At 42.0% G+C, this 72089-nt stretch overlaps 2 protein-coding genes across 4 annotated transcripts in view; both read right to left on the reverse strand.

The window, feature by feature from the left end:
• Positions 1-9746: 9746 nt before the first annotated feature.
• LOC115200385 (lysyl oxidase homolog 2B) lies at positions 9747-56739 on the reverse strand. The gene is made up of 14 exons (XM_029763413.1): positions 56583-56739; positions 53511-53912; positions 52959-53134; positions 32770-32981; positions 29778-29994; positions 25231-25414; positions 23155-23306; positions 22815-22982; positions 15182-15347; positions 14539-14779; positions 12950-13065; positions 12526-12662; positions 12070-12181; positions 9747-11333 (listed from the first exon to the last, which is right to left on the reverse strand). The coding sequence occupies exons 2-14, from the start codon at positions 53869-53871 to the stop codon at positions 11263-11265; spliced, it is 2313 nt and encodes a 770-aa protein (XP_029619273.1). The 5' UTR covers positions 53872-53912; positions 56583-56739; the 3' UTR covers positions 9747-11262.
• Positions 56740-58059: 1320 nt separating this feature from the next.
• cyb561a3a (cytochrome b561 family, member A3a) overlaps positions 58060-72089 on the reverse strand; it is an 18559-nt gene continuing 4529 nt past the window's right edge. For all 3 annotated transcript variants that reach the window (XM_029763415.1, XM_029763414.1, XM_029763416.1), the window contains 4 exons: positions 62943-63151; positions 62602-62756; positions 60250-60418; positions 58060-59225 (listed from right to left, as the gene is read on the reverse strand). In XM_029763415.1, the coding sequence (XP_029619275.1) occupies positions 59202-59225; positions 60250-60418; positions 62602-62756; positions 62943-63151 (557 nt within the window). In that variant the 3' untranslated portion in view covers positions 58060-59201. The remainder of the gene's footprint in view (positions 59226-60249; positions 60419-62601; positions 62757-62942; positions 63152-72089) is intronic.

Consider the following 72089-nt stretch of genomic DNA (forward strand, 5'->3'; position numbering starts at 1 on the left):
GAACCACCAATACTTTTCCTTGAGCTTGCCACCCTGCCAAACTGAGCAATCGGGGGAGAAGGGCTTTGGTCAGGGAGGTAACCAATAACCTGATGGTCACTCTGACAGAGCTCTAGAGTTCCTCTGTGGAGATGCAAGAATCTTCCAGAAGGACAATCATCTCTACAGCATTCCACCAGACAGACGGAAGCCACTCCTTAGTAAAAGGCACATGACAGTCCGCTTGGATTTAGCCAAAAGGCACCTAAAGGACTCTCAGACCATGAGATTCTCTGGTCTGATGAATCCAAGATCGAATTCTTTGGCCTGAATGCCCAGCATCACATCTGGAGGAAACCTGGCACCATCCCTATGGTGAAGCATGGTGGTGGCAGCATCATGCTGTGGGGATGTTTTTTAGCAGCAGGGACTGGGAGACTAGTCAGGATCAAGGCAAAGATGACCGGAGCAAAGTACAGAAAGATCCTTGATAAAAACCTGCTCCAGAGCTCTCAGGACCTCAGACTGGGGTGAAGGTTCACCTTCCAACAGGACAATGACCCTTAGCACACAGCCAAGACAACGCAGGAGTGGCTTCGGTACAAGTCTCTGAATGTGCTTGAGTGGCCCAGCCATAGACATGAACCCGATCGAACATCCCTGAAAATAGCTGTGCAGCGACACTCCCCATACAACCTGACAGAGCTTGAGAGGATCTGCAGAGAAGAATGGGAGAAACTCCCAAAATACAAGTGTGCCAAGCTTGTAGCGTCATGAAGACTCGAATGTAACCGCTGCCAAAAGGTGCTTCAACAAAGTACTGGGGAAAGGGTCTGAACACTTATGTAAATGTGATACCATTTCTTTTTTTTACATATATAAATTTGTAAACATTTCTAAATAATTTTTTTCTATGTCATTATGGGGTATTGTGTGTAGATTGAGTGAATAAAAAAACCTCACGTCTGTGCCGTTTGGGAGCGATGTTAGGCTACATGTCATTGTTTCCTCTTCAGAGCGCACTGTGCACAAGTAATATATTGTAGAATTTCGCTTGAACATGAGTTCCACAAGTTCTGTTCCACAAGTATTTTTTGACAAAAGTGATGTGTGTGTATATACAGGATCAGGGATGGGCAACTTTGATGGGGTTGGGGCCACAATTTTTTTTTATCTCATCATGAGATCTACTCATCATGCAGTGGCTCATGGGTCTGCGTACGAGGAGTGACAGCACATAAACTGAAGAGAATTTATAAGATTGATTTGGCTTCATCCTCTCGTTGATACATTTCACACCTTCCCAATCCGACCAAAACACATTTGAGTTACACACACGAGGACTCAGAAAATTGTAAAGGAATAACATTAGGAAACAAGAATATCAACCTACAGCGGTCAAATTATTTATAAGTAGAAGCAAGCACAAACAGCTTAGTAAAATGTGTGAAACACACATGTGAAAACAGAATTATGATAATAATATTGGGAATATATCTATGATAAAAAAAACAGAATGGAATATAATTGGATAAATATCCAAAAAGACAAGTTGAGTTGCAGCCACCAATTGTGTGTGGATCGTTATTTCTAAAATCAATATGGACAGCGCCCGGTGCTGAAAGTTAAATTGGCAAATTTACTAACAAGGCTTTGTTGGCACACTAAGAAATAAGAGGTAGGCTTACCTGTTTGACAGACACAATTATGCCTTCCTAAAATTGAGTTGCACCCCTTTTTGCCCTCAAAACACCCTCAACTCGTCGGGGCATGAACAATACAAGGTGTCGAAAGCGTTCCACAGGGATACTGGCACATGTTGACCCCAATGCTTCCCACAGTTCTATCCAGTTGGCTGGATGTCCTTTGGGTGGTTGATCATTCTTGATACACACGGGAAACAATTGAGCGTGAAAAACCCAAGCAACGTTGCAGTTCTTGACACAAACCGGTGCCCATTCACCCTCTGAATGGCACACACACAATCCATGTCTCAATTGTCACAATCCATGTCTCCTCCCCTTCATCTACACTGACTGAAGTGGATTTAACAAGTGACATCAATAAGGGATCATTGCTTTCACCTGGATTCACCTGGTCGGTCTATGTCATGGAAATATGTTTTGTACACTCAGTGTGTATAGTGAGTTGTTCAGTATATAGTACAGCTTTGCTTCTCCGTCACTGATCCATAAATACTTTAGAAATTAAGAGTATTTCTGTCTGAGCATAGCTAGCAAGACCAGGCAACCTCTTCTGCCTCACGTTACCAAAACCCAGCCCACCGTGTATGATTGACAGGTCAAACGCAGAGGAGCAATGAGGAAGCTAAATAGCAAATTAATCATTACGATTGATTTATCTAATTTGATTGATCATTAGAATTTGGACAGTCTTAAACCACACAGAGTGTGGAAAATCATTTTCAATTGCAGTTGAGAATTCATTTTCTTTTTGCCACTATCCATGGTGTCACAACAAGGAAATGAAATGGCAAACATGAGAAATGTATGTGCTGTACTGGATAGTACCATGGAAATTACATTTTTGGGCATTTCAATCAGAATTTTGTCACAAATGCATACCCATTTAGAAAAAGGAATTGCAAAAATGATATTGATTTATCATTTAACCATTACAATTTAAGATTGAATTATGTCCCTCATAGGCATCCATAAGTTTCAAGACACAGTCATGCCACACAGGATGTGTACAAGAGATTCCATATGGGCAATTCTACGGGTAATAGAGGGATGCTGAGACTCAGATTCTTCACTTTAAAATGTTTGTCAAACAAAAAACAATGATTGCAAAGTTAAATAAACCATACAACTCTATGCACAAGGACTACTTTTAAAAATGTACACTGACATTTGTTATAAAAAACACATTACTTGAAGAACTGCAGATGAAAATTGTGCCTTCACTCTGTTACCAAACTTTGCAGCTGCGCTGTTCCTCAAGTAAATGTGTTCTTTGTACTATTTTCTGTGGAAATTCTTAGAAGTAGTCATTGTGCATAGAATTGCCCATATGCCTGTCCTCATAGTCTTTCTGTACTGCGTACCAAATTACTCTGTAACAATCGAATACCATCAAAAACTGCTCAATGGGTGAAATCTAAAAGTATCTGTGAGTAGTGAGACTGCGTGAGAGCAATTTCTGTAATCTAATGATGGATAGAAATATGTGGCATGTTATTGAATTGAAATATGGCTGGTCTTGCTTTCCAAGACTGACATTATATTTTTCCTCGTTCACCCCATGCTGTAACTAAATCCTGAAAATCTTTGAGACCATGTCATTGCTCCAGAGCAATTTGTATTTACTCTCCTGCTGTGCAGTTCCCATCTACTCTGTTTTATATTGGTGGAATCATATGACAGTATTACAGCCACTCTGACAGCACAGTGTTTTTGTCCCAAGATTTTCAAGAGCACTAAAAATCATGTCTTGAATCTATTTGCCTCACTCAAGCACATCTTTACGCCTTGTGTAAGTTATTGCATATGACAAAGAACATAATTTTTCCAATGAGATCCCAACCCATTTTCATCAACAAGTGTCATGCTGTGAAATGGTTTACTAACTCTTAATGACAACGTCTCAACTTAGTGTTTTTCAACACTCAGTCAGGCCTAACCCAAACTGTCTCTGTGAATTTTCTGCCTGTAGAGAGAGCCACCATTTTTAATAGATCGGCTGAAGAACATACAGTAAACAGTGCTTTCGGAGAGTATTCAGACCCCTTTACTTTTTACACATTTTGTTACACACGGGAAACAGGCACTGTACGCCATTTAGCAGACATTTTTGTCCATACGTATGGGTGGCTCTGGGAATTGAACCCACAATCCTGGCGTTTCAAGCACATGCCCTACCAACTGAGCCATACAAGACCACATAGCCCTATTTGTTCATCGGGTGCTGGTGCAGCCCTTGTCCTGGTGGAACAAAGTGCATACACAGATAATTTTTTTTCATTCGAAATTCCTGCCAGGCACCTCTGTACATATACATGTCTTTGTAAAGGAATGTAAACTGCTCTTTTATAAGTAGCTGTTGAAAGGGGTGTCCGTTGGATCGTTGCCATGTTCAAAGAAAGTATAAACAGCTCTTAGCAAAGGGAATGTGTTCGTGCTGTTTCAGTCATACAGTCTTTTATGACCACTGGACAGTGTTGCAATAGCATCGTCCTGCTGCTCTGCTGCATGCTTGTTCCTGCTTCTCTAGCAGAGCAGAAGGCCCTCAGTGGACCTGCCGTGGAATTTCACAGTTCAGGGGGAAGTGTGTGATGAACAGTCCTCTGGCGTAATTGCTCCAGACCGCAGTGTAGGAAAACAGACGTTGAGCAGTTAATGGTTGAGAAATGTGTAATTAACAGACGACCGTGCCATGTCTATTTCTCCATGCTGCTTCTCCTGTTCCACCACACTATTGTCTAGGAGCAAGACCAATGCCCTGGGTGTTTTCCTGGTGTCAACCTGCCAACACGCTGATCGCTTTAGAAAGCTGTCAGATGTGAATATGGTATGTAAAATAAAGATACATGTAATGAAATACATGATAGCTGAGGAGTTTTCTCAGAACAGCTTTAAAATAACCGAATGGCTTTGATATAACCAACATTTATTTTGCTCTTTTGCACCCCAGTATCTCTACTTGCACATCATCATCTGCACATCTATCATGTCACAGGCGTCGAAAGGATTAGACCAAGGCGCAGCGTGGATAGTGCTCGTTCTTAAATCTTTAATGAGTAACACTTACAAAATAACAAACACGACCAACAGTTCCGTCAGGTACAACAACTAAACGGAAAATAACCACCCACAAAACCCAAAGGAAAACAGGCTGCCTAAGTATGGCTTCCAATCAGAGACAACGAAAGACACCTGCCTCTGATTGGAAACCACACTCGGCCAAACATGGAAAACAAAACATAGAAATAGAAAACTAGAACAAATTCCCCTAGAACCAAAAACCCCCCAAAACACACAAAACAACCCCCCTGCCACACCCTGACCATTCTACTATGGCAAATGACCCTTTTCACTGGTCAGGACGTGATATATCACTCCAGTGTTAATGCTAAATTGTAATTATTTCACCTCTATGGCCTATTTATTGCCTTACCTCCCTACTATTCTACATTTGCACACACTGTACATAGATTATTTCTATTGTGTTATTGACTGTACGTTTGTTTATGTGTAACTCTGTGTTGTTGTTTTTGTCGCACTGCTTTGCTTTATCTTGACCAGGTCGCATAAAATAAAAAAATCAGAAGTAGAATAGAGTCAGGTAATAAATAGTGGTTGAGCACGGTGATGTGTGAGGTATAGTTGTGTGATGGTGAAGTCAATAGTGTGTGTTTAGAGCCATAGAGTTAAGAGTATCTAGCTAACTGACATTTGTTTGACAGATCCCCAAAAAGATAGAAAGGTTTCACTACCTGCTGTTTAGGGGACTTTTTTTTCACTGAGCTTTTCTTACATTTAGCAGATCCCAGGCTGTCTGGACTGGAGCTATGAGGAGGCCGGGGCTGGTTTCATCTGGTTCTGTCACAGAATCACCTGGTTTTGGGTGGGTGGGTCCACCTCCACACCTCCAGACTGAGGACCACCTGAACCTTCAGCCGGCTGAACATTATACCAGCCCTCCTGGCTCCCATTCTGACTACTGTGTCTCTACAATCTCCCCTGTACTCTTCTCTCTTGTACTGTTCTATACTCCACTTTACTAACTCAGCTAGAGTAAATGATGCTGGGGACATAGTGCAGAACAACATTTAAATCCCATCTTAAAGTGAGAGAAAATAGGATTTGACAATTAGGATGTTTCTGTAATGCATCCCCTTACTCCTATTCCTCTAGTTTTAAAATCGGTTTCCTATCATGTACGGTATACTGTATTATGCTGGGGCCGTATTACCGAACAAAATCTTAAATTATGTCCTAAAGTGAAATAAGATAAGCTAGAATATGACAGTTAGGATATTTTCTGTAATATGTCCCCTGACTCCTAATCCTCTAAAAGGTATTTTCTCTCTCTGTATTCATGCATTCTACTTGCATGTTGCATCAATGCTCAGATGGTAATTTTGTAAAATGTACCTGTGCCATGCATAGTGTTTGTTTTACATTTACATTTTAGTCATTTAGCAGACGCTCTTATCCAGAGCGACTTACATTTCATTTCATACATTTTTATTTTGTACTGGCCCCCCGTGGGAATCGAACCCACAACCCTGGCGTTGCAAACACCATGCGTTGCAAACACCATGCTCTACCAACTGAGCTACAGGGAAGGCCTTTTTGTGACTGCTGTTCAGTTTGCCATGCATTAATTGACTTGTTGTGTATGTGTGTGGGTAGGCTATGTATGCACATTTGATTCCCTCAGCGTTAGGCTCAGAAGTGCTCTTGGTTGTCTCCAATGCCTGTAGTTGCTGTGCAGATTGCCTCAGTCAGTTCAGTGGGTTCAGGGCAGGTGCATCTTAGCATCACAGGTGGCTGGTGGCACCTTAATTGGGGAGGATGGGCTCATAGTAATGGCTGGAACAGAATTAATAGAATGGTATCAAGAATGGTTTCCATGTGCTTGATACCATTCCATTCACTCCATTCCAGCCATTATTATGAGCCATCCTCCCCTCACCAGCCTCCTGTGCTTAGCATACTATCCTAGCAGCCATCTTATTTAGATTATTCTAATTTGTGCTCACTTTACTCTATAAAATTGACAGCAAGCAAGTTAAAAACCTAAGATGATTGTTAACATCCCCAACTTCTTGATTTTTTTGTTCTTGTATTGATCAAGTGTATGAAAGATGGACATTAGACTGATAATATTTTTGCTGATGATATAGAGATGCAATCACCGTAGGACGGTTGAATATGACATTGCTCAGTGGAACTACATCCATTTCATAGCGATTCCCATAGAATGTTAAATGCTGAGGTTATTTAGTCAGACTGAAATCTCAATGTTTCCCTGTTAGTACTATATTATTGATAATCTAACACTACAAAATTCTTTAACTATAGATTTTATGGAATGTTTTGAGGATAGGTAAGAATGAAAGTCATAACTAAGTCATTCACATTAAATATCCTCATTTATTGCAAATATTATTCATTGCATTCTGAAAATGACGATGTTGACCAAAATGAAAATGTATTAAATTTGTCCTTTTTAACTTTTCTGTTTAGTTTGATAAATTAGTATACCTTATATATGTTATTTTTTAAAGTTGAAATGCAAACTGTTTCTTAACTTGTGAATTGTATCACAATAAATCAAACGTGTACGTCTTCTACACCTGGATGCTGCAGAAGTTCATCTGGATTTTTTTTGCTTCAAGAAAACAAACCGTTCACAAACTGTAATCTGTAATAGAAATGTTATCTGTAAATTGACATCACGTTGGTAAATAGATTTTGGGATAGGATATTGGTCTGCGATCAGCCCTCCTCTTCATCCATACACTAATAGCATAGATGGACTAACATTTGGTTTCATTCAGACTGTGTGTACTGATGTCTGGTCAGAGTGTAATTTAGAGAGGAAAAGTTGCAACCTAGGGATGGAAAAACATCAGGACTTTCCAGAGAGCTGTTTTCATCAGGACTTTCCAGAGAGCTGTTTTCATCAGGACTTTCCAGAGAGCTGTTTTCATCAGGACTTTCCAGAGAGCTGTTTTCAGTTCCAGGTAATATTTTCTCTTGTCCACAAGAGTTATAGGAGAGCACCAGCACTAATAAATCTCACTGAAAATAGTAGTATTTCACTCTGTTAAACTAAACATTCACAGAAAAGTCCTTCTGGGTATAACTAAGGAGGTGGAGAGAGATTTCTAGTAAGATTTGACAAAGGGATACAGCTACGGCTCTGGTCAAAAGTAGTGCACTACATAGGGAATAGGGTGCAATTTGGGACATAAACACAGAACTTTCCCATGAGCTCTGCGGTAACTCTTCACTAAGAGAAATAAGAGCCCATCACCTGTTCTGGTTCCCAGTCCTCTCCCAAGCCGAGCCAGAGAAAGAGACTGCTGAACCATATCCCCTCTAGTTTTAGCTCGCACATCCTCTATTGAGCCATGCCTCAAACATAATTGGATCTCCCTTCAACCTTTAATCACATGAATGCAGCTCTTTGTTACCTCATAGAGTAGAAGATTTTCCCTTGCCCAAGCATGTCTAGTCAAACGAATGTCTGTCGTTAGCCACTGAACTCAGTCTCAAGTTACCCGTGACATTCCCCTCCTGGTGGCACAGCATAGTAGGTGGTCTTCCCTCCCCGGCCACAAAACAAGACCCTCAGCCATGTGAGGAGTGTGGTTAGTCTGTGTGTCTTGTTGGACATGTGTGTGTCTGTGTGGACTACAGTATATCAGGGGAATGGGTGGTCTTGGTAGTTGGAAGCGGATTAGACAAACAGTTGGATACTAAAAACAAAAACAGTCAGAGGTTGATAGGTGTGGAGTTTATGGTCCTGGATGAATCACATCTTCCATGTTAGTAGGCTATGCATGGCTGGGTATAAATGCTGTATATATATATCTGCATCCCAAATGGCACCCTATTCCCTTTTTACTGCACAAGGCTTTTGACATGCAGGGCCCATGGGGCTCTAGTCCAGGGCCCATGGGGCTCTAGTCAAAAGTAGTTCATTATATAGGGAATAGGGTGCCATTTGGGGCACACCTATGCTTGAGACCTGGAGCATTTGTCTTAACCTGACAAGCTGCTTCACAGTTTTCTTAACAGCCCTGTTCCTGGGGGTGCTGGAGATAAACCTAACTAGACCTGAGTAGTGCAGGGCTGCTTACATTTGCACAGGAGACAGTCCTAACAAAGAGTAATGAGGCCTGGATTTACTCCGACCAATGTCAACGGGACGTCCATCTCTCTAGTTTTCCCTGAAAGCAGTCACCCTGTGAACAGCTCCAAACACAATGCATACCATGCTCCTACAAAGCTTGTCATTTGGAGTAGCTTGCTGCAGAAAGTCCAGAACTTTTGTAGTACGTCAAACTCATTCTGTCATTTGCTTTATGGACTATGACAGCGTGTAATATAACTGTATTCCTCTCCTCTTTAGGTGTGGCACAATGCTCACATAACTCTCTAACAAATGGCAAGGAAGCATAAATGAAAGAGTTAAACTAGTTGTGAGAATGTTGCTGATGCCACACTAAAGCAAAGTCACTCCCGTTGAAGTAATTCAGAGTGCAGATGTTAAAGGACATCCCTTGGTCATACTGTAGAAATGATAGGAAAGTCAACAGAGCAGTGAAGAACAAACTGTAATGACTATAAATGACCAGAGGGTGGAGATCATATATCATCAACGAGAATGATAGAGGCCTCTAGTGGCCAAAAGGCCACATTAGTCCTCTCTATCTCTGTATACACCAAACTGTCGTAGACGACTGCTTTATCGTACATTGTCAAATCATTACCCTAAAGTAAAACAACCAGAAGATGGCAGCAAATTCAAGGACTGAGGAAATCAGCACAGCGTGTGATCATGAGGATGGTGGCATTAGGCATAATTTATATCTGGGTGGCAGATAGCAGTTAAGAGCGCTGAGCCAGTAACGGAAAGGTAACTGGTTCGAATCCCTGAGCCGACTAGGTAAAAAATCTGTCTGTGCCCTTGAGCAAAGCACTTAACCCTCATTGCTCCTGTAAATTGCTCTGGATAACAGCATCTGCTAAATGACCAAATTGTAAATATCTGAATATCCAACCAACAACTTAGATTTGTTTGCTTTAATATAGTTATCAAACAAAGGACATTATGGATTTTTACACTCCATTCAAGTATACAGTTAGCATAACATACTGTAGCCATTCAGCTGTCACTGTACTGTACCCTCATAAAACAGAGGATGACAGTTTGGTAGCACCATTATTCTTTTAAAGTACAATAAAATAATGAGACACATTATTGTACAAAAAAACTGAAAGGAAAAAGTAAAAAAAATGCAATTAAAATCCCTGACTTTTACAACAATAAGTTACTAATATGATGTTTGCTGGAAAAGATGAGATTGTTTGTGAATGTTGAAAAGGAAGCATATGCATGAGAAAATAAAAATGACTTTATTTCTCTCAATATAAGGCACTGAGGGGCATTAGTTGTATCCCTCCATTTTAACTACCGTACTACCGCCACTACTGTTGTGGCGTGGAGTAGACTAATGTCTGCCATTTGGTCACAGTTTTTACATTGGAAAAGGAACTTCTCAGGCACTTGGGACGGGTACTGTGGCTGAATACAGATGTCAGAATGGGAAACATGACAGAATAACTTAAAGATAGAGCGTGTTGACCATAGAAATCTACACCACAGACTGAAAGATTGGTAAGGGTAACAACCTTGTACTTCAAAATAATGTCGTCTAAATTTCCAAAGAAAAAGAAAATAGAAGACAGGTGAAATTATTACATCACAGGATATCTGTTTGTTAAACACTTCACAACAACAATGCACTTACTGGCAGTTAGTTATTGGATCCTATTGTATTGCATTGTACTATACTGTGTCCTCAATAGTCATCTTCATTAAGCTACTTAGAGAGTAGCCTATATGAGGCCCTTACTTTATAAAGCCATACAAATCTATTATTAGATAATGATCAATGAAGTCTGTAGTATTCCTAAATATGCCTTTGTTCATAGTTCAAGAAAGATTTCTTTGTCAGGAAATTACCTTTGAATGTTTATCATTAAAAAAAATAAGAAAGTGCAGCAGGATTCACTTTCATTACTGTACATCAGAGAATTTACACAGCACCCAAAAGTAGTGCACAATATAGGGAATAAGGTGCTATTTGGTCTCATCATCACCTCTAGCGGGGAGCGTTGGGAATGTATATTTCATGTCTCTAACCCAGGGGTGTGGGAAACTGCATCAGTCCCTTCTTGATCTCATCCAGAGAGCTGGGAGAGACTGCCTGCTTTTGGGATGAACTAATGAGAGGGGATTGAATTTGAGATGACAGAAGGATACATTAAATTATCTTCCTAGGAAGGAGAGGGAATGTCTGAAAGAGGCGGGCAGTGGCCGGTGGGCTGCTTGTCCAAATAGCATTCCTAACTAGGAGGGGGATTCTTAACAGTTGTAGTCTTATTGGTGACAAGATAAAAGAGTTCACCCTGGACTGCTGACTGGGGAACAGAGAGAGAGAGGGGGATGTCTAGTGGTTGGGGACATGTTGGCAGTTTCTCTGTGGTGGTGATGGTTGCTCTGTTCTTCTCTTCCATCCTTTTACCTGTGGGTCACCTGGTTGTTCAGTAGCCCAGGGAAGGACTCCTCAGTCTCAGTGCTTAACGATCCACCTGAACACAGGAAAGGGACAAATGGTCAAACATTGTTACAATTCAACATTTAAAAACGTCTCAAGGCTTTACACTTTCAAATCAAAGTTTGTCAGACGTTTTTTCAATTACTAAAGTAGTGTAATGTCAAGATGAAACCAAGTCCCACAACATCAGTTTTTTAAGGGCAACTCCGCCACTTTTCAACCTCATTAATTATCTCCAGTACCAAACCAGTGTCTAAATATGTGAAGAGTGTATTTCTATGATCTGTAGTAAAATTATAAGAAGATTGGTCCTAAAAAATGCTTGTCTGTGACATCATAGGGTAAGATTAAAAGTAAGAAAAGCAGTGATTTTCAAAACCTTCAACAAGTTTCTTGCCAGAGGGAGGGTATTTTCTTGCTCCCCAAGTCACCGCGAATCTCATAGGGTTTGAAAATCACTCAAATGTTGTAATTTTTGATGATGTCATCTGGTAGAACTTACTTTTTTTCTACAACACCGTTTTCACATATGTAGACACTGGTTTGGTGCTGGAGATAATGAATTTGAAGTTGCCCTTTAACATCCAGCAACTGTATATACCTCCAGCACAAATGAATGGCTGGATCTATACATCTTAATTAACATTCGTCTACTTGTGAAGTCTGCAAACATCCAACTTTCATTTATGAAAGGGGTTGCGGAACAATGCAGTAACACAGAATTTCTGAGGTAAAACAGTCACACAAATTGTGGCACACCATTGTCTTACCATTATGACAGCTGTACATCCATATACGGTGGCCATCGTATCTACATCTACACTTCATTAAGTTGTTGGAGTAGTCAGACTCAGGCACCTCATAGTTAGGGTTAATAAAAACCTGTTGGAGAGAGCAAAATGCTGTGAATCATTATCCAACACAAAGAATGGAAATCAACATTGATAATCATAGTTTAGGGTTAGGGTTGTATTTTTTGCTCAGTTGAATGAAAAAACTCTATATGCATTTTACATTTGTCCAATAAAATGTATTAATTAATTCACTTCATTAGACCTCAATCGATAACATAGGATAATAGTGTAGAGGAATGACCTTGGTTGCGTCCCCAAAGGCACTACTTTTGACCAGAGCCTTATGGGCCCTGGGATTTATAGGGAATAGGGTGCCATTTAGGATGCACTCCTTCACTGGAAAGACCTTACGTAAGCAGAAAGGTAATGTACCTGGAATATGTAATCTCCGGGCTTGATGTCTGTGATGTCGATCCACTGGCAGTCAATATCATGTCTGTACGTATCCCAGCAGCCAACAGTGATGCCTTGCTCTCCAAAGTTGGCACACTCGTATCTTTTCTCAATACCTGTCAAGATGACAATAAATCGAAGTTAATCAAAGTACATACATTGGCACATAATCTTTTGTGAGTGAAAGAGCATGTTGAGCTATTGCTCAGGCTGTATTAAATATGTGCTATGCAAGGAGTGAGGAACACTAGGTAGACAAGATAGTATAAGTAGCTAGTCTGTCTGTGTCCCAAATGGAACCCTATTCATTATAGAGTGGACTACTTTTGACCAGGGCCTTATGGGCTCTATGTAAGGGATAAGGTGCCATTTGGGACACACTTTTATTTCTCCAGGCTTTTACCCTCTTCACAGTCAGTGTCCTCCAGACAGAAGCTTGCCTTGTGTCCCTCAGCCACCTTGGTGCCGTTGAGGCTGAGCAGGTCATAGTGGGTGAATACCTCCATGCTGTGGTAGTGCCTGGGCACAGTGAGAAAGAGAGAGACACTGCATTTATAAATAGACCTGCCATCTACTGTAGAGTCTATTATATTCTCTCTGAAGCAGTTTTTATACAAGAGCTAGGGACTGTTGAAACATATGGCACTAAGGCAGACACTAAGAAACCCCAAATAAACATTTGCTTTCAAAATTGTATATGTTTAGCGATTCAGATTATATGCATAATCCCACAGGCACTGAGGGTTTTATTTGTGTAAAACTGTGTGAAGCTGCCACATTGCACAGTTCACCCAATGCCTTGACAAAAAACATTTGAGACGTTTCAGTCCGTGGCCAATTACAGGGCAGAGAATGTATGGAAATGGAAAATTAGGAGTTATCTAGAGAGTTCAGTAGAACGTTCCCTTAACGTCAGTCTCTTATAAAAAGACAACTAGGTAGTCATGGTGACCGACACAACTATGAGGTAAAATACACTCAGTGACCAGTTTATTAGGTACACCACCCAGTTCACGAAAATGGATCGCTCTTACAGACAGTGAGTCACGTAGCCGTGGCTTGCTTTATAAAGCAAGCAGACAGGCATCGAGGCCAAGCAAGCAGACAGGCATCGAGGCATTCAGTTACTGTTTGATTAAACGATAGAATGGGCAAAACAAGTGATCTAAGTGACTTTAAGCGTGGTATGATCATTGATGCCAGGCGTGCCGGATCCAGTATCTCAGAAACAGGTGGCCTCCTGGGATTTTCACACACAACAGTGTCTAGGATTTACAGAGAATGGTGCAACAAACAAAAAACATCAGGTCAGCGGCAGTCCTGCGGGCAACAACAGCTCGTTGAAGAGAGAGGTCGAAGGAGAATGGCAAGAATGGTGCAAGCTAACAAGCGGGCCACAAACACACAAATAACAGCGTAGTACAACAGTGGTGTGCAGAATGGCATCTCAGAACACACAACTCGTCAATGCTTGTCACAGATGGGTTATTGCAGCAGATGACCACACCGGGTTACACTCCTATCAGCTAAAAACAAGAAGCGGCTCCAGTGGGCAAGCGATCACCAACACTGGACAATTGATGAGTGGAAAAACATTGCCTGATCCGACGAAACCCAGTTCCTGTTGAGTCAGGATTTGGTGTAAATAGCATGAGTCCATGGATCCATCCCACCTGGTGTCCATGGTACTGGTGTGGGAAATGTTTTCCTGGAACGCTTTAAGTCCCTTGATACCAATTGAGCAACGAACATTTACGACACCTTGTATTCCTGAAGAATTGTGTCTGTTCTGGAGGCAAAGGGGGGTCCGACCCGGTACTAGATGTGTGTACCTAATAAACTGCAAACTGTGTGTATATCACCATATTAAACAAATAATACAATTCTAGCCTGGATAACGTTGTGCATAGCCCTGGGCTAACAACATGCTGTGTGAACAAAGCATATCTTTCAATTTCACAAACAAACAGGAAGGGCCATGGAGCAACTTGCCTATGGCAGTCATGCCACACCCAGGAGTGGCGTCCAGCCTTGGGTCTGAAGTCTGACTGTCCGTTGTTGTGGATCTGGGAGGAGAAGCGCAGCAGGCGGCGGTAGGAGTTGGCAGGGGTCTTGCTGGAGGTGGTGGATAGGCAGTTCTCTTCATAAGCACACTGCAGCATGAACATGGGCCTGTCCTCCATATAGGTGGTCTGCTCCACTACCTGGGGGTTCAGGACCAGGTCAGGAGCCGCTGAGGGGGAGAGCAGGGAGGGAAGAGGGAGAGAGAGAGACAGTGGTTAAAAATGTGAGCATACTTCATCAATACAATGTTACAGTTATTATAGTTAATATGTTATAAAAAGGCCAGGACAGACAAATACATGTTTTGGTATTCAACCATTATTATCAGCAATCAATGTAAGGCATCTAGTACTGGTAGACGACTGAGAGGAAAGCTGCAAGGCATCTAGTACTGGTTGACTACTGAGAGGGAAAGGCAATAGGAGTGCTCTTACGCAGCATGAATGAGGTTTTGGCCACCCCACATCCAAGGCTAATTATAAAGATAGTGTTAACAGAAAAGTAGCAAATCTGATGTTGAAGAAAGGTAGATATTACTTCACATATTTTGTTAGTGTAACAAGTCCCTTACTCTCTGAGCAGGAGACTCCGGCGGCGTTGCGTCCTCCTCCTTTAGGACAGGTGAGGTGAGCTCCGTGGTGCAGGCAGTGGGATAGGGACATCTCCGTGCCAGAACATCTCACCCCACTCATCACCACAGGGTCAGCACTCACCTCTCCAGGCCAGTACCATGTCTCCTAAAGGACAGGGGCACAACATGACAGAGATCAGGGATGCTTTTTATCAGACGGAGAATTTGCGGAATTTGTCCTAGGTTATGTGTTTGTTACGCAATTGTTTTATTATATTTTATCATTATACAGTGCCTTCGGAAAGTATTCAGATCCCTTGACTTTTTACACATGTTGTTACATTACAGCCTTACTCTAAAATTGATTAAATTAAATGTTTTTTCTTATCAATCTACACACAATACCACTTAATGAAAGCAAAAAACAGGTTTTTGGACATTTTTGCAAATGCATAAAAAACAGAAATACCTTATTTACTTAATAAGTATTCAGGTCCTTTGCTGTGAGACTCAAAATTGAGCTCAGGTGCATCCTGTTTCCATTGATCATCCTTGAGATGTTTCTACAACTTGATTGGAGTCCACCTGTGGTAAATCCAATTGATTGGCAATGATTTGGAAAGGCACACACCTGTCTATTTATGGTCCCACAGTTGACAGTGCATGTCAAAGCAAAAACCAAGACGTGAGGTTGAAGGAATTCTTCGTAGACAGGGTTGTGTAGAGAAAAAGGGGAAGGGTACCAAAACATTTCTGCAGCATTGAAGGTCCCCAAGAACACAGCGGCCTCTACCATTCTTAAATGGAAGAAGTTTGGAACCACCAAGATTCTTCCTAGAACTGACCGACCGTCCAAACTGAAAAATTGGAGGAGAATGTCCTTGGTTAGGGAGGTGACCAAGAACCTGATGGTCACCCTGACAGAGCTCCAGAGTTCCTCTGTGGAGATGGGAGAAGCTTCCAGAAGGACAACTATCTTTGCAGCACTCCACCAATCAGGCCTTTATGGTAGAGTGGCCAGACAGAAGCCACTCCTCAGTAAAAGGCACATGACAGCCCGCTTGGAGTTTGTCAAATGGCACCGAAAGGACTCTCAGACCAAGATTCTCTGGTCTGATGAAATCAAGATTGAACTCTTTGGCCTGAAGGCCAAGCGTCATGTCTAGAAGAAACCTGGTACCATCCCTACGGTGAAGCACCATCCCTACGGTGAACATCATGCTGTGGGGATGTTTTTTAGCGGCAGGTTCTGGGGAAGATGAACGGAACAAAGTACAGAGAGATCCTTGATGAAAACCTGCTCCAGAGCGCTCAGGACCTCAGACTGGGGCGAAGTTTCACCTTCCAACAGGACAACGGCCTTAAGTACACAGCGACGACAAAGCAGGAGTGGCTTCAGGACAATTCTCTGAATGTCCATAAGTGGCCCAGAAAGAGCCCGGACTAGAACCAGATCGAACATCTCTGGAGAGACCTGAAAATAGTTGTGCAGCGACACTTCCCATCCAACCTGATAAAGCTTGAGAGGATCTGCAGAGAGGAATGGGAGAAACTCTAAATACAGGTGTTCCAAGCTTGTAGCGCCATCCCCAAGAAGTCTCGCGGCTGTAATCGCTGCCAAAGGTGTTTCAATAAGGGGTCTGAATATTAATGTAAATGTGATTATTTAATTCATTCAAATGTTTTATATAAATTTGCAAACATTTCTAAAAACCTGTTTTTGCTTCGTCATTATAGGGTATTGTGTGTAGATTGATGGGGGGGGACAATTTAATCAATTTTAGAATAAGGCTGTAACGTAACAAAATGTGGAAAAAGGGAAGGGGTATGAATATTTTCAGAATGCACTGTATAATGGGGTTAGAACAATGTACTGGTAGGATTCACATTCACAATGGATTCAAGGGGAATAGCAGCAAATATAAGCAAAACAATTTTTCTACTAACCACAAGAGGGGGCAGCCTGTTCATTATCTCTCTAGCTGTATTTAGTACTGTCACTATTACTTTATTTTGTCGTCATGCCCATCGGGGGCACAGATGTCCTGTTTAATTGATACTGTTTATATTATATATATTTATTATACTGAGTGTACCAAAAATGAAGAACACCTGCTCCTTCCATGACTGACCAGGTGAATCCTGGTGAAAGCTATTATCCCTTAAACATTGAACAAAAAAATATACACGTAACATGTGTTGGTCCCATGTTTCATGAGCTGAAATGAAAGATCCCAGAAAATGTTCATATACACAAGAGGCGTATTTCTCTCAAATTGTGTGCACAAATTAGTTTACTTCCCGGTTAGTGAGCATTTCTCCTTTGCCAAGATAATCCATCCACCTGACAGGTGTGAGATATCAATAAGCTTATTAAACAGCATGATCATTATACAGGTGCACCTTGTGCTGGGGACAATAAAAGGCCCCAGCACAAATGTGAAGTTTTGTCACACAACACAATGCCACAGTCTCAAGTTTTGAGGGAGCGTGCAGTTGGCATGTTGACTGCAGGAATGTCCACCAGAGCTGTTGCCAGATAATTGAATGTTAATTTCTCTACCATAAGCCACCTTCAATGTTGTTTCAGAGAATTTGGCAGTACGTCCAACCGGCTTCACAACCGCAGACCACGTGTATGGCGTCGTGTGGGTGAGCTATTTGCGAAGAATGCCCCATGGGGGTGGTGGGGTTATGGTATGGCAGGCAGGCATAAGCTACGGACAATGAACACAATTGCATGTATTGATGGCAATTTGAATGCACAGAGATCCTGAGGCCCATTGTGAGGCCCATATTTCTAAAGGTATCTCTGACCAACAGATGCATATCTGTATTCCCAGTCATGTGAAATCAATAGATCAGGGCCTAATGAATGTATTTCAATTGACTGGATTCCCTTATATGAACTGTAACTGTAAAATATTTGAAATTGTTGCATGTTGCATTTATATCATTGTTCAGTATATACAGTACTAGTCAAAGGTTTGGACACACCTACTCATTTCAATGGTTTTGCTTAATTTTTACTATTTTCTACATTATAGAATAACAGTGGAGACATCAAAACTATGAAATAACACATATGGAATCATGTAGAAACCAAAAAAAAGTGTTAAACAAATCAAAATATATTTTAGTTTCTTCAAAGTAGCCACTCTTTGCCTTTGCACACTCTTGGCATTCTCTCAACCAGCTTAATGAGGAAAGCTTTTCCAACAGTCTTGAAGGAGTTCCCACATATGCTGAGCACTTGTTGGCCTCTTTTCCTTCACTCTCCGGTCCAACTTGGGGAGGCAGCACTCCATCACTCTCCTTCATGGTTAAATAGCCCTTACACAGCCTGGAGGTGTGCTTTGGGTCATTGTCCTGTTTAAAAACAAATGATGGGGCATCCCGAGTGGCACAGTGGTCTAAGGTACTGCATTGCAGTTGCTAGCTGTGCCACTAGATATCCTGATTTGAGTCCAGGCTCCCGGCCGGCTGCAACCGGTGAGACCCATGGGGCGGCGCACATTTGGCCCAGCGTTGTCCGGGTTAGAGGAGGGTTTGGCCGGCAGGGATGTCCTTGTCCCATCCCGCTCTAGCAACTCCTGTGGCGGGCCGGGCGCATGCACTCTGACACAGTCGCCATGTGTACGGTGTTTCCTTCGACACATTGGTGTGGTTGGCTTCCGGGTTAAGCAGGCATTGTGTCAAGAAGCAGTGCGGCTTGGTTGGGTCGTGTTTCGGAAGACGCATGGCTCTCAACCTTCGCCTCTCCCGAGTCAGTACGGGAGTTGCAGCAATGAGACAAGAATGTAACTACCAATTGGATACCACAAAATTGGGGAGAAAAAGGGGTAAAAGTAAAAAAATAATAATAATTAAAAAAAGATAGTCCCACAAAGCGCAAATCAGATGGGATGGCATAATGCTACAAAATGCTGTGGTATCCATGCTGGTTAAGTGTGTCTTGAATTCTAAATAAATCACAGACAGTGTCACCAGCAAAGCACCCCCACACCATCACAACTCCTCCTCCGCGCTTCACGGTGGGAGCCACACATGCAGAGATAATCTGTTCACCTACTCTGCATCTCACAAAGACATAGAGGTTGAAACCAAAAATCGCAGATCTGGACTCATCAGACCAAAGGACAGATTCCCACCGGTCTAATGTCCATTGCTTATGTTTCTTGGCACAAGAAAGTCTCTTCTTCTTATTAGTCACCTTTAGTAGTGTTTTTTTCAGCAATTATACCATGAAGGCCTGATTCACACAGTCTCCACTGAACAGTTGATGTTGAGATGTATCTGTTACTTGAAGCTGTTACTTGATTTATTTGGGCTGCAATCTGAGGTGAAGTTAACTCTAATGAACGTATCCTCTGCAGCAGAGATAACTCTGGGGCTTCTTTTCCTGTGGCGGTCCTCATGAGAGCCAGTTTCATCATAGCACTTGATGGTTTTTGCGACTGCACTTGAAGAAACTTTCAAAGTTCTTGAAATGTTCCGCATTGACTGACCTTCATGTCTTAAGGTAATGATGGACGTGTCGTTTCTCTTCACATATTTGAGCTGTTCTTCACATAATATGGACTTGGTCTTTTACCAAATAGGGCTATCTTCTGTATACCTTGTCACAACACAACTGATTGGCTCAAACACATTAAGAAGTTAAGAAACTCCACAAATTAACTTTTAACAAGGCACACCTGTTAATTGAAATGCATTCCAGGTGACTAATTCATTAAGCTGGTTGAGAGAATGTCATCAAGGCAAATGGTGTTATCTTTGAAGAATCTCAAATATAAAATATATTTTGATTAGTTTAACATTTTTGGTTCCTACATGATTCCATATTTGTTATGTCATAGTTTTGATGTCTTCACTATTATTCTACAAGGTAGAAAATACTAAAAATAAAGGAAAACCCTGGGATGAGTAGGTATGTCCAAACTTTTGACTAGAACTGTATATATAGAAGGTCAGCATCCCAGAGTCGCCTCTTACATTTTTACATTTACATTTTAGTCATTTAGCAGACGCTCTTATCCAGAGCGACTTACAGTAGTGAACGCATACATTTCATACAATTTCATACATATCATACATTTTTTTTCTGTGCTGGCCCCCCGTGGGAATCGAACCCACAACCCTGGTGTTGCAAACACCATGCTCTACCAACTGAGCTACAGGGAAGGCTCTTCACTGTTGATGTTGAGACTGGTGTTTTGCGGGTACTATTTAATGAAGCTGCCAGTTGAGGACTTGTGAGGCATCTGTTTCTCAAACTAGACACTCTAATGTACTTGTCGTCTTGCTCGGTTGTGCACCGGGGCCTCCCACTCCTCTTTCTATTCTGGTTAGAGCCAGTTTGCTCTGTTCTGTGAAGGGAGTAAAACACAGCGTTGTACAAGATCTTCAGTTTCTTGGAAATTTCTCGCATGGAATAGCTTTCATTTCTCATAACAAGAATAGACTGATGAGTTTCAGAAGAAAGGTCTTTGTTTCTGGCCATTTTGAGCCTGTAATCAAACCCACAAATGCTGATGCTCCAGATACTCAGCTAGTCTAAAGAAGGCCAGTTTTATTGCTTCTTTAATCAGGACAACAGTTTTCAGCTGTGCTATCATAGTTGCAAAGGGGTTTTCTAATGATCAATTAGCCTTTTAAAATTATAAACTTGGATTAACTAACACAACATGGCATTGGAACACAGGAGTGATGGCTGCTGATAATGGGCCTCTGTACGCCAATGTAGATATTCCATAAAATAAACTGCCGTTTCCAGCTACAATAGTAATTTACAACATTAACAATGTCTACACTGTATTTCTGATCGATTTGATGTTATTTTAATTTTACAAAAAATGAGCTTTTCTTTCAAAAAGAAGGACATTTCTAAGTAACCCCAAACTTTTGAACGGTAGTGAATATATTAAAACATTTTGTTGATATTGTTTCTCTGTAATACTACTAGCAACCTAGCAATTTTATGAAGTTGGCTTTAGCTAGCCCAGTTAGGTTCCCAATGAGGTACTAGAGTCACTATCAGCTGTGTCACTACTACCTCATAACTAGCTACCAAGAAGCCATTTCAGACTATCATCAAGTTAGAGTAGCTAGCTTGTCTAACTATCTTAGCTGGCATGCCTGCTGGTATGGTTGGTAGACTTTAGAAAAGCAAGCAATAACTAAATGTACTGAATAAGACTCACATTCCTTTCAATCTTTTTCCCAGAGGCATATAATCATATTTAGTTTATTTAATAAAAAAAAGAACCACCAGTCATCCTCACGTACTTTGTGCACCCTCAGATTTTTTTGGTGCATGACACCCCTGCCCTCAGATATAGTTGTAGTGTAGCCATCACAAATATTAAACAAGCTACAGTCTATGAAATAGATAAGCTTTAAATGTATTCATATTAAGCTGTTTTATTATGTTGCTATTCGGTAGTCATTCCTCTGCTTCGAGGTAAACTAGACAGCCTACAATAACACATTATCCCTACATTGCAATTTCCACTCATAAATCTCTGGTTTGAAAGCAACATAATTTCTACTACTCCAAGGTTTACAGATATTTTCCAAACCAACTATTACTGTTATCAAGCAGTCTTGTAAAATCCATTTGCTCCAACAAATACTCTTCTGTCTGACTGGAAGGTCTCCTTACTGCTTTGCAGGTGGAAACAGTTCACAGAAAGAGTTCACAGAAAGAGTTCACAGTCCTACATCAGTGAGAGTTAGTGTATATTTCACCCTTGGCAACTACAGACACACACAGACACACACTAACACACTAAGATTTACAGCACTGACTGAAGGCCCTAATTTGGGAAAGCTCTAATTTGGAATGGCAATGACGTAAAAAAGACCATGGAAAAGTTTAGACTCACAACAGCCATAAATATTACCTCCTTGGCTATTATAATTGTCAGTACACAGAATTTTTTAAATTCCAAAATCTAATTCCAACCAAACTACTAAAAACACACTTTTTACAGAGTGAAGACCCACACTTCAATATCTTCCCAGTCTGATGTGACTCTGCTCAGAGCAGTCGGTAGAGTTTGCGAGGTTGGTGGTGTCAATAAAACATCAAGGAGCCAAGGAACATCATTAAAGGATCAATGATTCCTCTTATTATACGAGACTATAACGAACAACACGGGAACGTTCTGCACTTAATCAAAGCAGATTTTTATTTGAGTCTGTTTCTGGTAGGTAGTTGTGTGATCTTATTTTGACACGCAGTTCTGGAACTAGGCTTTCTAAGAACAGTAATCTCTGCCTGTAACACTCCAAGATACTTCACCCCTGAACAACCACTTCCACCTCTGTTACGTCATAGTCTGGAATAGTATAGAAACACATAAACCTTTTTTCCCTTAGGGCCCAAACTTGTATGTACTGTAAACAGCAGTCATTGTTTTGCCTGCTACAACCTGTATGTCTGTAGATCATACACGTAAGAGAGAGAGGCCTCCCATTCCATCCATTAATTAAATATCAATGTGTAACTGTACTGTAATGCTGCTGAGAGACCTACTGCATGTTTGGACAAGTCGTAAAAGCAGGAATTTGTTCTTAATTGACTTACCTGTATAAATACCGGTTAAATAAATAAAGAAATGTTTCTCACCTGGAAGGCATTACTGGCGAAGCCCAGGCCTAGCTGTCTGCATACCACCATGGCCTCCATGGTTCCCCAGCCATCACTGCACACCGTGCCCCACACCAAGGAGCCGTTCCTCTCCACCAACGCCTCCACGCGCCCCTCGTATGGGTTACGCCCCCCACTCAGACGCAGCTGCACAGAGAGAGACACAACACGGGAGAGATCTTTAGCTACTATCACACATGGAGCAATAGGAATAGTATAAGATTCTATATCATTATTCATCAACCAATGCCTTTGAGACAAAAAAAGAAGAATAATGCTTATTGTTGATGATTTATGGTTTATCAAGTTGAGCACTCACCCTCTCCTGGAAGCCCATGGCTGGGACATTACACGTGACGGCTGCATCTTCCTCATGGCTACAACCCAAAGACTCCTTGTTGAAGAAACACTCTGTGACGGACTTCTCAAACCCAGAGCACTTCACCTCATTCATATGGACTGGGCCCATACCTGGGAAACAGGAACAGAGGAAGAATAATGGTAAGAGCTGGGCCGAGTAGGGTTAGGTTGCATTTACAACACATTTAGCATATTCTGTCTAGTTACATTCATCTGTCTAATTCATAATGGAGCATGTTAACAGGGAATAAATGGAACTGAAGAAAACCTAAGTCAGAGATTCAGTGTGTCAGTTCACAACCTTGTTACATGATGTTTTCATCTGTGTTCCATGATAGAACTTCTATCTGTGACTTATTTTCCTGGAAGCCTTAGTTACGGGGACAGTGTTCTTTCCTCCTTGACAGTAAATCATGATGGAAAATGATGATTTTTCCAAAAGGAAAAACCAGTCCAGAATTCCTGCTACCTGCGTCCCAAAAAGGCACCCTATATAGTGCACTACTTTTGACCAGACGCACCATAGGGCTCTGGTCAAAAGTAGTGCACTACGTGGGGGAATGGGGTGCCATTTGAGACAGCCTCTGTCTGCTGTTTCCAAGTTCCATAATGTGCCATTATCCTGGAATTTACTACTCCTTTCCAGTCTCACGCCTGGGTGAACTAGCTTGCAGATGAAACGATTAATAGCTGTACCTATTTGGAAAACAGCAGTGTGCAATTCCTTTCAACCCTGTTATAGAGGTATATTATGGGAAACACAGTTACAAGAAAACATACCATCTACTTCAGCACATCAGACACTTCGATCTCACTCAAAACAGGTAAATTATTTAAAGACAGTTACTGTAACCTACATGCAGATCTGCTGACTACATAGTTTTGACTAGAAGAGAGTCAGTGATACATATATGGGGGGGGGGGGGGGGGGGGGGGGTAAATGCCTCTGTGCCTCAGTTATTGGTTAAGCCCCCCATTTAGTTCTGCAGTAAAAGAAGAAACACCATGGTAACCAATATCCCCGTAGGTAACACTGTGAGTTAGAGGACATTTTACAGTCACACCCACAAACCAGGACTTATAGGGATGCACCCCATAATTAGGGAAACTGGTCAATAAAGTGCAGGTCCTCTTTTGGGCAGGGCCCATGTCCCTCGAGGGGAAGGCGAGGCCTTCCAAACTGATAAGGGAGTTGATACATTATGTACTCTTTAAATATAGTATTTCTCTCCACTACAGCCTTTCAATTACAGTACTGGAATATAGCAAGTATGGGCTTGCATTGTTCATCTCACTGTGACTCTGGGCCTTTATTCAGAAAGCGTCAGAGTAGGAATGCTGATCTAGGAGCAGGTCCCCCTTTTCCATGTTATCTTAGTCATTATGATCTCAAAGGCCAGACTGATCCTAGATCAACACTCCTACTCTGTGAAGCTTTATGAATATATTACATATCAATATCCCAGCCAGTTCCGGTTCTCCAGGGGACTTCCTATTGTTCAAGTCAAGGTGAATTAGTGTGGAGCTTAAAGAGTCTGCAAAGAAGGGATAGTATTACACACTATGAGATATTTTGGACATGTTCCCTTTGTAACATTTGGTGAGCAGATGTAGCTCTACACTACACAATTGAGCTGCTCATGTTCATTTTTCTTTGTATTTCAGGAATTCAAGTGGTTATCCTATTGGTACTCAAGCTTTGTGCAGTTAGGCCCATGTTTCTTGATTAACTGTTGATTGATAATGGTGAATCAAATCCAATATTTCTCATACAACTGCTCGAAAAGAAGAGACCAGAAAAACCTCCTTGACCTCAGTCAATCCGATTTTGATTACTTCTGTAATAAGAAATATGTGTCTTGTTAATCTATCCAAGGCCTTCTACACAGATTAAATATTCAAATAGTCAACTTCATCTTCAGCCAAGTCAACTGCAAGACTGACCAATATGTTGGCCTGCCCATCATGTACTTGTCCAGATGTAGTATTGTGAATGGCACTGTTGTTATAAGAAGGACTGAGTTCTAATCCCTACCCTGTCCAAGCCGACCACCAGACAGGGCCTCCTTGGCACTCCCGAAGCCCAGTTCTCGACACACCACTGTGGCTGACAGCAGGCTCCAGTTATCATCACAGATGGTTCCCCACTCGCCGTTCTTCAGCACCTCCACACGACCTTCCCCTACAATGGCGCCACCTCGAAGACGCACCAACGGTTGCTGCAGGAACAAGAGAGAGATCACTCATAGTAAGGCTGAGTTATTGTTGCATTAACTCATAATGAAACATGAAAGACAATAGGTGGGTTTTCAAGACAATAGAAGGTCAGGTAATTATTCCTTACTGGTCCGAGAAGCAGAATTACAGAGGCCAACTTTCTATAAATGAATGACTCTTGAGCCCGAGAAATATATAACTAATATATAACTAGAGGGGGCCATCCATAAAGAGTTACAAAACTCTGTTTTGAGTTGGCTCTTTCCTAGATGTTCAGAGAAGCTAGAAGAACGGTTGAGTGAAGGCTGTGAGGCTACAGAGTGGGTGGCTTCACATTTACACAGCAGGTAAATGTTACTCCCATTAATGGTTTTGGCAAATTGGAAGTATTTAATTTAACAAGGGTCTCACGACTTCCACCGAAGGTGGCTCCTCTCCCTGTTCCGGCGGTGCTCGGCAGTCGTCGTCGCCGGCCTACTAGCTGCCACCGATCCCATTTTCCTTTTCATTTAGTTCTGTCTGGTTTTACACACCTGTGTCTTGTTTTGTTGATTTCGGTGGCTTTATATTTCCCCGCAGCAGGTTAGGCTGTGTGCGAGATTATTTTGCTGTAGGCAACATGTAAGGGGTGTGTGCCTGCACCACGGGCGTTGTTAGTTGTTTGTATGGTATGTGTTACCGTGGACATTTTGTTTGTAGGCATTACGATGAGGAGGTTTCTCCCCTGTATGTGTCGTTGTGTTTTTTCGGATCGGCCAAAATAAACTGTGGATTTTCCTGGAACCCTTCTGCTCTCCTGCTCCTGATTCCACACACCCCCTCCATAGAGAGGCTACGTTACAAAGGGGATACATTTGTAGCATAACTGTATCTTATTTATGCGGATTTGTAATTGCAAACAGCAATGCACAGGTCTTTTCATGCAGTTTAGGATTGGCTCTGCTTTGTGGTTTGTGTTCCCATTCCAAAAAAGGAAACTATGACATATATTTATTCCCAGTGCAAGAATATTCTAAATAGGTATCTAAAATGAAATGTAAAAAATACCAAAACCATCATAAACTGTGTACATATCCAAAAGCATTAAGTATTTGGGTAAGTATGTGTTTTACGACTAAATATTTCTTAGGTAAAACTGTGGCAGTTGAAGAGGGAAAAAGGTTTTAGAAAAGGGGATTGGCACAATCTGAACCCAAGCAAGGACAGGAATGGCATTCTGAAATATACACTACTATTCAAAAGTTTGGGGTTACTTAGAAAAGTCCTTGTTTTTGAAAGAAAAGCTACTTTTTTGTCCATTAAAATAACATCAAATTGATCAGAAATACAGATTAGACATTGTTAATGTCGTAAATGACTATTGTAGCTGGAAACGGATGTTTTTTATGGAATATCTACATAGGCGTACAGAGGCCCATTAACGGCAACCATCCCTCCTGTGTTCCAATGGCACGTTGTGTTAGCTAATCCAAGTTTATCAATTTAAAAAGCCAATTGGTCATTAGAAAACCCTTTTGCAGTTATGTTAGCAGAGCTAAAAACTGTTGTCCTGATTAAAGAAGCAATAAAACTGGCCTTCTTTAGACTAGCTGAGTATCTGGAGCATCAGCATTTGTGGGATCGATTACAAGCTCAAAATGGCCAGAATCAAAGACCTTTCTTCTGAAACTCATCAGTCTATTCTTGTTCTGAGAAATGAAAGCTATTCCATGCGAGAAATTGCCAAGAAACTGAGTCTTGTACAACGCTGTGTTTTAGTCCCGTCACAGAACAGAGCAAACTGGCTCTAACCAGAATAGAAAGAGGAGTGGGAGGCCCCGGTGCACAACCGAGCAAGACGAAAAGTACATTAGAGTGTCTAGTTTGAAAAACAGACGCCTCACAAGTCCTCAACTGGCAGCTTCAATAAATAGTACCCGCAAAACACCAGTCTCAACGTCAACAGTGAAGAGGCGACTCCGGGATGCTGGCCTTCTAGGCAGAGTTCCTCTGTCCAGTGTCTGTGTTCTTTTGCCCATCTTAATCTTTTGTTTTTATTGGCCAGTCTGAGATATGGCATTTTTTTTGCAGCTCTGCCTAGAAGGCCACTCTCTTGGAGTCGCCCCTTCACTGTTGAAGAGAGCAGGGAGGCAGGCAGGCCTAGACTACAGCACTTGCTGTGCAAAATAGAGGTGGGAGAAAGGGTGAAATAGAGGAAAGAGAGAGAGAAGGTAAAATCGAGGATGGAGGGAGAGGGTGAAATGAGAGAGAGAGAGAGAGAGAGTGAAAGAGCAAGAGAGAGAGCGAGAGAGAGTGAAATGAGAGAGAGCGAGAGTGAAATGAGAGCGAGAGTGAAATGAGAGAGAGCGAGCGAGAGTGAAATGAGAGATAGAGAGAGAGAGTGAAATGAGAGAGAGTGTGAAGAGAGAGAGAAATGAGAGAGAGAGAAATGAGAGAGAGAGAAATGAGAGAGAGAGAAAGACAGAAATGAGAGAGAAAAATGAGAGAGTGAAATGAGAGAGAGAGAAATGGGAGAGAGAGAAATGTGAGAGAGAGAAATGAGAGAGAGAAATAGAGAAGAATGGAGAAAGAGAAATAGAGAGTAATGAGAGAGAAAAAAAAAATTAGAGCGAGAGAGAAATAGAGAGAAATGAGAGAGAGAGGGAAATGAGAGAGTGAGAGAGAGAGAGAGAGAGAGAGAGAGAGAGAGAGAGGGAGGGTGCAATAGAGGAGAGAGAGGGTGCAATAGAGGAGAGAGAGAGAGAGGGTGAAATAGAAGAGGGAGAGAGGGTGAAATAAAGGATTCGATCACCGCCAGAGGAAATGTCTGTTAGCGCGGATTCCCACAAGATGTTTTCATGGACGAGCATGAATTATCCATGATGAATCACTTGACAGCAAACATTCAAAACATCTGCAGATGGGCTTCACAAAACATCGAATGTCAGAGTAACAGTAATGCATCTCAGAAAACCCCATTGTCTATCGATCTCCCACAGGATTCATCAGATCAGAGATAAAATAGCCCACTCAGTTTGACAGTATGTAGTTAAACCCCCACAGCTACAGTACCAGTCAAAAGTTTGGACACACCTACTCATTAAAAGGTTTTTCTTTATTTTTACTATTTTCTACATTGTAGAATAATAGTAAAGACATCAAAATAACACATATGGAATCATGTAACATTGGTAACCAAAAAAGTGTTAAACAAATCAAAATATATTTTATATTATGATTCTTCAAAGTTGCCACCCTTTGCCTTGATGACAGCTTTGCACACTCTTGGCATTCTCTCAACCAGCTTCAACTGGAATGCTTTTCCAACAGGCATGAAGGAGTTCCCACATATGCTGAGCACTTGTTGTCTGCTTGTCCTTCATTCTGTGGTTCCACTCATGCCAAACCATCTCAATTGGGTTGAGGCCAGGTGATTGTGGAGGCCAGGTCATCTAATGCAGATCTCCATCAATTAAGTGTGCCTTGAATTCTAAATAAATCACTAACAGTATCACCAGAAAAGCACCCCCACACCTCCTCCTCCATGCTTCACGGTGGGAAGCACAGATGCGGAGATCATCCGTTAACCTACTCTGCGTCTCACAAAGCCATGGCGGTTGGTACCAAAAATATCAAATTTGGACTCATCAGACCAAAGGACAGATTTCCACCGGTCTAATGTCCATTGCTCATGTTTCTTGGTGTCCTTAAGTAATGGTTTCTTTGCTGCAATATGACCATGAAGGCATGATTCACTCAGTCTCCTCTGAACAACTGATGTTGAGATGTGTCTGTTACTCGAACTCGGTGAAGCATTTATGTGGCTGCAATTTCTGTATACCACCCCTACCATGTCACAACACAACTGATTGGCTCAAATGCATTAAGAAGTTAAGAAATTCGACAAATTAAATTTTAACAAGGCACACCTATTAATTGAAATGCATTCCAGGTGATTACCTCATGAAGCTGGTTGAGAGAATGCCAAGAGTGTGCAAAGCTGTCATCAAGGCAAAGGGTGGCTACTATTTGGTTAACACTTTTTTGGTTACTACATGATTCCATATGTGTTATTTCATAGTTTTGATGTCTTCACTATTATTCTACAATGTAGAAAATAGTAAAAAAAAAAAGAAAAACCCTTGAATGAGTAGGTGTGTCCAAACTTTTGACTGGTACTGCATTTCTCTACCTATATTTTATTTGCCATAACCCTGCAGTGGCACAACATAAATCAGTTCAATTCCAAAGAGGGTGACAAAATCATAGAAATAGAATCACTAGAACAGGAATCCCCATTCAAGTCAATAGGTCTGGCTATATCTGCTCTAGTGATTACATTTCTATGGACAGAATGCATTGGTTTAGTGAGTCCATGGTGCCTACCTCCTGCCTGAAGGCCTTCCGGAAGCCAGTCATGGGGGTCGGGGAGAAGGCTCTTCCTGGCACACAGCTGACAACCACAGGCGTGCCCCCTTCACATGTGCTGTTGGCCTTCGCTGCCACGGCATGGCCCAGCTTGCAGCTCGACAGGTGTGCCTCATTTCCAGTGCAGTTGACAGAGTAGTCCCAATAAGAGGGCTTTCTCCTGCGAGCAAACATCCTGAGAACACAGGGAAAACATAAAGTAGTGAAATAATAACACATTTTAGACAGACATTTCATTCAATATTTACACAAGGCTGCTATCCCATTTTCCCTAACACCTACTGTACATACTACACTACAGCATTAACTGTATGTAGTCAGCTAGTTGCTAAATACTGGTAAAGACTCATATCTCCCTCTAACTTTAAGCACCAGCTGTCAGAGCAGCTCACAGATCACTGCACCTGTACGTAGCCCATCTGTAAATAGCCCATCCAACTACCTCATCCCCAAACTGTTGTTTTTTTTGTTCCTTTGCACCCCAGTATCTCTACTTGCACATTCATCTTCTGCACATCTATCACTCCAGTGTTTAATTGCTAAATTGGAATCATTTTGCCACTATGGCCTATTTATTGCCTTACCTCCCTTATCTTACCTCATTTGCACACACTGTATATCGACTTTTCTATTGTGTTATTGACTGTATGTTTGTTTATTCCATGTGTAACTCTGTGTTGTTGTTTGTGTCACACTGCTTTGCTTTATCTTGGCCAGGTCGCAGTTGTAAATGAGAACATGCTCTCAACTGGCCTACCAGGTGAAAGAAAATAAAAAATAAAAATAACAGCGCTACTCCGATAACAAAGGGTTCAGTATTAGGCTACAGGTGTGCCTGTTTAGTCTGTGATGTGAACAACAGGTGAGGTAATTGAGGTCTTCCAGGCATGCAGGGATGTTAATTAATTCCTTTACTTTTCAATGGTGAGCCAACCAACGTGTATAATGAACGTTTAGGGCAGCACAGCCTGTCCTTGTCCTGCCTCTTTATCACATGTCTTAGATGTGTACATGAAAGCAGATTAAAGAGGACAGGAGCAGACACACACACAGCATTTGTTTTCCATTTGGAACCTGGATAAAAGAACATTGCTGATCACTGTCCGGAACCCATCCAAAGCCTGCGTTCTAAGCCTCTGAGTCTGCGGGGGGGGGGGGGGGGGGGGGGGGTACAGAAGTTGTGAGTGAAGGATGGATAAATAGAACTCAGGGAAAGAAGCATCTTGATCCATTCACATGTGTTCAAGCAACAGCTGTGAAGGTTCAACCAAGTAAAAACTGAACATGGACTGGCGGTAGGAGCTGTAAACTCAAAACATATTACATAAGTCACATTAGGCAATTGGAACAGTGATCTATTGTTACTTTTCATCAGCTTGAAAGTTTGTGCCTGCTACCATTAACTTTGAAAAATTTGCTTTTGGAATGATACATACCACAGTACACACATAAACCATTGAAAAGCACCGATGACGTCTGCTAAATCCTATGCTCTCCAAATATTTTGGAATATGCTTAGCGGGCATACAGAGGCATTTGAACAGAGACCAAGTTGGATTATGAAAGAACTGTAGACCTTGGCTGTCTGCCGCCGCCTGGACCAAACGGCAGACTATAAAAACACGTTCTGCACGTTTCATAAGTTTCAAGCGGTTGCATGCCGGCAGTCACATAGATGGAAAGTAGGGTGCTGCTGTACTGTGGTTACCTAAGCAGAGGAAACTTCTCTCCCTCTCTACCCTGAATGAGACAGTAAATTCAAGGTTGGCTTCAGAGCTAGAGACGAGGTCTCAGGTTTGAAGTGATTAATTAACTGCTGGCTATTCCTCTGCAGGTTTCCACGTGTAAATAAGAGTTTGATCCTTCCCCAGCCCAGTCAGTATCCCATTACAACTACTTTAAGGAATGCACTGATCCTGGATATATACATACGAAGGGGGGAGGGGTTACTTAAGTTCTATGAGAGTGTTTGATGTGAAGCAGAATACAGAAAGTTTCTATAGAATTCAGCATTATTGCTCTGTATTAGGGCAAATATGTTCTGTATGCAATATATAAGTCAAACAGCAAAGATCTAAAAGATTTATCCACCACGGTAGGGTAAGAAGCTCAAAGTTCTGGTGAGTTGTCAGTCTGTTGAATAACAGCCTGAACTTTCAGTAGCATAGTGGGGTTAAAAAGTAACCACATGGGTTCATAATTTTCACAATGGGAGAACTCTGAGTTGACATCCCTCTCCAGAGTTTAAGAATCAAGGTTTCTGTGTAATGTGTACCAAGAATGAATCTTGACTGAGATGAGGTATGGGTCTGTCAACGGCTTGTTGCCCTGGGCCTGGGAGAGTAACTGTCCATGGTACATCGCCTCCCCAGGTTTAATACATCTGAAGATAAATCAAGGACTGTGCCTGACCAAACCAAACAAGTTGACATAATAAGAATATGTACAGCAGGGGAGGCTGGTGGGAGGAGCTATAGGAGGAAGGGCTCATTGTATTGGCTGGAATGGATTAAATGGAAGTCAAGCATGGGGTTTCCATATGTTTTATGTGTTTAATACGATTCCACTTGTTCCATTCCAGCCATTACAATGAGCCCATCCTCCTATAGCTACACCTACCAGCCTCCTCTGATGTATATTAATGTCCTGTCCAGGGGGTGTACTTGTACATCCAGCTGCCTCACGCTACAGAAACAGGAGATAGACTCCTGCCCTATGTGCCATTCTGGCTTGGACACGGCTTACTTACTTATGTTTACAGTAGTCCTGCTCCATAACACTCCAGTAAAATGGAACCTGCTGCTGCCACTGCCCATCCATTGAGACACATATAGTATTCCTTTCTACACTCTCATCCCTTTCATCAAAGAATGGCAGGAGCTCATTGTGGCCTTAATTCCCAATGAGGACCAAGATGATTCAGTTAAACAAAGTCCCATCCCTCACTCACTTGTAGACTCTGGCATTGTACTTCCTCTCTCCGGGGAAACCGAACATGCCACAGATAACTCTGCTGTTGTGCTTCGTCCACTCCGCGTCACAGATCTGCTTCCATTTCCCCCCGTCCTTCACCTCCACGTAGCCCTCTGTCACAGGGGTGCGCTTGCGGTACGATGACAGAATGGCCCGGATACGCACATCCTCCACTTGAATGTTTAAACTCTGTGAAGAAAAATGAGGTATGATTCATTTCACATGAATAGGCCAAGTCGTCTCTTCCTCTGCGGTCCTCTATGGTCCTCTCTTCCTCACTGCTCTCTTACATATTTCTCTGGAAATAATCACTCCAAATCTGTCTGCATTTTGACAGTTTGCCCTTGTTATATAGCCGTATAATGAATGTAAGGCACTCACCCTCCGGCACCAACCTCAGCAAGACACCAACCCCACAAGACTGCATTCCCTTGTAAAGCCTCTCCAGCTTCCCCAAACATTTTACAATCCTATCACCTAGTGAATCACAGGCCAGACACAGCTGTACTGCAACTGCTTGGCTTTTGAACAAGGATATCAAAGGAGTGACCATGGCAACTCATACAATACTTTCTAGTCATGTTTTAAAGGGTGTCACTGGACAGATGCTGGTAGGTGACGAAGATCCAGTTTAGGATCAAAAGTTGGCCTATTAAACATAAACACTTTCGGAGCATTATGCAAGATTTACTTTTTGATCCTATTCGTGAAAATCCAATGGCGGCTCTCCACCAAAGATACTTAATTTACTGTAATATCACAAGAATATTTTTGAACTTGCTGAACCGTCTGTGGTGGAATTGACATGCTGACTTGCCTGGGCTGTTATCTCATCTCCTGAAAGCATTACCTGATCAATACCATATAATTTCAAAGGCAATGAGTCTATCCATCTGTCTACATGTCTGTCTTTGTCAAAAAAATGTGGAGACCTTCCTCTGTGAAGCCTGTTGGGGTTTGAACAAACAGCCTCTCTCCTAAAGACCCAGCCCACATTCCTGTGCTACGTGACAGTGCAGGCCATGGGAGAAGAGAGGAGGCAAGATGAGAACTGGCGGATGGATATTTGCTTGTCTCAGCAGATGGGCTGGCTGATGGGCTGGCTGAGACACATATCAAACCCAGCCCCTGTCCTGTCCTGTCAGACCTGAAGTCAATGGCTTTGTTTCAAATTGCACCCTATAGCCCATAGGGCTGTGAACAAAAAAATGGTGCCTTATATAGGGATTAGAGTGCCATTTGGGACAGAGGCAGTTAGACCTCCAAACGTTCAATAATGAAAAGGAAGGTTTTCCTGAAATGACATCATACATCAGTCCACAGGATGAAAGCGAACCACAGAGAAACTGTAAATGTTCAGTCTGCTCTTCCTTAACTATTTTTTTCCGCAGATGACCGCATTAACCAGCGAGTGGAAGGATGAGATCCAGCATGTTGAGCTATCTGGGGGGATTCAAACCCTGGGACATGATCATTTAGAGAACTGTGGTGATAGTGACCTTGTCTGTATTTAGGATCTCTATTAGAATACTGTAGAGTACTTTGATAAAAAGTCTGCACAATAAAGACCAAATGAAACAGGGTGTGCTACAGTTGTGTGTTTCTTACATCATAAAAGGGTCTTTCAGCAACAATGTGTTCATCTTATTCTTAATGGTGGAAAAATACCATTCAGAGCAAGATCCCTAAAATGTAGACCTGGCTGCAAGCAGGGTCTTTGCAAACAACACACATGCATTTTACTTATCACCTCCACCAAAACCAGTGGCACAACTTTCACTGGGGACGGGAGGGACATGATTCCCCCCACATTCTGAAATTGCATTTTTGTCTCCCCCAGTTTTATCAATGCACTGTGATACAAAAAGCGGCATTGTGTGCTTTAGGATCATTCGGACGCCTCAGAGAGGTTGGGTAGGCTGTTTGGCGGTATCAACCACCTGGATTTAGGACCGTGCGAGCAGAGGCGGCTGTTGTCTGTGTGTGTTGTGCTTTTTCTCAGAGTTGTAAAAGCAAGCAGAGCAGAAACTGGCTACTCTTTATTTGATGTAGCTGACAAGGTAACTGCTGTTTAACTTAACAGGGGAAGAAAAGTATTTATTCACAATGTTGAGTTTGTAGTGTAACTGACATGAAATGTTAGCTAATGCATTACCTACATGTTTCATCCCCTCTCAACTGAAGTTCTGTCTGAAGTGAATGAACTAGCTAGCTAGCTAGTAGCTAGCACAGCCAGTTCAGCTCTAGCCTCTAGTTTTATGATAGGTAGCAGAATCTAACAAATCACATTTTATTTGTCACATGCGCCGAATACAACAGATGTATGGAAATGTTTTGTAGCCTTTGTTTTGTCCTATTTCAACAGAAGTAAATTAACTTGGCTAGTTTCGCCAGTTGATGAACCATTAGCGCTAGCCAGAAGTTGGCTAACGTTAGCGAGCTAGTCAGCTAGCGTTAGCTATTCTTTTTGCAACAATTACACTAGTCTAGACCTGAATCAAACGATTAAACCGGCGGACAAACAATTGAAGACCGATATTCTGACGTTTTTTGACAGCACAATGTGACTTTCACTATAGCAATGTAACGTTATTGATTGATCAGTTTCCATAGATAATTCCCTACTTTTCACACTGACACAGTATAAAAAGCTCTACAGACCTCACTGTCATGGTGCACAGTTGCTACACAACAGTATGCTCAACATGCCTTACCATGATCAAATAGTGACAGGTGTCCCAGCAGGGTTAGCCAGTCAGGGAAGAACAGTCTACAGAGCTCTGGGGAGTTTTACAGTATATTATAACAACCAGTGAATGGATACAAAGTTCCATCTTGAGTTGATGGGTGGGCTACAGTCTGAGGTCTGGGATCTGGGAATAATGGTAATTTCAATTATTGAACCATTGATTCTACTCTTGGATAATGTAATGTATAAATGTACACCAAGGTAATTATTTGTCATGCCTCATCTGAGCAGGATCTGATGGTAACTGGGGTCTCAGCAGGGTCAGGCAACCGGGTGGGGGGGACCCCTAGGCGCAGGACGGGGCGATCCAGCTATATTGTTTGCAAGTAAAAAGAGCTGTAGAGTACTTTTAGGCATATGATATGAATAACAGTGCCCTCTGTAATTATTGGGACAGTTAAGCATTTGTTCTTCTTTTGGCTCTATACTCCACAAGTGTGGATCTGAAATCAAGTTAAAATGCAGAGTGTCAGTTTTAATTCATCCATACTGGGTGAACCTTTTGAAATTATAGCACTTTTTGTACATAGTCCCCTACTCCCCATTTTAGGGGAGCAAAAGTATTGGGACAAATTCACTTATATGTGTATTAAAGTAGTAACAGTTAAGTATTTGGTCCCACATTCATAGCACTCAAGTTTATGACTCTACACATTTGTTGGATGCATTTGCTGTTTGTTTTGGTTGTGTTTCACATTATTTTGTCTCCAATAAAAATGTATGGTAAATAATGTATTGTCATTTTGGAGTCACTATTGTAAATAAAAATAGATTGTTTCTAAACACTTCTACATAAATCTGCATGCTACCATGATTATGGATAATCCTGAAGGAATTGTGAATAATGATGAGTAAGAAAGTTATAGACGCACAAATACCACCCCCCCCCCCCCAAGCAAGGGGCACCACCAAGCAAGAGGCACCATGAAGACCAAGGAGCTCTCCAAACAGGTCAGGGACAAAGTTGTGGAGAAGTACAGATCAGGGTTGAGTAAAAAGAAAATCAGAAACTTTGAACATCCCACAGAGCACCATTAAATCCATTATTAAAAATGGAAAGAATATGGAACCACAACAAACCTGCCAAGAGAGGGCCGCCCACCAAAACTCACGGACCAGGCAAGGAGGGCATTAATCAAAGAGGCAAAGATAACCCTGAAGGAGCTGCAAAGCTCCACAGCGAAGATTGGAGTATCCATCCATAGGACCACTTTAAGCCGTACACTCCACAGAGTTGGGCTTTACAGAAGAGTGTCCAGAAAAAATCCACTGCTTAAAGAAAAAAATAATCAAACACGTTTGGTGTTCGCCAAAAGGCATGTGGGAGACTCCCCAACATATGGAAGAAGGTACTCTGGTCAGATGAGACTAAAAAGTAGCTTTTTGGCCATCAAGGAAAATGCTATGTCTGGCGCAAACCCAACACCTCTCATCACCCCGAGAACACCATCCCCACAGTAAAGCATGGTGGTGGCAGCATAATGCGGTGGGAATGTTTTTCATCGGCAGGGACTGGGAAACTGGTCAGAATTGAAGGAATGATGGATGGCACTAAATACAGGGAAATTCTTGAGGGAAACCTGTTTCAGTCTTCCAGAGATTTGAGACTGGTACAGAGGTTCACCTTCCAGCAGGACAATGACCTGCATACTACTAAAGCAACACTCGAGGGGTTTAAGGGGAAACATTTAAATGCCTTGGAATGGCCTAGTCAAAGCCCAGACCTCAATTCAATTGAGAATCTGTGGTATGACTTAAAGATTGCTGTTCACCAGCGGAACCCATCCAACTTCAAGGAGCTGGAGCAGTTTTTCCTTGAAGAATGGGCAAAAATCCCAGTGGCTAGATGTGCCAAGATTATAGATGCACACCCCAAGAGACTTCCAGTTTTAATTGCTGCAAAAGGTGGCTCTACAAAGTATTGACTTTGGGGGGGTGAATAGTTATGCACGCTCACGTTTTCTGTTTTATTGTCTTATGTCTTGTTTGTTTCACAATAAAAAAATATTTTGCATCTTCAAAGTGGTAGGTATGTTGTGTAAATCAAATGCTACAACCCCCCCCCCCAAAAAATCTATTTTAATTCCAGGTTGTAAGGCAGCAAAATAGGAAAAATGCTAAGGGGGTGAATACTTTCTCAAGCCACTGTACATGATTTACTTGTACAGATGAAATAGTCACTCAGCTGTAGTTAAACCCAAAAGACTTATACAGAAAGAACCCAGTCAGTTACAAAATATTATTCTGAAAACCTCCCTTTTAATGTGAAATAGAGGAGTGAACTTGTTTCACCAACTTAAACTCACATGGCAAACCAACCTCCCCATTCCCTCCTTGCCACTTGGCATCCAACCCTTTCTAATTATTGATTTCCTGTTTAGAGTTCAGGACTGCACGTGCATCGATGCCTAGTTCAAATGACTAGAAAATGAATGCCTGTTGATTGCAACGGTGGTGTGGTAGAAAAGTAGAAACACAGCAGCAGCCGGTGAGATACTTCTAACATATGTGGCTTGTTTCTATACACTCTGGGGAAGGGGTTTCCAGAAATTGGCAGCAGGGGGAGGAAGGTGCAGAAGATGGAAAAGCCATAAGTGGGATGCATCTTTGAGGAGGTAGAAAGAAGCAGAGGAGAGGAAGCTGGTGGGCCCTCTGCCTCAACTAAGTCTTGAATCACTCTGACCACTTCTCCAGAAGGAGACATAGGTACAAGTGGTAAACCGATACCTTCTTATGGAAAACACTGAGGCAGTGGAACAGCATTACGTCATTGTTGCTGTCATTCAGAATCAATTAGGTAATCCAGGATGGCTATATATCTATATACTGATGTTTCATTTGAATCTTAATGAGAAAGGAATATCTACACGTTTAAGTCCATAAAAGATAACCTTTCTGCCCCTGACTGCTCCATGAAGTCAATGCAGTGCATTTGTAGGTCTACTATTGGTAGGTGAAGAGATTATGTCATTCAGCTAAACAAGTTAAAAGAGGTCCCTTGGAATGAGACCGGAGTCAGTGGGTCATTCTTACCCTCCGGGCTAGTATTTGAAGTTGAGCCTGTCAACGTATTTTCTGATGTCAAACAATGAGCTATCTTATGCATAGACCACAGGACTGAAGAATCAGCCATGGTCCAGCTGGAAAGCAAAAATATCCCCACAATGGCTAACATTCATGATTCCCGTATGTGTGAGGTTTATTATGTAGGCTGCAATAGTCCATTCCCCGAATCATACACTAGAAAGTGAGTTCTGGGCATTAGTTCTAAAATGAACAAATGATGCTACCCTTGAGAAAGTAACAAAAATATGTATATCAAAACCAACTGAAACCAAGAAGACATTGCAGTGAAACATGACAAAAAATAAATGCATAAGTCATATTTCAAGTGTCACTTGCACTGACAGTACCCAGGCGCAATATTCTTTATGACGTGGATGCCAGTTTGGAGCATTTGACAATGGTGTGACTTAGCGTATCGACTTTAATGAACATACTTCTCATCTTCTCATGCCAGAATGTGACCTCAAGCCTCTACTAGAACACAGTACTAATGCCAGCAATAACAACGCCCACGGAGGCTACAGCATATGGTTCCAATAGAAATCATGAACTACATTCACTTCTAACAGAAATCCCCATAGATCCTAGGTTACATAGAAATTCCAAGTGAGAGAACAAACCAATGGGAAAAAACTGGATGTATCATCAACGTTGTTTTCACCTCATTTAAAAAAATATATGAAATGTGATGACGTTGAATTAACGTAGAAAACTGATTGGATTTGCAAAAAGTCATCATCGTTACTTTTCACCCAACTTTTAAACTAATTGTCATTGTCAATTTTTATGTTGATTTCATATTAAATTCACGTTAGTTGACAACTCATTCAACCAAATGTAAATCAAATAAAAATAGTCATTGAACTCGCGTCTGTGCCTAGTGGGAAATCATTTATTGAACATCACAACAGTATTTACTTCCTGGGATAAAGTTTGCTAAGCTGTTTGTTGATATCATGTTTGCCACAGAGTGACCACTCCCTCCCTGGGCTTGTGTTTCGATATCACATGTGCTGTGCTGACCAGGCCAGCACTGTTTGGGTGCTGATAATTATTTGAGCCACAACACAAATGGATGATTATCTCTTTCCTGAAACAGTGTTTATAGTGTGGCAGTGAATGATGTCATGTACCTCATGTCTCTGTTCCACTTGTTCCTGCTCCTTAGAAGCCATTAAAAGAGCCTTTTGACAAAGTGGATACAGATGTTCCACAACACCTTCACAAATCCTGAAAAACTACAGTTTAACTTATTTGTCTATTAAAAGAAAGAAGGCTATTATTCTTTTTAGTTTAATTTAAGTTTCAGAAAAACTAGTTTAACTCAGCAGAAAATCTCCCTACCTATCATTCAGTGGCATGTATAAATTAGAGACACAGAAGTTCATGGTTTGTGCCAAACTGGCACCAACTCACACAATGACTGTAAAAACCACTTCTGCCAAGGCTTGATTTCCCTAGCAACGCGTTGTTAGAGACTGCGGGCTTTATAATATCATGTGTATTTCAATAGGGTAAACTAAACATGCTATTCAGTTGAGTTATAATGTAGGAATGTAGTGCCCTGCAGGGTGTGAACTTTTATCTGCAGTTGTGACATGACCAGAAAACAATCTATCAGTTATGGGAGAAGTTAATTAAATTGTTCAAATTAAATCAAATTACTTTTTCAACCCCACATTAGTCAAGTTCATGGTGCCTTTCCCATTAGGCTTTATTAGAACCCTACTATGATGACAAGGCTAGAGTATAGAGGAGAACGTGGATGGTTTGTACCATGCTGCGTGACGCTTGGCAACAAAAACAATAACAACTGTGGTGGGGCGGCCAGTGGCGCTATTTCCCTCTACAGCGGTTTCCATCTATAAGCCTAAGGGGAAAAACTGAGAGGAGGAAGATAAAATAAACTATTGCTTTGTGTGTGTGTGTGTGTGTGTGTGTGTGTGTGTGTGTGTGTGTGTGTGTGTGTGTGAGAGAGAGAGAGACAGTGAAAGAACAAGAGACAGACAGACAGACAGACAGACAGACAGACAGACAGACAGACAGACAGACAGACAGACAGACAGACAGACAGACAGACAGACAGACAGACAGACAGACAGACAGACAGACAGACAGACAGACAGACAGACAGAGACAAGGGGAGAGACCTGCTCTGGCACAGTAGCCCTGCCTCCACCTAGACTCCCAGTTTCCCAGCCCCAGCTCATATAACAGGATGATAGGACATTCCTCCAAAACAAAAGAGTGAAAACTAATGAAGGTACATACATCAAAGTTGGGCAAGGCCTTGTTTCAAGGTGTGTTATCACATAAATCAACTAACTACAGTAAAGATCTTTTCATCTAAACTTTAAAAAAGGGTGTACTGTGCCCCAGTCCTTTATGATGAAGCACCATTAAACCTTACTTTATATCACTTTAATAAACCTCAATTAACCACCTTTATGGTGATGTATTTACATGGATGTTTCAACAACAGATGTTCAATATTGAGCCCACAAATTTGAACCAAAGAATAAACTTATTTCAAGATGTGTTCCGTATAATTTTTAAGAGCCCACAATATGCTATTTGTTCCTCACCGAGGATGCAGAGAGATAAATAAATCTCAAATATGTCCTCCTGAAATTCTCCTGCAATGGAACACATTGGTGTCTACATAAAGTCTGCATTGATAAAAGCTGCTCGCTGGTTAGCCAAGAATGACCTGCATAAACACTGAGGAATGCTCAATGTTGAAATTTGGTTAGAACAGAACGTACCCTAATGCATGTGCTTGATCACAGGTCAGACAACCACACAAACCTCACTTCTAAATCATGTCTATTCAGCCACCTCTATTTACAAGCTGAAATGATGTGAGAGGATATTACTAAGGATAATAGAGAGGGCCAGCTGTAGCTCCTGACCTTTTCATGACCTAACTAGGAAAAACTCTGAGCACTAATCTTAAGATGCTGTATGCCAAACAACCTGAAGGACATGACTGAAAAGAATGTGTGTGTGATAAACACGAGGAACATGTATATTTATATAATAACAGTCTTAATGGAAAGCACACGGTAACTTCTCAGAAGAGCACTGGATGTCCTTTACTGTTGTTTTAAAGTGCAGACGACTGAGACACAATGCCACTAAAACTGCAATCCATTCAAACCCATAAACTGCACGGCCCACAAAGCAAATTCTTGCTGAGTTCACATGCTATGGGTATTTTCCAGAGTTATAGTTAACCTTGGTTATTTGAAACAGAAACTTAGAAAGAATGCAAGTGTACTAAAAACAAGGCATTCACAGAGGAATCGGTCAAAAATGTCCTAAGAAGCCAAAGGTAGGTGACACATGCATGCAAGCTTCAGGTTTCAACACTCTCTTAAGTCCTAAGTCTTTGAAACATTTCCTTTGTGGTTCCTTTGTGGTCGACTGGCCAGCAATTATCCTGAAGTCATCGCAAGTGTCCGACGATGAAAGGGCAACAGTCTCTAAAATGTAGGCGGAAATGTTCTCCCCCCAAGCACCTACTTTGAGTCCCCATACCTCTCATCATCCCCCACCACAGTATCACACTAGTCTGTCGTCATGCCTAACATTAGACAGTGTACGTCCCAAGTGGCACCCTATTCCCTCTATATGACACTACTTTTGATGGGCCCTGATCAAAAATAGTGCACTACATAGGGAATAGGGTGCCATTTGGTACACAACCTGTGTGTGTGGAGGGCTTTGCCTCAACCTGGCTGTGTTTTACATTGCTTCTGTGTGGAGCTAACCCAGCGTGCCCCACATCTTAGTGAATGGAAAAGATGAGCCTGATATTCTCTCAGTGAATATCACAGCTTGAGACATCACAAAGGGCTGAAGGCGGACTCCAGATGTCTGGACCTCTACAGCACAGCTCTTTGGAGCATTATAATCTCTACCTTTTATCTTTATAAACCCCACCAGAGGAAGTGAACTGGAGCCATTCTTCCTCATCTTGTCCCATTACAGGAGTTGAATAGCATTGGAATTTGACTCAAACTCGTAAACGGTGTACGGTCACTTCTCTGAAAAGATACTACCAAAGTACTTATTGAGGATGTTCAGCTATGGTGTGGGCCAGGGGCGCAACTTTGGTTTTAGAAGTGTGGGGGACATACCATATAAATATATATATATACAGTACCAGTCAAAAGTTTGGACACATCTACTCATTCAACGGTTTTTCTTTATTTTTACTATTTTATACACAGTAGAATAATAGTGAAGATATCAAAACTATGAAATAACACATATGGAATCATGTAGTAACCAAAAAAGTGTTAACCAAATCAAAATTAATTTTATTTTTGAGATTCATCAAAGTAGCCACCCCTTTGCCTTGATGACAGCTTTGCACACTCCTGGCATTCTCTCAACCATCTTCATGAGGTAGACACCTGGAATGCATTTCAATTAACAGATGTGTTAAAAGTTAATTCGTAGAATTTCTTTCCTTCTTAACCTCTCTAGGGTAAGGGGCAGTATTTTCACATCCGGATAAAAAACGTACCCGATTTAATCTGGTTATTACTACTGCCCAGAAACTAGAATATGCATATAATTGGATAGAAAACACCCTAAAGTTTCTAAAACTGTTTGAATGGTGTATGTGAGTATAGCAGAACTCATATGGCAGGCAAAAACCTGAGAAGATTCTGTACAGGAAGTGCCCTCTGACCATTTCTTGGCCTTCTACACTCTCTTTATTGAAAACTGAGGATCTCTGCTGTAACGTGACACTTCCTACGGCTCCCATAGGCTCTCAGAGGATGCCAGAACGTTGAATGATGACTTTGCAGCCCATGGCTGAAAAACAGTAGCGCATTTGGTAAGTGGTCGATCTGAGAACAATGAGACGGGAGCCACGTGAAGAGGCCATTTTCAACTTTGAGTCTTTGAACGAAAACAGGGTTTCCCGGTTGGAATATTATCGCTTTTTTACGAGAAAAATCGCATAAAAATTGATTTTAAACAGCGTTTGACATGCTTCGAAGTACGGTAATGGAATATTTAGAATTTTTTTGTCACGATACGCGGCCGCGCGTCACCCTTCGTCACCCTTCGGATAGTGTCTTGAACGCAAGAACAAAACAGAGGATATTTGAACATAACTTTGGATTATTTTGAACCAAAACAACATTTGTCGATGAAGTAGAAGTCCTGGGAGTGCATTCTGACAAAGAACAGCAAAGGTAATCCAATTTTTCTTATAGTAAATCTGAGTTTGGTGAGTGCCAAACTTGGTGGGTGTCAAAATAGCAAGCCCGTGATGGCGAGCTATCTACTCAGAATATTGCAAAATGTGCTTTTGCCGAAAAGCTATTTTAAAATCGGACACCGCGATTGCATAAAGGAGTTCTGTATCTATAATTCTTAAAATAATTGTTATGTTTTTTGTGAACGTTTATCGTGAGTAATTTAGTAAATTCACCGGAAGTTTGCGGTGGGTATGCTAGTTCTGAACGTCACATGCTAATGTAAAAAGATGGTTTTTGATATAAATATGAACTTGATTGAACAAAACATGCATGTATTGTATAACATAATGTCCTAGGAGTGTCATCTGATGAAGATCATCAAAGGTTAGTGCTGCATTTAGCTGTGGTTTTGGTTTTTGTGACATTATATGCTAGCTTGAAAAATGGGTGTCTGATTATTTCTGGCTGGGTACTCTGCTGACATAATCTAATGTTTTGCTTTCGTTGTAAAGCCTTTTTGAAATCGGACAGTGTGGTTAGATTAATGAGAGTCTTGTCTTTAAAATGGTGTAACATAGTCATATGTTTGAGAAATTGAATTAATAGCATTTCTAAGGTATTTGAATATCGCGCCACGGGATTCCACTGGCTGTTGAGTAGGTGGGACGATTTCGTCCCACATACCAAAGAGAGGTTAATGCGTTTGAGCCAATCAGTTGTCTTGCGACAAGGTAGGGGTGGCAAACGGAAGATAGTCCTATGGGAAATGACCAAGTCCATATTATGCCATGAACAGCTCAAATAAGCAAAGATTAATGACAGTCCATAATTACTTGAAGATATGGAGGTCAGTCAACGCGGAACATTTCAAGAACTTTGAAAGTTTCTTCAAGTGCAGTCGCCTGAACCATCAAGCTCTATGATGAAACTGGCTCACATGAGGACAACCACAGGAAAGGAAGACCCAGAGTTGCCTCTGATACAGAGGATACGTTCATTAGAGTCAACTGCACCTCAGAAATTGAAGCCCAAATAAATGCTTCACCGAGTTCAAGTAACAGACACATCTCAACATCAACTGTTCAGAGGAGACTGCGTGAATCAGGCCTTCATGGTTTAATTGCTGCAAAGAAACCATTACTTAAGGACACCAATAATAAGAAGAGACTTGCTTGGGCCTAGAAACACAAGCAAAGGACATTAGAGCGGTGGAAATCTGTCCTTTGGTCTGATGAGTCTAAATTTTAGATTATTGCATCTACCCGCCATGTCTTTGTGAAACGCGGAGTAGGTGAATGGATGATCTCCGCATGTGTGGTTCCCACTGTGAAGCATGGAGGAGGAGGTGTGATGGTGCTTTGTTGGTGACACTGTCTGTGATTTATTTAGAATTCAAGGCACACTTAACCAGCATTGCTACCACATCATTCTGCAGCGATACGCCATCCCATCTGGTCTGGACTTAGTGGGACAATCATTTGTTTTTAAACTGGACAATGACCCAACACACCTCCAGGCTGTGTAATGGCTATTTGACCAAGAAGGAGAGAGATGGAGTGCTGCATGGCCTCCACAATCCCTCGACCTCAACCCAATTGAGATGGTTTGGTATGAGTTGGACAGCAGAGTGAAGGAAAAGCAGCCAACAAGTGCTCAGCATATGTGGAAACTGCTTCAAGACTGTGGGAAAAGCATACCAGGTGAAGCTGGTTGAGAGAATGTCAAGTGTGTGCAAAGCTGTCATCAAGGCAAAGGGTGTTTACTTTCACGAATCTAAAATGTAAAATATACTGCTCAAAAAAATAAAGGGAACACTTAAACAATACATCCTAGATCTGAATGAAAGAAAAAATCGTATTAAATACTTTTTTCTTTACATAGTTGAATGTGCTGACAACAAAATCACACAAAAATAATCAATGGAAATCCAATTTATCAACCCATGGAGGTCTGGATTTGGAGTCACACTCAAAATTAAAGTGGAAAACCACACTACAGGCTGATCCAACTTTGATGTAATGTCCTTAAAACAAGTCAAAATGAGGCTCAGTACTGTGTGTGGCCTCCACGTGCCTGTATGACCTCCCTACAACGCCTGGGCATGCTCCTGATGAGGTGGCGGGTGGTCTCCTGAGGGATCTCCTCCCAGACCTGGACTAAAGCATCCGCCAACTCCTGGACAGTCTGTGGTGCAACGTGGCGTTGGTGGATGGGACGAGACATGATGTCCCAGATGTGCTCAATTGGATTCAGGTCTGGGGAACGGGCGGGCCAGTCCATAGCATCAATGCCTTCCTCTTGCAGGAACTGCTGACACACTCCAGCCACATGAGGTCTAGCATTGTCTTGCATTAGGAGGAACCCAGGGCCAACCGCACCAGCATATGGTCTCACAAGGGGTCTGAGGATCTCATCTCGGTACCTAATGGCAGTCAGGCTACCTCTGGCGAGCACATGGCCCCCAAAGAAATGCCACCCCACACCATGACTGACCCACCGCCAAACCGGTCATGCTGGAGGATGTTGCAGGCAGCAGAACGTTCTCCATGGCGTCTCCAGACTCTGTCACGTCTGTCACATGTGCTCAGTGTGAACCTGCTTTCATCTGTGAAGAGCACAGGGCGCCAGTGGCGAATTTGCCAATCTTGGTGTTCTCTGGCAAATGCCAAACGTTCTGCACGGTGTTGGGCTGTAAAGCACAACCCCCACCTGTGGACGTCGGGCCCTCATACCACCCTCATGGAGTCTGTTTCTGACCGTTTGAGCAGACACATGCACATTTGTGGCCTGCTGGAGGTCATTTTGCAGGGCTCTGGCAGTGCTTCTCCTGCTCCTCCTTGCACAAAGGCGGAGGTAGCGGTCCTGCTGCTGGGTTGTTGCCCTCCTACGGCCTCCTCCACGTCTCCTGATGTACTGGCCTGTCTCCTGGTAGCGTCTCCATGCTCTGGACACTACGCTGACAGACACAGCAAACCTTCTTGCCACAGCTCGCATTGATGTGCCATCCTGGATGAGCTACACTACCTGAGCCACTTGTGTGGGTTGTAGACTCCGTCTCATGCTACCACAAGAGTGAAAGCACCGCCAGCATTCAAGTGACCAAAACATCAGCCAGGAAGCATAGGAACTGAGAAGTGGTCTGTGGTCCCCACCTGCAGAACCACTCCTTTATTGGGGGTGTCTTGCTAATTGCCTATAATTTCCACCTGTTGTCTATTCCATTTGCACAACAGCATGTGAAATTTATTGTCAATCAGTGTTGCTTCCTAAGTGGACAGTTTGATTTCACAGAAGTGTGATTGACTTGGAGTTACATTGTGTTGTTTAAGTGTTCCCTTTATTTTTTTGAGCAGTGTATAATTTGACACAATGTAGAAAATAGTAAAAATAGGTCCAAACTTTTGACTGGTACTGTGTATATATATATATTTTTTTTTATCCATTTGGATAAACACTCCAACAGTCTACCCGTTGCCTTGTTTTGTATCACATTCCAATGAAAAACGGGACAGGGACAAAAATGCAATTTAAGAATGTCCCCCCTGTCCCCAATGAAAGTTGCGTCTCTGGTGTGGGCTGTCAACCAAGTAACTCAGAATCACCCTGAAACACCCAGTCCTGGTGGGGCCATACTTGCGGAAACTAGAAAAAGTTTAAGTTCAAGGTTAAGTTGAGGCATCAGCCAGTTAATATGTGATAGAATGCTACATTGTAGCTGGTCCCATCAGATAAGCTGGCACACGTTAGCCCTAAGTTAACCTCACAAGGTAGCAGTGATTTTTTCCTGTAACAAATTCCTCAGCAGCCTATCAAACTTTTTCTCCACAAACCAATGGCATTTCTTAAAATAGGTCAACTCGACCACCAGAGGGATACATGTTAACCTTGAATTTGGAGGTGTCAGTCATCGCTGGAGTCAAATAGAGACATGATTTGAGCTGACTCTCCTGGAGAGTGCTGGTCTGCACTAACTCATGAAATTGGAATGTGAACTCTTGAGGGCCTACAGTGAGCGCAACAACACATAACACTCTGCCTTTGGTGTCAATTAGCTGCAGGCTTTTATACAAAGGGTAGGTCTAATCCTGAATGCTGATTGGTTAAAAGTGCATTCCAACTAGTGTCTATTCCACAAGTTACCAACGGCTAAATCGATGACATTAAAATGCCCTTTTTACACTGTTCCATCTGACTGCGCAATCCACTGTCTCACCAGCCCAGGCAGGGAAGTTATAAACTTCATCTCCACTATAAAAAGCACCTAAACATTATCTCGCATTTCTTTGAGACTAACATTTAGTTTTCAACAGTGGAGATTTGTATAAACCTTGCTGTCTGTCTGTCCGACATTTGCAACATTGTTTCAATACTCAAATTCGATCTTCAACTGTCCCATAGCAATGAACTTGTAGGGGTCGGGAGTCGTGACGACAGAGAGAGGCAGGCAGGGTTTCTCAGCCAGTCCAAATTATGAATCAGCTGGCATCATTTTTATGGATATACACAAAGAAATGTCAATTGAAAAAAAGGTAGAACGAAAGTCCGGCTAGTTTGCAGTCTTTCCAGCTTCAGGTTGAAGTTATTGTGTTAGCTGTGTTGTTGGCTAGATCCACTGAAAAACAGTGTCCTGACGAGAGAGCACATGTTCTATGCCAGGTGAAATCGTGCCTCAATATCTCATTGTTATGGATGTATCCAAATAAATGTTACTAGAAAACAGCTTAAACAAATGCAGCTACTGTTGTTATTATGGCTGCACTGTTTGACGTGACTGTAAGTTAGCCATAGTTGGCTACCTAGCAAGCAAGGGATAAGAACATTGCCAGACAGATGGCAATGGAACATTTAGAATGAACGACTGGGTCACGTCCATTGATACAGAACAAAAAGACTGAACGACTGGGTCCCGTCTCTGGCAACCAAACCAATAGAACAAACGACCAGCTGGTTGGGAAGCAAGCCTAGATTTGTTTCAGGACTATATCTTGTGAAACAGTATGAATAAATTAATAAAAATAACGTTTTTAATGAAAATATGTCAATCATTATCTGAATATGTTGGTAAATGCAAACCATTACAGACTACAAAAGGAAGCACAGCTGAGAGCTGCCCAGTGACACGAGCCTACTGGACGAGCTAAACTACTTCTATGCTCGCTTCAAGGCAAATAACTCTGAAACATGCATGAAAGCACCAGCTGTACTGGAAGACTGTGTGATCACGCTCTCCGCAGCTGATGTGAGTGAGACCTTTAGACAGGTCAACATTCACAAGGCCGCAGGGCCAGACGGATTACCAGGACGTGTACTGCGAGCATGCTCTGACCAACTAGCAAGTGTCTTCACTAACATTTTCAACCTCTCCCTGTCCAAGTCTGTAATACCAACATGTTTTAAGCAGACCACCATAGTGCCTGTGCCCAAGAACACTAAGGTAACATGCCTAAATGACTACCGACCCGTTGCACTCACGTCTGTAACCATGAAGTGCTTTGAAAGGGTGGTCATGGCTCACATCAACACCATTATCCCAGAAACCCTAGACCCACTCCAATTTGCATACCGCCCCAACAGATCCACATATGATGCTATCTATATTGCACTCCACACTGCCATTTCCCACCTGGACAAAAGGAACACCTATGTGAGAATGCTATTCATAGACTACAGCTCAGCGTTCAACACCATAGTGCCCTTAAAGCTCATCAATAAGCTAAGGATCCTGGGACTAAACACCTCCCTCTGCACCTGGATCCTGGACTTCCTGACGGGCTGCCCCAAGGTGGTAAGGGTAGGTAACAACACATCCGCCACGCTGATCCTCAACACAGGGGCCACTCAGAGGTGTGTGCTCAGCCCCCTCCTGTACTCCCTGTTCACTCATGACTGCACGGCCAGGCACGACTCCAACACCATCATTAAATTTGCAGACGACACAACAGTGGTAGGCCTGATCACCGACAACAACGAGACAGCCTATAGGGAGGAGGTCAGAGACCTGGCCGTGTGGTGCCAGGACAACAACCTCTCCCTCAATGTGATCAAGACAAAGGAGATGATTGTGGACTACAGGAAAAAGAGGACCGAGCACGCCCCCATTCTCATCGACGGGGCTGCAGTGGAGCAGGTTGAGAGCTTCAAGTTCCTTGGTGTCCACATCACTAACAAACTAACATGGTCGAAGCACACCGTGACAGTCGTGAAGCGGGCAAGATAAAACCTATTCCCCCTCAGGAGACTGAAAAGATTTGGCAGGGTTCCTCAGATCCTCAAAAGATTCTACAGCTGCACCATCGAGAGCATCCTGACAGGTTTTATCACTGCCTGGTATGGCAACTGCTCGGCCTCCGACCACAAGACACTACAGAGGGTAATGCGAACGGCCCAGTACATCACTGGGGCCAAGCTTCCTGCCATCCAGGACCTCTATACCAGGCGGTGTCAGAGGAAGGCCCTGAAAATTGTCAAAGACTCCAGCCACCCTAGTCATAGACTGTTCTCTCTGCTACCACACGCCAAACGGTACCGGAGCGCCAAGTCTAGGTCCAAGAGGCTTCTAAACAGCTTCTACCCCCAAGCAATAAGACTCCTGAACATCTAGTCAAATGGCCACCCAGACTATTCACATTGTTCCCCTTCCACTCTCCACACCACTGCCACTCTCTATTGTCATCTCTGCATAGTCACTTTAATTAACTCTACCTACATGTACATACTACCTCAAATAACCGGTGCCCCCGCACATTGACTCTGTACCGGCACCCCCCTGTGTATACTGTTATTTTTTACAGCTCCTCTTTAATTACTTGTTACTTTTATTTCTTATTCTTATCCATATTTTTTGAAACTGCACTGTCGGTTAAGGGCTAGTAAGTAAGCATTTCACTGTATTCGGCGCATGTGACTAATAAAATTTGACTTGATTTGATTTAACCCATTGTATAAAAATGATAATGCCCTCGAAGCCGATGTTCGGAGAATATATTGGCATATATACAGTTGAAGTCGGAAGTTTACATACACCTTAGTCAAATACATTTAAACTCAGTTTTTCACAATTCCTGACATTTAATCCTAGTAACAATACCCTGTTTTATGTCAGTTAGGATCCCCACCTTATTTTAAGAATGTGAAATGTCAGAATAATAGTAGAGAGAATGATTTATTTCAGATTTTAATTATTTCATCACATTCCCAGTGGGTCAGAAGTTTACATACACTCAATTAGTATTTCGTAGCATTGCCTTTAAATTGTTTAACTTTGATCAAACATTTCGGGTAGCCTTCTTCAAGCTTCCCAGAATAAGTTGGGTGAATTTTGGCTCATTCCTCCTGACAGAGCTGGTGTATCTGAGTCAGGTTTGTAGGCCTCCTTGCTCGCACACGCTTTTTCAGTTCTGCCCACACATTTTCTATAGGATTGAGGTAAGCGCTTTGTGATGGCCACTCCAATACCTTGACTTTGTTGTCCTTAAGCCATTTTGCCACAACTTTGGAAGTATGCTTGGGGTCATTGTCCATTTGGAAGACCCATTTGCGACCAAGTTTTAACTTCCTGACTGATGTCTTGAGATGCTGCTTCAATATATTCACATAATTTTCCATCCTCATGATGCCATCTATTTTGTGAAGTGCACCAGTCCCTCCTGCAGCAAAGAACCCCCACAACATGATGCTGCCACCCCCGTGCTTCACGGTTGGGATGGTGTTCTTCGGCTTGCAAGCCTCCTCCTTTTTCCTCCAAACATAACAATGGTCATTATGGCCAAACAGTTCTATTTTTGTTTCATCAGACCAGAGGACATTTCTCCAAAAAGTATGATCTTTGTCCCCATGTGCAGTTGCAAACCGTAGTCTGGCTTTTTTATGGTGGTTTTGGAGCAGTGGCTTCTTCCTTGCTGAGCGGCCTTTCAGGTTATGCTTATATAGGACTCGTTTTACTGTGGATATAGATACTTTTGTACCTGTTTCCTCCAGCATCTTCACAAGGTCCTTTGCTGTTGTTCTGGGATTGATTTTCCCAAAGTACGTTCATCTCTAGGAGACAGAACGCGTCTCCTTCCTGAGCGGTATGATAGCTGCGTGGTCCCATGGTGTTTATACTTGCGTACTATTGTTTGTACAGATGAAAGTGGTACCTTCAGGCATTTGGAAATTGCTCCCGAGGATGAACCAGACTTGTGGAGGTCTACAATTTATTGGAGGTCTTAGCCTATCAGAAGCTTCTAAAGCCATGACATCATTTTCTGGAATTTTCCAAGCTGTTTAAAGGCACAGTCAACTTAGTGTATGTAAACTTCTGACCCACTGGAATTGCAATACAGTGAATTATAAGTGAAATAATCTGTCTGTAAACAATTGTTGGAAAAATTGCACAAAGTAGATTTGCCAAAACTATAGTTTGTTAACAATACATTTTTGGAGTGGTTGAAAAACGACTTTTAATAACTCCAACCTAAGTGTATGTAAACTTCCGACTTCAACTGTATATAACACCAGTGCCAATATATCCTCCAAATACCGGCTTCTCAGGCATTTTCACTTAAATAAGACATACCACTCTGAGGTGCTGAATGAACCCTTTAGGAGCCCAGTATGTATGAGGTATGAGTTAGTAGGTAGGATTAGTTAGTTTGTTACCGGTAGCCTCACTTTCACTAAAAATGTAATGTGGGCTTCTGCACTTTACTTTGAAGTCATCATTGGGTTCAAGCTGTGATTTTGGCTTGACACTTTTTTCGAAAGCCACGTGTACTACTTATGTCAAAAGGTGTGTCTGCACTCTGCACAGAACAGCTCAATAACAAAAAGACCAGCTGTGAGGGCCTTCTTGGATGAGGAGTCAAGAGCCAAATGTTCTGGAACATTGCAGTGCAAGAATCTCAGTCAACAACAATGTCAACCAAAGCCTCTTCAAGACCATTTCCTGGACACAGATTAAGCCTAGTCCTAGAATTTTCTATTTTTTCACCCAACTTTTAACTTAAATCCAATGACGTTGTGGCATTTTTGGTTGATTTCACATTGAATTCATGTTAGTTGACAACTCAACCAAATGTAAATAAAAAGTGGGTTTGTAGTCGGTTTGTAGTAGGTCTGTAGTGGGTTTGTAGTAGGCAGGTTGTGTACCTCCACATTATTGGCCATGGTGTTGATGAATTTAAATCCTGGAATCCTTTTGTCGCTGCACACCACGCCCACGTCCTCTGTGTGCTTGCAGTCGGAGACGCCGATCCCGTTGGACATGCACAGTGCCAGGGTCTTCTCTTTCCCAGTGCACTGGACATTGTCAAACCAGATGCGCCCTGAAAAAAAGCAGGATTCTCAACACATTGTAGATACATCAAGACCTCCGTAGGGAGGAATCTTTTTTTCACCTGACCAGTGGTAGCTAGCAAGGCCAAACAGCCAAGCAAATTTGGCAAAGTGGACTGGACACTGGCAGCAATTCTGCTGCTGAGTAGTACACTCACTCCCTTATCCCTACCGTATCTCCACTATAGATGTGGATTATTCATTTTGGTGAAAGATGAGTCAGAATGTATTGTAAAAGCTTCACTGGGAAAATTGCTTAACATTGGCCAATAAAAAACATCCCTGAAAATAGAGTCAATTATTTCTCCTTTCCCTTATCATTACACACATGCATATTGGGTTGAAATGTAATAGCAGACATTTTACCTTCTCCTTTCCCATATTTAGAGGACGGAGACCAGGAGACAGCCTCCAAGTAGCCCAACTCCCTGCACACCACCTGGGCAGAGTGAATAGAGAAGTCATCATCGCAGACCGTGCCCCACTCGCCATCATAGAAAACCTCCACGCGCCCCTCGTTGTGCTTGCGCTTATCCCCCGCCAAACGCAGCTGTATCCTGGGTGTGTCAGGTGGCAGCTCCGGGGCAGTGTACTGCTCCTGCTCTGGCTCTGGGTAGCCCTGTGGATAGCCCTGTGGGTAGCCTAGTTGTTCATACTGGGCCCGACACAGCTTTAACAGGCCCAGCAGGATGGTGAAGCAGTAAGGGAGTGACCACGGGGCCAGCATGGTGGTGTCTGTCAAGTCAGACAGTAGACAGAAGAGGTTATCTGTGGGAGGGTAGAGAGTAGGAAAAGAACATTACTCATAAAAATAAAAAAAATCATTTCGCTACTTTGTCATATGTTTTTTTACTGGGAGACCGGTGGACAGTCAAAGTATTACAGTGACACTGATTGAGGCCATTATTAGGTGGAGGAACAGAGTTGTGGCATGATGTCATCATGAGGCATGAAGTCACAGAGAAAAACACTGATTTACAGCATGTCCTGACTCCTGCTCCGAGGTGCCCCTTGGAGCCTTGTGAGTCAGTAACAAAGAGCATTTAAAAACACAAATGTACATCTGTAGATCACATAGCCTATCCTCGGACCTGAGCAATAGTGTCTAAATCAAGCTATGGTCTTACAACCAGTATCAATTAGATTCAAAGATATGTATGACAGATGGTTTTAATCAAACAGCATAACTCCTTTTAAGACTGCTGAAACATTTCACACAAAGCACTGAGCCATTGAACAATAAAGTGGCTTTCAAATTATGTAAACTAAAGGCTATGTCTGTCTGGAAGTGGAAGTTGGATCTTTCTATTTGCCAGCATCTTTCTTTTTCCCTCGCTGTAACGTGGCAGTTGGTTACACAAGTTACAAAACATAGATGTTACAAAATCAAGCCCAACAGCTGGCATCAAGCCCACAGGGTGTGCATCTCCCCACAACGGCACATAGGCGTCATAACCAGGCTGATGTTTTCTTTAAACCACATGGATAAAGATCCACACAGAAGATACAGTACTGTATGACTAATGTGATCTGGAATGTAGGATATATGAACTGCTATCTTTCATTTAAACTCAACCCTGCTTCAGCACTCTAAGATTTAGGGTCTCAAAGTGGAACGCAGACAGTACAGAATCACAAAGACGTTCCTAGAGCAAATATAAGGTAAAGATTCAAAAGTATAAGATGGACCACCCCATGAAATGGTGACCTCTTGGATCAAACAGAAGTCTCCTGGCAACAGCCAATCAAACAAGGTATTCAGGAAGCTCTGGCTCCCTTTGGTCTTAAGTAAAAAACAATTATGTCCAGGCAGAGAAACTCAACACATCAGCATCTATCAACAATATAGAACGCTTCTTTTACTGCTTTAAAAAAATAAAGACATTAATTCCATGATAAGACATAGAAGAATGGCACACTTGTCTTTTCTCCTCATGTTTCACCGTGAGACAGCTAGACACATAACTACCACTGACTAGGGACAGCAGGGCATCTGGGTCAAAGGGAGGAGGTTCCGGGGTCAATATGTCAGGTCAGAACAAAGAGTTAGAGCCTTCTTAATATCTTGCCCAGACCATTAGAATGTTTAGAACGAACTGGATCATTCTAGATAGAAGAAGTCTGTCTTATCATGCATGGATGGCGATATAATACTCTATAAATGCATTATACATATGCAGCTCATAGAAAGTGTTACCAAACCATCAACTTGAATAGTTATTTCACTGTTCCTTCTAGGACAAGACAGTAAAGTAGAATCAAGTCAGAGAACTCCTGGCACATGCCATTGATTTACAGGTAACTGCCAAAATAAAGGAAACACCAAAGCGTCTTGATAAGGTGTTGGGCCACCACGAGCTGCCTGAACAGCTACAATGCTCCTTGGCATAGATTTTACAAGTGTCTGGAACTATTGGAGGGATGCGACACCATTCTTCCATGAGAAATTCCATAATTTGGGGTTTTAATGATGTGGAAAAAGCTGTCTCAGGCGTGTTTAATTGGGTTGAGATCTGTTGACTAACACACACACACACAAGTCACACACACAAACACACACACACACACAAACACACACACAAACACACACACACTTTAAAACCCCTATGGTCCTTTGAGTCCCCTCTTTCAAAGTTACTGAGATCTCTTCTTCTAGCCATGGTAGCCAAAATAATGGGTAACAATCTTTATATGTGACCCTATTAGCATGATAAAACTCAGGAACCACACTTGTGTGGAAGCACCTGCTTTTAATATAGTATGTATGTGTTTACTCAAGTGTTTCCTTTATTTTGGCAATTACCTGTATATGACAGAAGAGCACATCCAGGTAATAATACACAATATAGCCATATAACATTCTCTGCAACCTAATTACATAGCTACTATGGGCTATAGAGACTGAAAGCACTAATCGTCATTGGCAAGAGTGAGAAATCAGCTTGCAATCATGAAGTCCACAAAAGCAAAACACATTTACCTCCTCCTGTAGTCTACTGCATCTAAACTGTAGTTGAAAACACTGCACACCCTACAGCACACCTGGCACCAACATATCACAAACACCACAACTATCCACACCTGGAATAACTTAAATCAGAGATCCCACAATGATGACATCATCCTTGTGTGGGAACCATGTAAAACGAACTGTGGTGAATTCCATCTCAGTAATATTCTACAGTATTACAGGCAAATAGAAACTTCTATAAGAATTTGTTACAAATAAGACATACCGTTCAAGCAGATCAACATGAAATCAAACTGCATTTGGTTATATGTGGTGTGGCATATAAGGATAAAGCATAAACACCTAATTTTACATGACAATCTCAAAGACCAAAAGTCAAACACATTTTTTTCAGTAATATCCTTAAATAATTGTTGCATTAACCAACTTTTCAAGTTATTTCCAAAAACATAGAAAAAAGCTCTCACCACAGTCGATTTTTTAAAAATCCTCTTGATCCTTTATTAAAGCCTATAGATGGCTGTCTAATATCATGCCCAAGTCCCAAAATCGTCGCTTTACTCCCCAAAGATTGCTATGTGCCTTACGGATGTTTTACTCCGCTAAACTTTCACTCCCACATGCAATTTCAATACCGCCTTCGACCAAATTACGCCTTGTGCAACTGCCCAGTAACGCCCACTGCTGAAATGACCTCACCGATGGCCCGAGCGCTGAAATTGGAATAGCCTGAATTCCTATGGATTTGGAGCAACACCGGGGACGCGATAGCATCGCAGAAGGGCAGCAAAATTGATCCTAGGTCAATCGGGTCCGGTGCAGCTCAACAACCATCTTGCTTTTGTGCCAGATTGGTAATTTTGGCACACATAAGCAAATAGCACACATGAATTGAGTGTATACATGTATGGTAACACTGTGACATTCAGAAAGCAAAGATCCACATACTTTTTTTGTGATCAAATGTTTATTTTGTAATAATAGTCAGCAAACATGAATACATTCAAACATGAATACATACAACATTAAGCTACACCACCATCACAATCCCACCCAAGGACCAAATTAAATAACAGATCCACATACTTTGTGTAACATTTTGCACTTGTATAGCCTAGCCTACTGTATCTAAAATGTCTTGTAGTCTGCTATACACAAATGTGCTATTGCGCATTACGCACGACTATCAATTTAGTCTGATATTTGCTCTCTACACTGAATCCTTGATACTGCTGCCACCATGTGAAAAACATATAGCCCACGTTTTTTTTCTTCATCAAATTAATATTTTAGGATTTTTATTTAACAAGGTAAGTTGACCGAGAACACATTCTCATTTACAGCAACAACCTGGGGAATAGTTACAGGGGAGAGGAGGGGGATGAATGAGCCAATTGTAAACTGGGGATGATTAGGTGACCATGATGGTATGTGGGCCGGATTGGGAATTTAACCAGGACACCAGGGTTAACACCCCTACTCTTACAATATGTTCCATGGGATCTTCAGTGACCACAGAGTCAGGACACCCATTTAACAACCCATCCAAAAGACAGCACCCTACACAGGGCACTGCCCTGGGGCATTGGTATATATTTTTTTTAAACCAAAGGAAAGGGTGCCTCCTACTGGCCCTCCAACACCACTTCCATCAGCATCTGGTCACCCATCCAGGGACCAACCCTACTTAGCTTCAGAAACAAGCCAGCAGTGGGATGCAGGGTGGTATGCTGCTGGCAAAATAGGTATAGCTGTAGCTTTCTGTACTCCATAATTACACAACATATTGTTTGTGTGGCCAAACACTAAATGGTCAATATAAAGAATTGAAATGACCATTGAACAGATTCCAAAATCCCAGACTGTAGCTTTAATGATGAGACTACAGCCTAAATTGCATGCACAACAGGAATGGCAGTCACAAAGAAATGCTGAAATACCGTGTTATCTTTGAGTAGATCATACTTTATTCATTATCTTATTCATTAAAAAAACAAGGCAGCGATATAAAATCAACTATTTAATACATTTACGTCATTTAGCAGACACTCTTATCCAGAGCGACTTACAAATTGGTGCATTCACCTTATGATATCCAGTGGAACATTTATAAAACTTATCTTGATGGGACACATATTATTTCTTACAACACTGTCATGACCAGGGCCAGCACTTGCCTTTTGGGGGCCCTAAGAAAGATTTGCTTGGGGGGGGGGGGGGTTCCACCTCGCAGCCAAAACATTTCCGTGGTCCCATCTTGACGGCGGAGAGAAACATTTTTAAGTTTGAAAGTAAATTTCATGCAATTCTACTCATTTTGCCATGGAACAGAGAGAAACATTTGCAGTTTTACAGCTGATTTCCAGCAATTTTACACATACGGTTTGAAGGAAGTTGCTAACTAGCGTTAGCGCAATGACTGGAGGTCTATTGGTATCTGCTAGCATGCCAGCAGATACCCATAAACTTCCAGTTATTGTGCTAACGCTAGTTAGCATTGGCTTGCAAAACTACCTCTAGCCTGCCTCATACTGGACACAGAACCATGAAAATGGTATCCACAAGTTCAGCTGACTCTGGAGAAGTAGATAAAGGGCCATACTGCCGAAATCCCGAAGTATCACTTTAATATATCTGAGTGAGAATGACTGACAAAATCAATGTGAGCGCCCTGGAGTTCAGGGCCCCTTGGCATGTGCCCTGCGTGCCGAGTCAGTAATTTGGCCATGATTACTACAAGGTTTAGATAGCTGGCTAGACTAACTTACCAATCAAAACATTTTTAGCTGACATGGGCTAATTCAGTGACTGTCAGTGACTGACATAAGAGAAAAACTGCTGATGTAATACCACATTTTGAAATTGTACCTAGTGTATTTTACTATATTAACTCTCAACAGTAAGTTCAGACCCCCAAGTGGCCAGGGGCCCTTATGCCCAGGGTTGGCCCTGGTCCTGACAGTGGCTAGGACATTCAGCATCTCATTATTTGCTTAAGGCAACTTTGAACCCAGCAGGGGCAGATAACATTTCTGGATAGCTTGCGTAGTATAGTTAGCGGGTTTGAAGCCTCCTCATCTCTTCCATTAACTGTCGTCTTGAAGCAGTGGCTGCATGTGGAAACATTAAAGTTTGTTAAAAACACAAAGGAGTGTGAATACACTTTCACCTAGTATGAATATACCGTAAATTCCGGACTATAAGCCGCAACTTTTTTCCCAGCTTTGGACCTCGTGGCTTAAACAATGACGCGGCTAATATATGGATTTTTCCCGCCTTCAATTTTTTTTTCTCCAAAAAAACATTCTGTGACGTGCTCAGTTTTTTGGCGGCATGAAGCTTTCATTAGACCAATGAAATTGCCGAACGGGTTAAGGTCAAACAACTTTTTTGTTTACTGTTTAGATTAAATCGAGCGCTCTCAAACTTCCCACCATTCTGATTACGGTAGTCATTTTGTCACCCTCATCATGGCAAAGACACGGAGAAATGCATATGATGCAGCTTTCAAGTTGAAGGCGATTGATCTGGCTGTTGGAAAAGGAAATAGAGCTGCTGCACGGGAGCTTGGTCTTAATGAGTCGATGATAAGACGTTGGAAACAGCAGCGTGAGGAATTGACTCAGTGCAAAAAGACAACTAAAGCTTACTGCAAATTTTTTGTTACAAGCCGTGTTTCGTTAAAGCCTATTTATTTTTGCTACAAGCCGTGTTTCGTTAAAGCCTGTGTAAAGTTAATTTGTTTCAATGTACCGGTAGGCACCTGCGGCTTATAGACATGTGCGGCTTATTTATGTTCAAAATAATATATTTTTTAAAATTCAGTGTGTGCGGCTTAAATTCAGGTGCGCTTAATAGTCCGGAAATTACGGTAGTATTGGAAAATAAAATAGCATTTTCAGATGTCATTCAAATAATGAATTTGTTTTGGACCAAACAGGGTTTATAACCATCTCACAACACACAATACTGTACTTATAAAAAAAATACAAACAGCTATGAAGATAATACAGCTCTATCTGCATACATAGTATGGGACAAATCTGTTCTGGTTTTTACACATCATATTCAGTGCTGCACTCGGTCAGGACATCTGACTTGGCAACATGACATCAGAAGGTTTGTTGCACTCACACTGTAGCCCATGTCTTCACTTCGAGGCTCTGGTCGCTGCCATTTCTGATTGGACAGAATCTTCAGGACGACCAATCCAAAGGCTACAATCAAGACTCCTAACGAGTTGGCGACCAATGCCTCAGGTGGCAGGTTGCCATATGGCACTGTCCCATTGGTGGTTCCTTTCCTGAAGAAAGAATCAACACAACACTTTGTACAGAGTCTGAATAATATTGTCCAACACAGGTTGATGTCCTTTTTGTCTTAGGTATATTATGGAAATATGTGTTTAAAGAGTACATTGTTTCCTACTCAATAAAAAAATATAAAATGTTTCCCAAATGGCAACCTATTCCCTAGTACAATATTTCTCAATCCTGTTCCTTGGGATTCAAAGGGGTGCACATGTTAGTTTTTTCCCTAGCACTAACATACAGCGCCTTTGGAAAGTATTCAGACCCGTTGACTTGTTCCACATTTTGTCACGTTACAGCCTTATTTTAAATTGGATTAAATCGTTTTTTCCCCTCATCAACCTACACACAATACCCCAAGCAAAAACAGGTTTTTAGAATTTTTTGCAATAGTATATATACATGTTTATGTTATATATATAAAAAAGTAAATTTCATATTTACATAAGCTTTCAGACCCTTTACTCAGACCGATTACGCTACAAGCTTGGCACACCTGTATTTGGGGAGTTTCTCCCATTCATCTATGCAGATCCTCTAAAGCTCTGTCAGGTTGGATGGGGAGTGACGCTGCACAGGTATTTTCAGGTCTCTCAGGAGATGTTAGATCTCGTTCAAATCTGGGCTCTGGCTGGGCTACTGAAGCACATTCAAGACTTGCCCCGAAGCCACTCCTGCATTGTTTTGGCTGTGTGCTTAGGGTTGTTGTCCTGTTAGAAGTCTGAGGTTCTGAGCGCTCTGGAGCGGGATTTAATCAGGGATCTCTCTGCACTTTGCTCTGTTAATCTTTCCCTCAATGCTGACTAGTCTCCCAGTCTCTGTCGCTGAAAAACATCCCCAAAGAATGATGCTGCCCCCACCATGCTTCACCGTAGGGATGGTGCCAGGTTTCCTCCAGAAGTGACGCTTGGCATTCAGGCCAAAGAGTTCAATCTTGGTTTCATCAGACCAGAGAATCTTGTCTCTCATGGTCTGAGAGTCTTCAGGTGCCTTTTGGCAAACTCCAAGCGGGCTGTCATGTGCCTTTTACTGATGAGTGGCTTCTGTCTGGCCACTCTACCATAAAGGCCTGATTGGTGGAGTGCTGCAGAGATGGCTGTCCTTCTGGAAGGCTCTCCCATCTCCACAGAAGAACTCTGGAGCTCTGTCAGAGTGACCAACGGGTTCTTGGTCACCTTCCTGACCAAGGCCCTTCTCCACCGATTGCTCAGTTTGGCCTGGCGGCCAGCTCAAGGAAGAGTCTTGGTGGTTCCAAACTTCTTCCATTTAAGAATGATGGAGGCCACTGTGTTCTTGGGGACCTTCAATGTTGAAGACATTTTTTGGTACCCTTCCCCAGATCTGTGCCACGACACAATCCTGTCTTGGAGCTATACGGACACTTCCTTTGACCACATGGCTTGGTTTTTGCGCTGACATAAACTGTCAACTGTGGGACCTTATATAGACAGATGTGTGCCTTTCCAAATGATGTCCAATCAATTGAATTTACCACAGGTGGACTCCAATCAAGTTGTAGAAACATCTCAAGGATGATGAATGGAAGTGGGATGCACCTGAGCTCAATTCCAAGTCTCATAGCAAAGGGTCTGAATACTTATGTAAATAAAGTATTTCAGTTTTTATTTTTAATACATTTGCAAAATATTCTAAAGAACCTGTTTTCTACTTTGTGTGTAGATTGATGAGGAACAAATGTAATTTAATCAATTTTAGAATAAGTCTGTAAGGTAACCAAATGTGGATAAAGTCAAGGGGTCTGAATACTTTTAGAATGCGCTGTACATGATTAGAATTAAAGGCTTGAATGAAATGCTAGCGCTTCCCCCCAAAAATTGAGAAACACTGCCCTAGTGTACTGCTTTTCACCTATGGGGCCTAGTCAAAAGTATTGAACTACACTCTTAGAAAAAAAGGAGCTATCTAGAACCTAAAAGGGCTCTTCGGCTGTCCCCATAGCATATCCATTTGAATAACCCTTTTTGGTTCCAGGTAGAACCCTTTTGGATTCCATGTTCATTTTCAACAGAGGGTTCTACATGGAACCCAACAGGGTTCTATGTGGAACCAAAAAGGGTTCTCCTATGGGGACAACCGAAGAACCCTTTTCAAACCCTTTTTTCTAAGAGTGTATAGTGAATAGGGTGCTATTTGAGACGCAGTCAATGTCTCTTACAGTGCAAAGAAGAGCTTCTCGTTGATCCCTGAGATGCAGGACACAATGCTGAGTATCAGTATGCAGCCTCCCATCCACACATGGACAGGCTTAAGCAGCTTGCGGAATGACATGGGTGAGCAGGGCAGGAGGAAGCCAGCAAGGCCCATCACCCACTGAAAACAAAACATATTTCACCATCTCACAGCCATAGAAAGTGGCATTACGATTCTAACAATCACCATACATGCCAAGTACGACATAATACGTCTAGGCCATTATATGGTGTAATATGAGCTGACAATTGTTTTTAAGACAATGCCGCTTTAATTTGTGTGCTGACAGTGGCAGATATACTAAACCTGAGCGGTGAAGAGTGCTGTAGTGCAAATGCCAATCCAGCTGTGCAAGGAGTAGAGGTTGGGAGTGTTGTTGGTGTGGTGGAAGTCAAACACAGCACAGAGGCCAAGGATGGAGCAGAGCAGGGCCAGGAGCATGACACCAGCATGCAGCAGTTTCCAGGGCAGCTTATTCTGCCCCCATGTGAGGGGAATGCGGTACAACACTGCTCCTAGAGATAAGACAGGTAAAGACACAAAAATGTTAAAAGGTCACCACTCACTTTACTTGGATATAAGCTGCAATTTAAGCTTTGTTTTAATTGTCTTTATCTCATGTATACAGTACACCAGGGCTATTCAAATATATTCTAACAGGGGACAGATCTAAAATTGCAGGGGGCCAGACATTCTCCATAAGCGATTATTCTTTGAAAGAACTGTATAAAAAAGCAACACACACACACCAATAAAGCACTTATCTTAAAATTGAAATGTTACTAAAAGTAATTACGAAAGAAGTGGAAGGCGCTCAACCAACTAAGTCGAGGCGCAACCAAAACATTTTATAATCATTGAAAAGCAAAAGCACAACTCGGGCTGTGGCGGTCATGAAATTTCATCAGCCTGTGATTGTCAAGCAAATAACTGTCGGTCTCACGGTAATTGACAGTTAATTAACATAAACACATGACGCATCTCCTGGCTTCCAAATATAGCCTACAAGACATTTTTAAAAGTCTAATAAATCCATGTAATATAGCCTACACGTTCACAATAATTCCATTATTTATTTTAGACAGGTCAAAGACGCATGATATTAAGAAAATGTAGTCTATTTCAGAAGAAGAACAGAATAGCATATTCTGAGTTGTCCTTATGTTAGGTCCTGATCTGGCTATGCCAAATGGCTGTGGGCTACACTAGTTCATTTAGAAGACAAGATTTCCAACCTCTTGAGACTCTCATCCCGTTAGCGGGATCATTTTCCAGCGAAAAACTCCTAGCGACATTAGCATAACGAAATGCAATATATATATTTTTTCAAATATAGGACTGTCTCATATCGTTTTATAGATACACCTCTCTTGAATCGACCCTCGTTGTCCGATTTCAAAAAGGTTTTACAGGAAAAGCACAATATTAGATTATGTTAGAGGAGTACATGGTAAAAGTAGCATCATATGAATTTTCCGACCAAGCACATGCATCACATATAACCAAAAAACAGCTAAATGCAGCACTAACCTTTTACAAACTTCATCAGATGACACACCTAGGACATCATGTTACACACAGCATGCAATCTTTTGTTCAATAAAGGTCATATTTCTATATAAAAACAACATTTTACATCGGCACCTGACGTTGACTAACTATTTTCCCATAAAATGCGTCCCGGGAAACAGTGCTACAATTTTATAAATTACTATTCGAAAACGATTTTTTTTTTTATATTGTCAATCTAAGATTTATAGATGAATATCTCTTGAAAACACCCGTCATAACAGATTTTAAATTAACTTTACAGGGTAATCACACTTTGAGATAAAAGGGGATGCGATACTCAGAAAATGAGCTAGAAAGCCTAGCTCGTCGCCATCTTGGAACAATCGCACATCACATCTGATCTTGTATAATATTGCCAATAATCCCTCACCTTTAGTTGTCTTCATCAGAAAGCACTACCAGGAATCCCAGGTCCACGACAAATGTATTTTCGGTCGAAAAAGTCCATCCTTTATGTTCCATTAGCTTGCTGTTGTTAGCGCGTCAGAAGGCTGTATCCAAATGTTGATACGGGCGCGGGACTTAGCTAACGAAAAATGACTGTAGGTTCGTTCAAACATGTCAAACGTTGTATAACATTAATCTTCAGGGCCTGTTTCAACAAGAGAGCCAATCAGATTCGAGTGGGACGATTTCATTGTGTTTCAAAACGTTTCCAAAGGTGGGGGCAGACACGGCCGCCGACGTCACAATGCTGATGGCCCTCCTACAGTGACCAATTGCCACATCGTCTCCTGCACTGAGTTTCGACAGCAGAAGCTTCAAAACACTTTGTAAAGACTGGGGACATCTAGTGGAAGCACTGGAAAGTGCTCAATTATCATTTTTTCACGTTGTGAATTACAGGGAAGGCTGTGAAGTCGAGTCCACAATTCAGAATCCCACTTCCTGGTTCAATCGGTCTCGGGGTTTTGACTGCCATACGAGTTCTGTTATACTCACAGACACCATTCAAACAGTTTTAAAAACTTTAGGGTGTTTTCTATCCATATAAAATAAGTATATGCATGTCCTGGCTTCTGAGTTTGATTAGTAGGCCGTTGAAAATGGGAACGAATTTTTTCCAAAATGCGCTGTGGCGCCCCCAGTGGTAGGATATATGCAAGAGGTTAACATTCCATTTCATTATTTGATAGTATGAAGAAAACAATTGAACAAAGCTGAATAAAATATAAATATTTTCTCCAAACGATTTGAGGGAGTGCGCACATGCGGCTATTCTGCGTTGAGCGGTTAACAAATATATAGGTACCCCTTATATGCTACATTTAGAGTTATTCATGTAACTTTACTTGTTTTACAAACGTTGGGCTATATGTTTAGATTTTTTATTAATTGTAAGGCTGCACGATGAGACTCTAATGATGATTTGAAAAAACTCACTTGAAAGGCATAAGCTCTGCTTCGTTTTTTTTTGCGCTTGTTGTACACACTCCAATAGTCTCTCATTCACAATTTGACAAGCACTTGATAATGCATCGAATTTCACGGCGGCATCCCCTCTCTGGCCGTAATGCACTCTGAAAAAATCCATGACTTTTGCGGTCCGGAGTGCGGCGGCGGTCCTTCGCAATCCGAAGTGTCTCTCACTCGCATGGCTCTCCATCACGTGATCGGCTCTTTCTCACACAGTGATGCCAATTTAGCAATTGTGTTGCTAGATTTAGCAACTTTTCAGACTACCCTGGCAACATTTTTTTAAATAGCACCTAGCAACAAATGTAGCTACTTTTAAAAATGTATTTGGAACTTTTAGCAACTTTTGAAAAGTGACTCAAATGCTAAAATGCACTCATTTTCCCTCTAAATGACACAAAAACGATGTTCTCTGTCACAACACACATGCCTGGCTGCAAAAGTGCATTGTGAGTGACATCAGCAGCAGACGCTCAGCTTGTGGACAGGCAGCAGCAGGCCAGCAGAAATTTCAGCAAATTGCAAATAATTGTTGGCTGACTGCAGCAGCAGTAGTACGGGTTCGACGAGTCACGAATGTTTGATCTTGAACAGAACTTACAACATCAATCAAAATTGTACAGCCAGAAGTACAGAAAAGAGTGGGAGTCTGTACCTGAACAAATGTCAAATCATATTTTTTGCCGAGCTGGCCAGTCAATTTGAGTAACGTTATTGTGTATTCAATGTAATGACGTAGTTTTACGTTGTCACGCAATGACATCACAACGTCATTTAGCAACTTTTATCAACAAATCAACTTGCCTCTAGCAACTTACCCGGATAATTAGTTGGCAACACTGTTCTCACAGGCTACAAGTCAGACACATCGGGGACGCAACTGCGCTAATTCCTTATCCAATTCCGAGGTGCAATATTTATTTAATGCACATAATATTGGAAGAAATGTCCACATTTACTTTCGTCAGCCAACAAGATGAGTAGGCCTAACGAACAGCAAAAGCACTAGCCTATGTTAATCTACTATCCCCCATCGTACAAAAGTCGACCTATTATATTTATGTGCGAGAAATAAATATTCAAAACAGTCTGGAACAGTTGTGGGATGAGACGGATCCCAAATTAATACAACCACTACCATCAAAAAAAAGTTATGCAATGTGGCTGACGCAACAGATCAGAACTTTTAGCTTAAAATGTTGATAAACTATTAGGTTATTTCTTCACATTATAAGCGCAGCAATACGCACATGGCAGTAGGCTATAAGTGCGAATGTTCCATTAGCGGAAAACACCATTATCAAAAGTGACTGCAAATATATTTATGCATGTAATGCTTGTATTATAACAGTCATTTTTACGGTGAAAATGGTCTTCCTCAAACTTGAAACTCACGCCGGAGGAGATGGTTGCCGTTTTACTGTCTCCTAACCAATTGTGCTATTGTGTGTTTTTTCACGTTATTTCTAACTTAATTTGTACATAGTGTTTCTGCCACCATCTCTTATGACCGAAAATAGCTTCAAGATATCAGGACAGCGATTACTCACCTCGTACTGGAAGAAGATTATTTTAACGAGTCGAATGCGAAGGATTTACTTCAGACACCCGAACAAGGCCCTCATCCCCATCATTCGCAGGAGAAAGAGACAGAGATATCGGGAGGTAGGTTGGGGTGCCTTGTAAGGATCCGACTGCAATTGGATAATCTGTCTTTACCATCAGTCCTATTAGCCAACGTACAATCATTGGATAACAAAATAGATTAACTACGATCACATATACAATGGCAAGAAAAAGTATGTGAACCCTTTGGAATTACCTGGATGTCTGCATAAATTTTACATAAAATTTGATCTGATCTTCATCTAAGTCACAACAATAGACAAACACAGTGTGCTTAAACTAATAACACACAAATTATTGTATTTTTCTTGTCTATATTGAATAGATCATTTAAACATTCACAGTGTAGGTTGGAAAAAGTATGTAAACACCTATGCTAATGACTTCTCCAAAAGCTAATTGGAATCAGGAGTCAACTAACCTGGAGTCGAATCAATGAGACGAGATTGGAGATTTTGGTTAGAGCTGCCCTGCCCCATAAAAAACACTCACAAAATTTGAGTTTGCTATTCACAAGAAGCATTGCCTGATGTGAACCATGCCTCAAACAAAAGAGATCTCAGAAGACCTAAGATTAAGAATTGCTGCCTTGCATAAAGCTGAAGAGGATTCCAAAAGTATCTCTAAAAGTCAGTCCACAGTAAGACAAATTGTCTATAAATGGAGAAATTTCAGCACGGTTGCTACTGTCCCTAGGAGTGGCCGTCCTGCAAAGATGACTACAAGAGCACAGCGCAGAATGCTCAATGAGGTTAAGAAGAATCCTAGAGTGTCAGCTAAAGACTTACAGAAATCTCTGGAACATGCTAACATCTCTGTTGACGAGTCTACAATTCTGCTTACAAGCAAATTTAAAGCAGTAAGCACCAGTGACTAAGGTCAATAAAGAAGTGGTCAGATGACGCAGATACTAAGCTACAGGACTGTTTTGCTAGCACAGACTGGAATATGTTCTGGGGTTCTGTAATGGAAATTATATGATTAAAGGTTTGACTAAATGATTTCACTCAGAAACCCTATAACCTGTTGAAATGTATTCGAAATAAGGCTATAATAATGGGTTAAAAACTATATTGCAATACTGTGTGTGAGTAAGACACTGGTACCACTTCAAAATGAGCAGGGCAGAGTTGATAAGACAACCTTGGGAAAGGAACAGGAGAAGAGGCCTCCTTAAGTTAGGGAGAGAAACAACGGCCTGGGAACAGCTAGGCTGGTAAAAGATAAGGAGACAGGTGGTCTGGGTACTGTGGAAAAACACAGCCGCCTAAAGCTGGGTGGAGTTCTCTACTGGTGTGTGTGCGTGTGTGTGTGTGTGTTAATATAAAAGGCTTTGTACATTGTAAGGATTTTCAGAGCTCTCATAAATAAACATTTTGACCATTGTGGGCTGGTTCTCCGTCTGCGTCATTTAAACAGAATCTTACACACTCTGGGGGGGCAGACTGAGTAGTTTAATTGAAGTTCGGTTTAAGAACATTGATAACTTAATTCACATAACAGATTCTTCCAATGGCATTGAGGAGTACACCACATCAGTCACTGTCTTCATCAATAAGTGCATCGATGACATCATCCCCACAGTGACTGTATGTACACACCCCAACCAAAAGCCATGGATTACAGGCCACATTCGCACTGAGCTAAAGGGTAGAGCTGCCGCTTTCAAGGAGTGGGACTCTAACTCGGAAGCTTATGATAAATCCTGCTATGCCCTCCGACGAACCATCAAACAGGCAAAGCGTTACAGGATTAAGATTGAATCGTATTACACCGGCTCGGACGCACGTCGGATGTGGCAGGGCTGGCAAACTATTACAGACTACAAAGGGAAGCACAGCAGCAAGCTGCCCAGTGACACAAGCCTACCAGACGAGCTAAATTACTTCTATGCTCGCTTCGAGGAGAGCAACACTGAAACATGCATGAGAGCGTCAGCTGTTCCGGACGACTGTGTGATCACGCTCTCCATAGCCGACGTGAGTAATACCTTTAAACAGGTCAACATTCACAAGGCAGCAGGGCCAGATGGATTACCATGATGTGTACTCCGAGCATGCGCTGACCAACTGGCAAGTGTCTTCACTGACATTTTCAATCTCTCCTTGACTGAGTCTGTAATACCAACATGTTTCAGGCAGACCACCATAGTCCCTGTGCCCAACAACATGCCTAAATGACTACCGACCCGTAGCACTCACGTCTGTAACCATGAACTGCTTTGAAAGGCTGGTCATGGCTCACATCAATACCTTTATCCCAGAAACCCTAGACCCACTCCAATTTGCATACCGCCCCAACAGATCCAGAGATGACACAATCTCTATTGCACTCCACACTGCCCTTTCCCACCTGGACAAAAGGAACACCTATGTGAGAAGGCTATTCACTGACTACAGCTCAGCGTTAACACCATAGTGACCTCAAAGCTAGTCACTAAGATAAGGACCCTGGGACTAAACACCTCCCTCTGCAACTGGATCCTGGACTTCCTGACAGGTGGTAAGGGTAGGTAACAACACACCCACCACACTGTTCCTCAACACGTGGGCCCCTCAGGGGTGCGTGCTCAGTGCCCTCCTGTACTCCCTGTTCACTCATGACTGCATGGCCAGGCACAACTCCAACACCATCATTAAGTTTGCCGATGACACAACAGTCATCGATGAGACAGCCTATAGGGAGGTCAGAGACCTGGCCGTGTACTGCCAGGATACCAACCTCTTCCTCAACATGATCAGGACAAAGGAGATGATTGTGGACTACAGGAAAAGGAGGACTGAGCACACCCCCATTCTCATCGACAGGGCTGTAGTGGAGCAGGTTGAGAGCTTCAAGTTCCTTGGCATCCACATCACCAACAAACTGTCATGGTCCAAACACACCAAGACAGTTGTGAAGAGGGCACGACAACGACTATTCCCCCTCAGGAGTCTGAAAAGATTTGGCATGGGTTCTCAGATCCTCAAAAAGTTCTACAGCTGCACCATCAAGAGCATCCTGACTGGTTGCACCACTGCCTGGAATGGCAACTGCTCGGGCTCCGACCGCAAGGCACTACAGAGGGTAGTGCATACAGCCCAGTACATCACTGGGTCCAAGCTTCCTGCCATCCAGGACCTCTATACCAGGCGGTGTCAGAGGAAGGCCCTAAAAATTGTCAAAGACTCCAGCCACCCTAGTCATAGACCGTTCTCTCTGCTACTGCATGGCAAGCGGTACCGCAGCGCCAAGTCTAGGTCCAAAAGGCTTCTAAACAGCTTCTACCCCCAAGCCATAAGACTCCTGAACAGCTAATCATATGGCTACCCTAACTATTTGCATTGCCCCCCCCCCACGCTGCTGCTACTCTCTGTTTATTATCTATGCATAGTCACAAACTCTACCGACATGTACATTTTACCTCAATTACCTCTACTAACATGTGCCCCCGCAAATTGACTCTGTACCAGTACCCTGTGTATATAGCCTCGCTGATGTTATTTTACTGCTGCTCTTTAATTATTTGTTATTTTACTTTTTTTTACACTTATTTTTCTTAAAACTGCATTGTTGGTTAAGGGCTTGTAAGTAAGCATTTCACTGTAAGGTGAAATACCTGTAGTATTCGGCATATGTGACAAAAATACAAATTGATTTAAAAGTGGTAACGCGCGTGCTAGCAGTTGCTCCCGACGCCACTTGGGTACACTGCAGCATCCACTGAGAGGCTCTTGCTGCCAAGGGAATGCCTGACAGCTTGAAAGACATTTTGGACACTATAGTGAAAATGGTTAGCTTGTTCAAGCAAGGCCCCTGAACTCTCGTGTATTTTCTGCACTATGCAATGACATGGGCAGCGACCATGTAACACTTTTACAACATACAGAAGGGCGCTAGTTATCAAGGGGCAAAGTGTTGACACGTTTTTTTTTTTAATTGAAAGACGAGCTTAAAGTTTTCTTTACTGATCATAATTTTCACTTGTCTGACCGCTTGCATGATGACGAGTTTCTCACACAACTGGCCTATTTGGGTGATGTTTTTTCTCGCCTGAATGATCTGAATCTAGGATTACAGGGACTCTCCGCAACTATATTCAATGTGCGGGACAAAATTGAGGCTATGATTAAGAAGTTGGAGCTCTTCTCTGTCTGCATTAACAAGGACAACACACAGGTATTTCCATCATTGTATGATGTTTTGTGTGCAAATGAACTCAAGCTTATGGACAATGTCAAATGTGATATAGCGAAGCACCTGAGTGAGTTGGGTGCACAATTACGCAGGCACTTTCCCTAAACTGATGACACAAACAACTGGATTCGTTATCCCTTTCATGCCCTGCCTCCAGTCCACTTACCGCTATCTGAACAAGAGAGCCTCATTGAAATTGCAACAAGCGGTTCTGTGAAAATGTAATTTAATCAGAAGCCACTGCCAAATTTCTGGATTGGGCTGTGTTCAGAGTATCCTGCCTTGGCAAATCGCGCTGTTAAGACACTGATGCCCTTTGCAACCACGTACCTATGTGAGAGTGGATTCTCGGCCCTCACTAGCATGAAAACTAAATACAGGCACAGACTGTGTGTGGAAAATTATTTAAGACAGACTCTCCCCAATACAACCCAACATTGCAGAGTTATGTGCATCCTTTCAAGCACACCCTTCTCATTAACCTGTGTTGAGTTATTCTCAATTTTTGATGAACAAATAAGGTTTTATATGTAAGATGGTTAACTTTTTATGGATAGGGGGCAGTATTTTCACAGCCGGATAAAAAAACGTACCCGATTTAATCTGGTTATTACTCCTGCCCAGAAACTAGAATATGCATATAATTATTAGCTTTGGATATAA

The sequence above is a fragment of the Salmo trutta genome, chromosome 9 (genome assembly GCF_901001165.1).
Source record: "Salmo trutta chromosome 9, fSalTru1.1, whole genome shotgun sequence".
Lineage (NCBI taxonomy): Eukaryota > Metazoa > Chordata > Actinopteri > Salmoniformes > Salmonidae > Salmo > Salmo trutta.

What these genes read in the sequence shown, in the direction of transcription:
- LOC115200385 (XM_029763413.1), bottom strand. Translation starts at nt 53,871, where the DNA reads ATGCTGGCCCCGTGGTCACTCCCTTACTGCTTCACCATCCTGCTGGGC. An exon ending in TGGTGGTCGGCTTGGACAGG is followed by an intron (nt 23,307 to 25,230) that starts GTAGGGATTAGA and finishes CCTGTTTCCCAG; the next exon opens with GTATGGGCCCAGTCCATATG. An exon ending in GATGTACAGCTGTCATAATG is followed by an intron (nt 11,334 to 12,069) that starts GTAAGACAATGG and finishes TCCTGTGTTCAG; the next exon opens with GTGGATCGTTAAGCACTGAG.